Source organism: Protopterus annectens, chromosome 6.part0, assembly GCF_019279795.1.
Source record: "Protopterus annectens isolate FY-2018-M chromosome 6.part0, PAN1.0, whole genome shotgun sequence".
Classification (NCBI taxonomy): Eukaryota; Metazoa; Chordata; order Ceratodontiformes; family Protopteridae; genus Protopterus; species Protopterus annectens.
The window spans coordinates 775,677,220-775,749,308 of record NC_056737.1 but is presented as its reverse complement, the minus strand read 5'-3'; the positions used below and the strand labels follow the sequence as shown (position 1 = coordinate 775,749,308).

Sequence of the window (72,089 nt, the reverse complement as noted above, 5' to 3'; positions counted from 1 at the left end):
TGCTAGGTTCTGACATCACCGCAGTGTACCCCACCACCTTTACCCTTCCAAAGTCAGGCATATCTCTCAACCTATAGGTACAGAGGCCCTTGAAAGGTAAGTGCATCCAGCCAAAAATGTGGGCATCTAATTAGCATGAAATTTGAATAACAAATAGTACATAGCACTTTCTACTTCCCAGAGGAATGCAGGATACTGCTAAGAAACACATTTGGAAAACAGAGTGTGTCAAACATGATGGAAAAATATAAGCACATTATCAAAGAGATGGTGTAAAATCTGTTGACTTTTTTTAATTGCATTGCAAATGCTTACCGCACAAGGTCATTTACTTTTGCTTCTGGAAAAAGGAGATGTAAGATGTGTGTCCTCCTTCTATACATTATTGGGCCACTGCAATGTTGGTCAGGTAATATGGTTTTCTGTGCATTAGGCTTCAAAAATCATGTGCTATGAGGTAGCTTCAGAAAATTGTGTGAAGGGGTAAATAAAGCCTGAAAATAGGAACATATCTCCAAAAACAGATATATCATGGACAGGGGTAAGTCAAGCCTGAAAATAGGTACATTCCTACAAAATAGGGAGAGTTGCAAGGTCTGGATTCAGAGGATGTTGCATTAAGGCCTAAATGAGAACTCTCATCCTGGGTGAAGTTATCATTGTTGAGAACCTCTAGCTGCTGCCATAAGGTCACCCACAATTTACAAACAGCACTTATTTTTATCAGTATGTATGTCAATACAGTGCAGGAAAATAGCAAGATGCAGCACATTATCAGGTTGGGAAATATATGTTATTCACTTCTTGAAAGTACATTAAATATATATATAAATTACCACCAATATATGTTGTGTACCAAATTGTTAATAGTATTCATGAATATATATATATATATATATATATATATATATATATATATATATATATATATATATATATATGTGTGTGTGTATATATATAAATGCAGTAATGATAAGCTGTAGGCAAAATGCTAGGTAACATATCAACATAGACAACTAGTCTGGGGGGGCTGTAAAGCAAATATTACCCACAGCTGCACACAATGGAATATGAGCAAAGTAAAGTATTTATTTAAATACTCAGACACATTAAACAGCTATAGGCTGTTGTGTGACTGACTGTATCATTAATGATGACCTCATAACCACTGGAAATTTTTTTGGACATGACAAGAGCATTTGAGACCGTTGAACACAACATTGTATTGCAGAAACTTATAAAGTTCAGTTTTGGTGATAATACGTTAAAAGTTTCAAATCTATCTTTCAGATATATAACACAATCTCAGCTAGCCTCCAAAGGTCCTCACCACTAAAACAAGTAGATATCGTAGAAGAACACCAGTATGAAGACCACCACGATAATGCAGCAAAAACTTCTTTATTTAGGTACAAAACAAGGAAAGAGATGAGCGCTTTCACGTACGGACTGTACGCTTCTTCAGATCTATTTAATTGTATCAGGACTAGTTCCTTATATAGCACAAATAAATGATAAATTGTGTCAATTATCCACTTAATATAACAATTTCAGAATTGATTGCAAAAAGCTGTTATGGCTATTAAGGTATCAGTACAGTTTCTGAAGAATTGTAAAAGCTGTTTCTACATACAAACAGATTAAAAACGAGCATAGAAATCTTTCTTTCCACATTGCATAAAAGCCTTAGCATTTAAATAAATTCTATATATAATGAAACAAAATGAAATGATATAAAAATAGTACAGAGACATTGTATATATATCTAAAAATACCCATATACATAGAAAGGATGCAAATGTCAATGTGCAAAAAATACTTTTTAAAAACTATATTTATAGCAGCCTAGATGTAGCCCTATATCTAAACTAGAACCAATGAGACTGTCAAAGTTGGCTTAGCACTTCTATCTATTTTGACGAAACCAACAGGAAGAAATTTTACATATTTAACTAAACTGGAGGCTAAAATATATAAATATTTATTCTATTTAAAAAGTGTTGAGATATGAAAGTATAAAATATATATATCATAAAATCTCTAAAAATGTACCTATATGAAATATATAAAAGAAAAATATATATTATAAATAGAGGCAATATACATATGTTATAATATTTATGATGTTTATGTATAACTAGAGTCTAAAAGAATCTAAATAGACAGTATTAGAGTAAGCATATAAATGAATAGTAAATCTAAATAGATCTATATAATACATACACAGAATATTAATTTCATAATTAGTAACATTAATTGTAATATAAATAGATAGATTTAGTAAATTTATATTTCTTAACAAATGTGTATTAAAAGTAAATATTGAAAGTATGTATATTTCTGATATTTGTTTGTATATCCAGATATGGGAATCATAGTTAATATATTGTTTATAAAAGTAATAATTAAACCTCAAGAATAATACAAATATGGAAGTATAGATGATAGTAAATCATAACTTAAACACAAAGATTTATTATTTTATTTTAAACTTCTCTTTTTAAGTACCGATCTGACACTAATATACTGATTCAGACCTGGACTATAATGTGCTTTAAACCTAAGGATCCATTGTAATTCTATGCTTTCTAATTAATTAAATGTGTCACCTTTCCTATTGTTTAAATGTACAAGTTGTAATGTTCTAAATCTGAAACTATGACCAGGATTATTTGATATGTGTTTGGCAAGAGCATTTTTCTGATCTTTTTTCCTAATGTTGTATATATGATTATATATGCGTTCTTTCAGAGGTCTTGTTGTCATTCCTATGTAGAACGCATCACAATCCTGGCAGTTTGCTAGATATATCAAATTTGAACTAGTGCAAGTTGACTTAAAGTTAGGTTTAAAATTAATATCTAGCTTAGGATGTGTAAAATTTATATCACTGGAGATATAACTACACATATTACATGTGTTGCATGGATAAGTTCCTAGCTTATTGTATCTAATCCGTCCTTCTATATCGTCAAGTTGTTTTATATCATATACCTTACTAGACTTGTCATTATACTTTTCAATACATAATAATCTTTTAAGGTTCTTGCTGTTATATTGTTATATTAAGTGGATAATTGACACAATTTATCATTTATTTGTGCTATATAAGGAACTAGTCCTGATACAATTAAATAGATCTGAAGAAGCGTACAGTCCGTCATCTCTTTCCTTGTTTTGTACCTAAATAAAGAAGTTTTTGCTGCATTATCGTGGTGGTCTTCATACTGGTGTTCTATCTTTCAAATGTTATTTTCCAAGACCATTTTAATAATCACTGCTCTACAAATAGAACTCTAAATAAAGAGATCCCCAAGGCTCGGTTCTTTAACCTGTACATTTTACTCTCTTCGTAAATGACCTAACTAATGAGCTTCAATGTCAGTATGATTCCTTACACTGATGACATCTTGCTTTTTGAAGACTGTAAAAATCACTCAAAACTGCAATTAGAAGCATAAAACAGTTTCAGTCCATTGTGTCAATGGTCACTCTGCAATAGGTTTGATGATTAACCCTACCAAGATAAACATCATGTTATTTTCCTTAGCCCATAAGCTAGCAGCCCTATCAACCATGTGCATCACTGATACACAGAGTAACATAATCCTTAACGTCACTGAATACAAATGCTTAGGGCTGATACTAGACCGGTGATTATCATTTACTTCACGTGCAGATATCATCACACATAAAGTCTTGAATCATCTCAAGTTCTGTTATAAGATTACTCACATACTGCTCACAGCATCCAGACTGGACATAGCCAAGAATGTCCTTGTACCATAATTCAAATACTGTTTACTATTAATTACCCCGCACTGTGCTTGCAACACACAAAGACTCCAGATAATAGAAAACATTTTTCAGTTTCACTCTCTTGGCTGTCTTTTTTGCACATCACTGCTATCTTATAAAAGAAGCAAAATAACATTCCATACCACAGATTGAACCTCTTTTCTTTTCCAGTCACTACTTTTCAGAATTAATAAACTGGGTTATTACCCCCTCCCTTTTAGGAAGAAAGTTAACAAGAAAAGAACACTCTTACTCATTGAGAGGTAATAAAGAAACCATCTTGACACGTTTTCAGCCTTATTTTTCTAGAGAGAAAGGCATTTTCTAGAGCAGGACCAGCTACCTATAATAAATTCCCTACAGAAATCGGATCTCTAGGAACTCTTACTAAATTAAAAAAAAATCTTTGAGAGCACCTAACAAAAAATGTATTTACTTTGTAGACAAAGACTAATTTCACGTCCATGTAATCAAAATTCAAAACGTTTGTTTTTGTATAGTCCCTGTAAATTTGATTTATATATAATCAGCATCTACCCAAATGTAATAACTGTTAAGTAGTATGTAAACCTATATGACTTACATACTATTAAGTTGTATGCAAAGTAATGTCCTATACGATGTACATTTACCTGAATTCACTCTGTATTGAATGTAAATCTACATAATGTACCCACTGTTAACCTGTATGTACAACTGTGATGATGTGAGGTACTGCCAGCTATGCCAGGAGAAGTAGTGCGATGGATATGTAACATATGCCAGCACAGCCAGCTGGAATTTTGTGAAGAATTATATGTCATGTGTATATCAAAACTGATTTGTACCAATGCTTGTGTTGAAAAATGTATTTGTAAAGTTGCTTGTGTTAAACATATATCAACAGTGTGTCCTGCTTGACAGAAAATAAATATACATTTATATCAGACTGTACTGTTGTAACCAAGGAAATGTATATATGTTAACAGAGGATACTAAAGGAGAAGAGGTTAATCTTAGTCCAGCTAACTTTGAAAAATAGTGTAAAATTAAATTACTTAATTCAGGCCGTAAAGATTGTATCTTACAATTCTGATTGTACCCAGAGACAAAATGCCTGGGAAAACAAGTGCCAGGAAGCCTTTTATACTGCCTTTAGCAGTGAACTAATTGCTACTGTGAAAGGGTAGAAGTTTGAAATTGTTTTATGACTTCCAGAAGCTGCAACAGATCTTAGCAAAGCTTTATGTGTGTGTATTATTGACGCATATGTGCGAGATTATGGATCAGTTGCTAGTAAAGGGGGTAGTATGGGAACCAGAAGTCAGATGATCAGATATGTGTGATGACATTCTATAATCAAGGTAAAAATGATGTTTTAATACTAGATGAGATTGAAGTCTCAAGGCAGTCTGTTTTTGTAACCTGACAAAGAAGGAGTTCTCACCCCTTCATCTTGCCTTGCTCTAATAAGTGACCAAAGAATAGTAATTCTTTAGATCAGTCAGGAAAATATAGTGAGATTAAATACTGTTTGTCTGTATCTGTGGGAATCTATTCATCTCTGTTAGTTTTACATTTCCTGTGATTGAAACATTGGTGTTTATTGTAAATAGATATTCCACATTTTCTTGTTCTTTTATTATTTATTATTAAATATATTTAAACTTTCATTCTGGCTTGTCCTTTAGAGAATATTTTAACCTTTGAGAGTACTTATATCTACTTGGTGACTCTGTGCCCACTCCTGAAAGCCTTACGGCATTGGTCAAACACTGTCATTGGTATTAAAATTAATTTTACTCATTATAATTTGGTATCCTTGTAACAGCCTTAGAGTAGCTGACTTTTGAGTGTCTGGTGGCAGTGTAACTACCTTATAGTCTGGGCAGAAGGAGGCATAGCTGGTAAATCTGTGCCAACCTTTCCCGTGTGTGTGTGTGTGTGTGTGTGTGTGTGTGTGTGTGTGTGTGTGTGTGTGTGTGTGTGTGTGTGTGTGTGTGTGTGTGTGTGTGTGTGTCTTTGTTTCTGTGTGTCTGTGTGTATGTGTGTGTGCAAATCAAATCTTCATGTGTGTGTGTGTGTGTGTGTGTGTGTGTGTGTGTGTGTGTTTCTGTGTGTCTGTGTGTATGTGTGTGTGCAAATCAAATCTTCATGTGTGTGTGTGTGTGTGTGTGTGTGTGTGTGTGTGTGTGTGTGTGTGTGTATGTGTGTGTATGTGTGTGTGTGTGTGTGTGTGTGTGTGTGTGTGTGTGTGTGTGCGTGTGTGCATGTGTGCATATGTGTGTGTGTGTGCGTGTGTGTGTGTCCATGTGTCCTTGTTTCTGTGTGTCTGTGTGTATGTGTGTGTGCAAATCAAATCTCCATGTGTGTGTGTGTGTGTGTGTGTGTGTGTGTGTGTGTGTGTGTGTGTGTGAGTGTGTGTGTGTGTTAATGTGTGTGTGGGTGTGCGTGGGTGTGTGTGGGTGTGTGTCATCTGCTTGGAGCAGGGACACAAAGCACTGGTTTCACAGAGAGGATGTGGACTTGGCTTGGACACTTGGCTGAGGACTCAACTCTACAGCTGTGCCAGTGGTGAGTCTCATTGGGGTCCTGAAGAGAGAGCAAGAGAGAGAAATCCAGATTCCAAACTGAGTGTGTTCCCCCTATGTGCTCTTAAAGGAAATTGTGCTTGATGCAAAGATCTGCATCTAGAAATACTGGGTCTTTCCATTTTGTTCCAAGTGAACATCCCTATCCAGTTTCAGTGTTGAGGATTCAGGCTCTTTAATTACTGGCCCAGAATACAAATGTCACAACAGCTATGTTGATTACTCCATATATCTTGCTGTATGATTCCAGGCCCTGACTAAAAGGGGTCAGCAGCACAGTCCACTCACCTGCTTAGCAAACAGAAAATAAATAAATAAATACAGTTACCCATTGGCATCAACCCCCCTTTTTCTCATGTTGTACATGGTGATAGAACCTCTAGTACATTTTGTTACAAAAAATGTAATGAACTTCTAAAAGACAGACACAATGAGTTCAGGAAGCTTAGACAAGTTATGCATACATCTTTTCAAAAGTGCATAGGAGTTTTAGAATCAGCAGAACAGGTTACTGAAAAATATCAGAAAGACCATGCAAAATTACAGGAAACTATTCAACAGCAGTTGCAGGATAAAGGAAATAAATTAGCTGAACTGACAGAGATGGTTAAACATACATGGTAGGATGGTAGTTTATGATGTCTGGACAAATAATTCTCAAATGTTTTACTTTCATTCAGTTGAAGCAAGACATTTATCAGTAGTACAGTATATAACTGCTAAGCTAATAGCATAGTCAAAAGGTACACAACAGTTTTAGTGTATAAAAATTAAATAAGAATAGTTACATGAAACAGTTCTAGTGAATAAAATTAAATGAAAATAGTTAATAAGAGTAAAGATTTCAAGTCACAAGACTGACATGCTTGTATAAAGATATACAGATACAAGACAGACATGCATGTATGTTCTTTTCATCTAGAGTGCATTTGTTTACAATACACAAAAGAAAAAGGCAGACAACAGCAAATATAAATAATGTAAATATAAACGTGTTAATTAAGCTAATATCTATTTTGTTTTTTTACAATTTTTTTATAATTGTATAGTAACACCAAACAGTTAAAGTTCTGAATTTTAAAAAAAGAAAATCACAGATGGTATTAGTCAAACAGTTTTTTGTAAAATTAATGGCAGGACAGTTAAATAAATAAATAAATAAATAATACTAAAATCCATGTAAGCTAATTGTAAAATGATGTCTGTTTATGTAGTATAAATGCATAGTTATGCAAATCACAATCAAATTAAAGGAAAAATGCCAAAAGAATTAACTATAGTTTATAGAGTATAATTTGTGAGCTCAGACCTTCCTAGACTGGATGAATAGTTACAGGAAATGTTGGAAAGATAAGATAACAAGACTAATTGCCAGACAAGTAGCTTGAGTTTTTCTAAAACATTATTGTTATTAAAATATATTTGTTAAAATGTTTACAGGCAACACTATTTGGTAATTGTAATAAAATGTCACAATTGTGCATAGATGTCACTGATAATCTGTTTGCAAGTAAATGTTAAAAGAAAAAAACCTCAGTTGCATCAAGTACAGCCAACAAATGGGCTATAGTATACATACAGTTCAAATCAATTGTGCAGAAGGGTGTAAATGCCTACTAGTGGTAATAAATATCAAAAGCTTTATAAAAATGATCAAATCAGACAAAAGTCCATATAATTTTCCATATAATTTTTCACATGGGGTTGGGGTATCACATCAACAGTGACCATCACATAGAGATAATGTTCATATCAATGGTTGGCTATCCCTGCCATAGTTGTACTGTACCAAGCATACACATGCACTCATACCCATGGCCAATTTAGAGTGTCCATTACACCTACAGCTTGTCTTTGAAATGTGGGAGGAAACAAGAGCACCCAGGGGAAAACCCATACAAACACAGGAAGGACATGCATATTCTGCTCAGAAGGCATTCCAGTCAAAAATCACACCAGAGAACTGCTTGCTATGAGGTAACAGTACTACCTGCTGTGCCACTATGCACCCAGTTGGGATAATGAAAAATTATAATATTTCTCTATACTCAAATGCTTCTCTGTCTTTAGATTACATCGTAGGATCCAACAGAGATTCAAGTGCCAAATTTAAAAGACAAAGTATTGGTTAAAAGCTCAGAATGGCAGAAAGAGATGCAGAGAAGCATTTTTAAGTTGATTCCTTCGTAAGGTTTTATGCTAAATTCATTGAACCCACGCCTCTCTCGTGACTAACATCTGAGACTACTATGTATTTTAAAGATAAAATAGTATAAAACATACAAAGAAGAAATCCCTTTCTGTTTAATGATTTACAAATATCAGCTGTGTAAATCAATATATGCCTTATAATTTTATTACTGGATCATGAGAATGTTACATTTCAAAAGTACTATTGCCCTGATCCTAGTTAAGAACTGTGTAAGTTATTTTTTAACAGTCTATGATACTGGGTATAGTAACTGTAGTCTGTGGAGTACCCTGTTTCAGTTCATCAGCACTCATAATATCAGATTCTGCACTAACAGACTGATGTGCAATCAGGAGTTCTGCGATAGTCCCATAGAGGGTCTTGTGATAGTCCCATAGAGGGTCTCTGTAGCTGAAATTAGCAGTTCATGCAAAGATGTTTATTAAGCCCTGACTGCAGCTACTCATTCTATACAGGCACAAATTAATTCACTTGTCCACAGCATAAGGTCTCAGCTAAGCTTGATGAGCAACTACTGTATCTCTTATTGTCACTTCTGCCCCAAATTCTCATCCAAGATCACCCTCTCCCATTTTCCATCATTAAGAGCTGAGAGATTCTGCTTTTGTTTCAACTGCCCTTTTTTGTAAAATCTCTAGTGCTGCTGGTCTGTGTTTTAGAATCATCAGAGAAGATGAAGCAGGCAGCTTTGCTCTAAGTCTTCTTACCAACAAAAACTGGGCAGATAAGATGCTACTACTTGTAAAGAGCAGAAGCAGTGTGTGGGGAGGTGTGTCCAAGCATGGCTCTCTTTTGACGAAGGTTTAACACTTCTTTTGATGGGGTAGAACATTCAGGAGAAGAAGACACTGTGGCTGTGGTGGGCAGAAAAAAATGGGATTTTGTAGCCTATGAATATAATTGTCCTTATCCACTCATCCTGTTAGATATAAATCTATTGCAACAAGTAGAGGGGCAGGTCACCACTAGTGCCTCTGCAGTAGGACAGCTGGGCAAGGTCTCACAGACTAGACTGCTCTTCCTTGTTGTTTCCTCTGGGATTACATCCATTCTGGAAAATGGCCTTTCCCAGAACCCCCCTCCTATCATATAACAGTTAGCTGTAGCAGAACCACAAATGATGATAGCTCCATTGCATGCAGAGGGAGTTTCATATTTAATTCCAAAAGTGGGGTCATGGTCTTTCCCTCTTGTTCTTGATTCTACACTGAGTGTTATTTTTTAAATACTTATTGGGTTGAAAACTAAAATCCCATCAAAAGAAGTATTCATAAAACTGGCATTGGTATCATCTGTAAAATCAGATAGGTAGAGCTAGGCATGACAATATACAGTCAGTTAAGTGCTTGCCACCTCAGCCAAGCCATATACTGCATTGTGAGACAAGTTCTTCCTAGGTTAACTTTGTGTGAAAGTGTTGAATCTGGGACTGGAGATTTCTTTTAAAGTCCTCATCTGACAACCCATCCAAAAACTGTTTAGCTTGGTTGAGCAGATCTCTCTAGAATTAAACCATATTAGACAGATATTTTTGCAGCATTCAAGGTGAATGTTGGCAATGCATAAATGTACTTCCTCAATCTGTCAATGCACATGACTCATTGTTAGGTGAAGGGGGGAGCTGTGGTCTGTGAAGCTGGAGTCTTCTTCACAGTTGCCATGCTGATTATTAAGTCCACTTGAGGCATTTGTAACCAATACATGCAGTCCTTAGCAGGCAAAAGATCCTGGGAGGTCTCTTCAGGACAGTCACCTCTACAATGGAATTTCTATCATGCCGATTTTACCATGAGTTGCACAATTTTATCAAGTGAAAGAATCAACTCGAGGGAAGGGTGAATGCTGGCAATGCATAAATGTACTTCCTCAATCTGTCAATGCACATGACTCATTGTTAGGTGAAGGGGGGAGCTGTGGTCTGTGAAGCTGGAGTCTTCTTCAGAGTTGCCATGGTGATTATTAAGTCCACTTGAGGCATTTGTAACCAATACATGCAGTCCTTAGCAGGCAAAAGATCCTGGGAGGTCTCTTCAAGACAGTCACCTCTACAATGGAATTTCTATCATGCAGATTTTACCATCAGTTGCACAATTTTATCAACTGAAAGAATCAACTAGAGGGAAGTCTTGGGAGATTGGAAGTCCTCTTCCAGGATGTTCTCAACTGATGAATGATGTTTAGGGGACTATCCTACCTTTATCCTCATCATTTATATTTCTCTCCAAAATTTAATGTCATATGGAGGGGATAGGGTGACATAGCTTCCTTGTTTTTGTTAATATCCAGGATCAGAAACTGTTAGGATGAGTCTAAGAACTTATTTTTGCATTTGGCCTTCTTTCCTGTCTTCGTATGTGACAGATCTGATTGAAAAGAAGACTGCTGTTAACCAGAAAGGATAGATGCATCCTGCTGATGTCGAGAGCCCTCTGCCCTGTTTGGATGGATGATTGACAGCCAAGATATCAGGAACATGTGATTCCCAGCCTGAGGCTAGAAATGAGAGGAGAAGACCCAGGAAGGCCTGTAAAATCAGTACTGGGATAGGTATCTGTGCCACAATTTGGGACGACATTCTAACTAACTGGCATTGAAGCTAATCAGAGTGAAATCAAAATCAAAGAAAAACACCCTGAGGCCAGCATGGATGTTTCAACCCCAACCAACATGGTTTAGGACCCATTTGTCCTCAAGGTTGATGTTGATGAAATGACTCTTAAGGACAGATAGGCCAACCTCAGTAACAGTATAGTTGGCATCAAAGATATCAAACCCAATGTAGATCATGAGAGATAGCGCCCCTGCTATGAGTTTGAAGGACTCCACTCCCAAATGCAGAAGGCACTAGCATCAAAAATGCTGATCTTGGTGGCAATACTGATATCAGTGAAGCTAATGTGGAGGGCAAACTTCCAAGCAATAAATCTTCAGTTGATGCCAATGGTTCCATTAATATCAGTATTACTCTGACCATCTCAGGGGGATCCAAGACTGAGCAGGGCCCAATAAGGAGAACTGTGGATACAATGGGTAGCAATATCTGGTAAAGAAGGTTCTCTGGTCAGCCAAGTATTATTGGGGGAAGAAACTGGAGACCATATGTGCTGTATTTAAAGAACATACACTTCTTGGTATATCCCAATGCAACAGAAAAACTCCACAAAAATGAGAAAGACTGATGTGATTAGTGTCAAAACATCAATAAGGAATGACAATGCATCAAAAAAAGAAGAAAAAAAGAATTTAACATTTTTGAAATTACCACAGTATTAGAAGCTAGCATGGGTACATAGAAAAATGTGTTAATCTCTAATGTGTAGCAAAACAGAACTGGAGAAGGGCTCTAACTCGTACAATATTGTTATTCAGGAGGAGGGGCCTGGGAGTTTGTGAGCATTTCAGATGCTGGGCTGTTTTAGTCTTGCTGGCCTTAGTCCTCAAGGTGATGAAGGCAGAACTCCCAGTAACAGATCTTGTTATATATTGGGTATAGCTTTTTTTCTCTGCATATCATTTATATTATTTCATAACATTACTTTCTCACTTTTAGGTCATCTGGTTACAGTAGGGGATTGCTTAATATATACACAATTTTGCAATTTTGGCATTGATGTTAAGTTACCATGTATTACACTATTCAAGCATGTTGTGAATCCCTTTTCAAGCTGTTTTACATTATCATGTGTATCCATACTATTGCACACTTGTGTGTAGATGCTATAAATGACTTTCTCAAATACTGAGTCTTTTAGTATCTCCATAGTAACCATCATAATCCCCATTAACAATGACCCACTATATGTTTTTGTATCACGTTTTCCTTATACTATCTCCCTATAACCCACTCAAAATCTGTTAATGTTGTTCACTAAATCTTTGTGTGTTTTTGTATGAAATACATTGCTAAAAACCTGGACCCCCCCTGAAATTCTGAAATTCAGGACATTGAGGAACAAAAACACTGAGCACAAATGCTTAAAATATCAAAACGACAAAACTTTCAACTGTGAAAGCTGCTCCAGCAGCATACAGAGATAAAGCCTTGACTGCGACCCACATGACCCAAGTTCAATTAGCAACTCAGGTGAGTGACAGATAGGCAGGGAGGGATGGGTGTTACCATTCTGAGAGGGGTGAATGGACCTATGGGCAGCTACTGTGTGTATCTTTGGTGGAGGTAGGGGAAGACATACAGCTAGGTGTGCCTAAAGAGGATAAAGGGTGGAGACATGGCTGAGCTGCTGCGGAGGCAGGGCAATAAACTGCACATCTTCACTGCATGCCTGCCTCCAGGCATACCATTAGGTCTGCAAAGGGAGGGGGAAATGGGTAGGTCATAAGTTGTACCCCCCTGGATGGATTGCATAGGCATGCCAAGAGCCCAGATGCCTAGTTCCATGACTAGCCCCAGCAACACTGGATTAAGTCCGGGGAGGGGGTAAGCTGTTGGTAGACAGAGAGTGGACAGGTACCAGGGTGCTGGTCTAGTACAATGAAGGGACAGGGATAGTGAGAAAATAAAAAAACAAACTTCTATATCATTTGTAGGTCTCAGGACCGCCTCCTACATACACACACCCTGAGCTGATATATACCAACTTCACAGTCGTACAAACATGAGGAAGGGAGAAATCTCACAAAATAAAACCCTTTTCTTTGTGTCAGGTCCAGTACTGCACTGGTTTCTACATGTGAAAATGTTTCCTTTTAGCATTATTAATGTGCAACTGATGTCTGTGTGACAGGTTCATAAGACTCAGTCTCTTTTTTTTTTTTTTGCATCTGTTCTCATGAAGAGCAGTCACATACCTTCTTCTTCTTATCATCTGAAAACAAGCATTGTTCCATTATTTGTTGAAAGAGTTAAAAGTTTTAACAATTCTTCATCTCCAGTCACCAAAAATTGTGTTGTGTATTCCTTCAACCCCAGGTGTCTAACTTTACTTGTTAATGCTCCTTGATGACACCTTTAACTATGGAACTGTTGGTAAAAAAAATAATATTAGCCACTTCCAGTGATTAAACATGATAAATCCTCTCTCTCCTGCTCTGTAAACACTGTTTGAAAGCATTCATTTAATTACCTCACTTTTTCATCATCCTTTTCTATCCATCCCCATCTGTTTTCTTAATTTTCGCTACCCTTTCTTTGTCTTTCTTTCTTCCTTTATGGATCAACAAAGTATGTTGCTACTTCGTAGATCATGTTATCAGTTTCTTCCTCTATTAGGGACCAGTTATTTGTTACTGCTTTTCCATCTTTTTTCAGCCTTATTAATATTAGCTGTTATCCACATTCTACATTCCTTATACTGTTCTATAGGCACTGTTTTGTTTTAACAAAGTTGGCCCTTGAGCTTTGGAGCTTTCACTCTTGTTTGTCATAGTTCTGAATTAAGTTGATTGCAGACCATAACATCTAGTCATCCTTCATTATGAAACGGTTGCCCACATCTAGGTCTGAAATCATGTGTTCACATCTGGTTGAGCTTCCAAAGCCACCAACTGTTGTTTACTATGTAGGTTGCAGTATTAGCTGTCTGAGCCCTGCCTGATACAGAGAATCTAAAATGGAACCTTCTCCTGCACATAGCTACATTGAAGATGTTCCATACAACATCTGTCACATAACACCAACTGTCACTTTGCTGTCCTGTAGTTATGCTCTACCTTTTTATTACCATTTACCTCATTCTGAAATGACGTTCTGTGTTTAGTCCCAGTGTGGACATTCTCGGTCTACAGTTTGACCCCCTTTTCTGCTTGCTTACATGTCTCTTATATTGTTTCAGTTCCCCTTCCTTTCCACAAATGAATGGTTGTATTTTGAAACGGTTCCTCCTGAGCCATAACTAAACATGTCCTTCAATATCAAGACATTTGCTTACATAAAAGTCACAAAATCATCCATGCATACATACATACATACATTCATGCAGAAATATTTCAGGCATGGACAATAATGCCCTCCTACCCTGTCAGTGTACCAAAACAGTAATCCCCATAATACATATACACGTTGTTCTTAAGAATATATAATCTAGTTCTTACTTTAATATAATTTGGTAGTCTAGGCATCAGCTAGTCTCTCAGAAAACCAGTTAGTATGCCTCTCATTTCTCTTTAATCTCCTACACAGGTTGTCTGAGGATTCTCTGCTACAATGTGATACCCCCATACATTTCCAGAAGTGGTTGTATCTGAATGCCCTAGATACCTGAATAAGGTCTCCTCTTAAATATCTGTATGAGATACTGTACAAGTTCAGATATTTGATATTTCATGATTTTAAATGTTTACATCCATGGATGCCCTTGGGATATTTTTGGTAGTCTTCCCAATTCACTGATGATAATTTTCTTATAAGGATTCCATGTTTTTTCCATACTATAATTTGTGCCTAATTTAACTTACAACCACATCATGTCTGAGTCCCTAGACTTCATTCATCTTTTTTATATAGACTATAATTTTATAATTATCATTAGACAATTGGATGAGATTATCAGAAAAATTAAAAGCTGGATCTACTCATATACCCAGACCCTTAAATGAATCCACAGTTTCAACCACTGTGCGCTGTAATAGATATTCACCCTTCAATACAGACAATAGAACACCTCAGATGATAAAGATAGCTGTGAAAGATAAAACCTAAAAAGTATGGGCCTAGGACAGAGGCCTGTGGGACACCCTGACTGTAACCTAGAACTTGTCCTAGCCAAATGCTTTCTGATCTTTCCCATGTCCTGTTTGTATGCCATTCTTATCTACCCATCTTATCAAGATTGTGTTAATACCTAGTTGTTCTAATTCATTGATCAGTATTTTATATACAACCTATCGATGCAGATTAAAATATTTGTATATTCATTGCTGTCCTTGTATTGTTCTCCACAACAGTGTGTTCTTGTCTAGCTACTCAATTAATCTGAATGGAACTATTTTTATTGTTTTTTGTGCCTACTCCATGTTTAGTTTAAATGATTACTAATGAAATACTTAAACCATTCATTTACAATGCCGATTCCTTCCCAAACTGATAAAGTCATTCAAATGCAGGGGTTTAACTGTTTAAGTCAATCTCCATTCCCAGCAATATTCCACAGTAGTTGTTCAGTCACATGCTGAAAACCATGGTATGGTGCATCCTATCTTCACCCATGTGATGAACAATTAGCATTCACAGAGTGTCAATTCTACAGTGCTTCTCCCTCATTCTTAACCACACTGTTGATCCCTAAGTGGACACTAGCACTCACCTTCCTTTTATGTATTCATGGGATACCTTATCCTATCACCCTTTTTACCTAGTTCTACTTCACTTCAAATGGAATCCTTTATCAGAAGTTGTATCATTGACTTTTTGGGTCCTGTGTCTCCCACCTATTGGCCTTCCTGTCACGATTCCAGGTATCCCATAATTAGGCCTATTATTTGAGCCATTAAAGTAATTTCTTCTTCTATTCTAGGACAGCCTAGAAGTGTGGAGAAGTACATTTTGAGGGGTGCACCTCCCTTCCAACACCCTCACTACCCTGGGACTTTTTGTGGTCCAAATGCCCCTCAATCTTAACAGCCTCTAGGATAGAGGCATGGCGTCTGCTGTACCTGGATGGGAAAGGAAGTCACCTGAAATCAGGTCAACTTTGTACTGAGGTAAGATGCAGACAAAGTGAAAGCAGTATCAGGTCTGTCCATGTTGCCATTTAAAACTGCTTAACAGCATGTTCAGTTCATATTTCCCAATGTAATGATTTGTCTCAGGAGGTAGCTCTGATAATTAAGAAACACTGCAGTATTTTGTAGATGGATCCTCTTTAACAATGTTTTATATGATGACCTTTATTTTCAGACACTAGGGGTAAAAATATTTCCAATTATTTAATATGTAGTTATTTAGCCATACCTGCTTTATCTATTGATGTAGTTCAGGAACAAAGGGGTACTGTATGCTGTGGTGACCGCTGTATTGACTACACTGTTTGCTCTTTGATTTATAATTGTTTTGATAAGATTAATAACAAAATGTTGGATACAGCTAGATGTTATAACTGTGCAATGTGCACAGTTACTTATGTTATTTGTTATCTGACAATTTAATTTCTCCAAGTCTTTTGGGTCTCTAATACCATGATGAGAATGACCCCATTCCAATGTCAAAGCATAACTAAAGTTCGTGAAATTAGTATTGTTTCATCTTTGATGTTAGCCAAAACTCCTCTTCGCAGCACCTGCAATGTGCCTGGAACTGACTCCTTCTGCAATTCATATGGAGTTACATGTATCGGTAGCAGATCTAAATAAGACTGTAAATTGTTTTTTATAGGACCCATTGCTCCTAATACTATTGGAACAGTCTAGGTATCCTTCTTCCACACTGCCCTTGTTTCTGCTGCAGATCTTGATATTTTATGACTTTGTGTCTTTCTGTACATACGACACTGTAGTCACTGGGTATAGCAATTTCAATAATCACTGCTACTTTTGTCTTCTGTTCAGGGGCTACTATATTTGGTTTTCCTACATCTATTTTTTGAACTGTTGGTAATGGGTGATCCCATGAATTTATAAACCTCATCATTCTCTACGAGGCTTTGTGGCTTATGTTCTATTGCTTCTCAACTACATCAGTGTTTTAATGTTTGCTCAATCCCCAGTGCAAATGTCTTGCCACATTATTATGCCTTTCAGTACGCAGACCCTCTGCCATTAGTTTATCACACCCAGCAACTAGATCTGTGACTGTTTCCAATTCTGTTTTATAGAACCTGCATTTATCTGTTTCTCCCATATATTCAATGGACTTTGTAAACCAACGTGCATGTAGTCCATTATCCTGGTCCACTAATATTAACCTTTCATCTTTTGGTTTAAATTCACCTCACCTTACCAACTCCTGCGTCAACTATATCATGCTTTTTTCACATTTCTTGCGTTCTCATCTGATCATTCTCCTTATGTTCTTTCTTTTGTTTTTGGTACATTTAGTTGCTGCTTGATTTTTGTCTGCTTCTGGTTTGGTTTCCATTTCTGAATGACACCAATATGCTTTTGCTAAACTGAGCAGGGAAGTCATCTTAGATTTGTTTTCTTCACGTTTCAAAAATTTCACTATGTTTGGATCTGATGAGGTCAGCTGATATTTATGCAGACCTATACATGTAACAAATTTTGAGGAGGCCTATACCTCCTTCAGAATGAGTGATATATAATCTTGTCATACAATGATTTTTATATATCATTTGATAAGCATGAAGCATTTCATTTTTTCTTATTCATCTGATCAAACACCCTTTAGGGCCAGTCAGTCACCTCAAAACTGTAAGTTAGAACAGGAAGAGAAATTTGAATTGGACTGTGTTCCTATGTCAAAGCTATTTTCACTATCAATTTTAGTCTTCTAAAGTATTCGTTACTGAGTTATGTTTACTTAGCTGCAAAGTGGTTTGCCATTGTTTCATGGTCACTGTAATGTAATTGATTAATGTAGGTACATCTGTAAGCACTGAAAAATCCACAGAGAAGCAGCCTCAGTCCAGCATGGCACACAATCCATGTTTATTAATATTATGAGCACTTTTGTTTGGTACGATACCAAACTTCTTCAGAAAAACACATGTAACACAAAACATTCAACTGTTATACTTTAAAATTCATCATGTGATAAATCACCTGATCCAATTCCAACACTAATCATGTGGTTTGCCCTACAAATTACTTAAAGACATACATATTTTATATGCTATAAAGCTTAATTCATTGTTACATAAAACTTTTATGTTAATAAAACATTATTTTACATATATTTTAAAACCATGTTCAAACATAAAACCATTAAAAATTAAAAAAATATTTTATAGTTATTTGTTAACATCCCTGCCTTACCTATCTATTCAAGCTCTTTAACTTCAGTATGGAAGTAATTGAACAAACATCATTTAACCCAAGTAATACATATGAATGGCAACTTAGTTGTCAAACTAATTCACATGCTTCTAATTTTAAAGATGCAGGTCCCCCCTCTTCTTTTTGGATTTGGTCAATAATCCTGAACTTAAACCAGTGTCCTGGATGTTTTTTTACATGGCTTGCTAAAGCATTTTCTAACTTTTCTTTCTTTATAGCATAGAGATGTTCATAAAGTCTCTCTCTCAGTTTCCTATCTGTCTTCCCTATGTAGAAACTGTGACAATGTTGGCATTAAGCTGTATAAACAACTCCACTAGAATTACAATTATATTTATGCCTTGTCTCATACTTTCTATCTCTGATGGTGAAGGAACTTCCTATGTCAATGTACTTACAATGAGGGCAAGATTCGCATTTGAACATGCCTTTAATTCTACTATTAGGTAAATCCTGAAAATGTAAAATGTTCTTAAAATCCAAACCTTTCTTAAAAACAACAAATGATCCTTTGTTTCATATGACTTTCTTTTGTTTCCCTTTTGTTCTATTGCCATGACTCAGTTTTCTTCTAAATGACTATAAATTCTGTCAGCATCATTTCTAGTATACAGTTTATACGTCATCAGAAGGCAAGTTACTGGTCTACTGTTTCAGGATAGCTTGCAGGTTCACTCTTAAGGAGGAGTATCAGTTTTCTAGTTGTTAAGCAGGTCAGTGTCTGTTTGGGGTGGGATTACAAGTAGGTCTTACGCAGAACTAAATCTTCATATAACAATGTTGATAGTTTTAGCCAGAGGTTCGATACTGCATTCGGGCCAGGTGTTTTCCATTTCCTTTTCTTAATTTCCTTTCAGTTTCTCTGGCCATTACTTCATCCCATTTCATATCCTGTACGTTTGAACTTCTTACTGTTTCTTTTACTTCTTCTGTCCATTTAGCATCTTTGTTATGTTCCACAGGATCATCATAGACATTTCACCATAATGTATCTATTTCTTTTTGTTTTGGTGGTGTTTCTATTCCTTTTGCTTTGTTTTCCAATTTTCTACAAAACTTTTTTGAATCATTGATGAATTGCTTATTTTGTACTATTTCTTTATATTTATCTGCATATCTTCTAAGTTTTTCTATCTGTGCTATCTTTAATTTATAATTTGCAAGAGTGTACAACAGATTCTGGTATGTTCTAATACTGAGCATTACTTTCATCACATCTATCTTTCTAAGTAATTTTGTTGATCTGTTCCCTCTTCCGTACTCTTCAAACAGTGACACTTCTAATCTTAAATGCTTTATAGTTTTCTCTATTCGATACTTCCATTGTGGCATTTGATTTCTTCCCTTCCTTTCCCTTATGGCCCTGTATTGTTGTGGTAAGACTTTATCTCTCATTAATTTTGCTACACAGATGGTGTCTTTGAGAGTTATTTTTGTGGGTGAAACAAAGATGGCCCTCTCCATTAGAATTAAAAAAAAATCTTAGAAACATACATGGAAATGCTTAAGAGATACCTCTAGCTGTGTACTTTAATGAGTTTCATAGACCCAGTAAATTTGATTTAAAATGATCTCTCCTAGAACAAGTAAAATGTAATATTATGAATAAAAATGTCATTAAATTATACTTATAATAAAAGGTGAGTATATTTCTATTAAAGTTTAATACTTTGATACCGAATGGTTTGAATTCTAGCTGTAATTACAGGATTTTTTCTCAATTAATTTTAATTGTTTTTATTTATGATGTAATTTCCTGTTTTATTTAAATGTGGGACTTTTTGTCTTGTTTTTATGTTCATCCTTGTAAGGCTGATGCTGAAGCACCAAGAGAATAAATTTCATGACTGGAAATTGTCGTTGAATTAAAATTCAATACCTACAGCTTACCACTTGTTTTACCTTTTTTCTTCCATTATTTCTTTAAATTGTTTTCATTGGTTGTTAAAACCACTTCTAATAGGCTACTACATATATTTTTCATCCCCTCTGTAAAAATAGCACCTGGACAGTCATTACCCCTCCAGCTACAGCCTTCTGCAAGACTTTCTCCAAAGAACATTGAGTTGTCATGCACATAGTGAATGGAAGGAATACAAAACAGTGAGAGAAAATATTCTGCAAGCACTGCTAATTGAGAATTGTTTTACTAGACAGATGTAAAAGACTCCAGAAAATATACACACGTTTTCCTGACATGCCTTCTAATTCAGATAGTTGATGAGTATACGATAATTCATGGTGATTAGATAGAAGAACTCTCCAAACAAGGCTGGTACCATATCAAAGTTATGTTCTGTTACATCAGAAAAATTCAGCACTGACCAATTAGCTATTTTCTAACTGTATCCCAGTGAATGTTCAAGGGTTGTAACTGCAACAAAACTTTAAGCATGGACAGAGACAATATAAACTAATTGGAAGGCTGCAGCATCTCGGAGTATTCCCTTTTTTGAGATACTGCAATCTTGGAATTACATAGAAGTAGTGGCAGGGTATATGGGTGGGATGCAACCCTACAATTTTTTGAATAGTTAAAAATGTAATCATGAGTTTAAAATTGTTATGCTTATGGAGATGAATATTGAAATCGTGGAAATTTAATTATCAGGATTTGCACTTCCAACAGTGTGCATGTATTAATTAACATGGGTGAGATAAACCAAGACAATCCCTGTGCTGGCAACTGAACAAGGGACTCTGAATATAATTAGAAAAAGAAAGATGCATTTTTGTGAATATAGGGAATTAATTACCTTTGTAAAGAAAATTATTTCTGTTCAGTCAGTGAGAGAATACTGATTGAAACAACTGAAATAAAACAAGGGATGCTCACTATTTAACCGCTTATTACAGTCATAACGCAGCTCAAGGTGAATCAGACTGCTAAACACCTGGGAAGAGAGCAAACCCTCTTAGGTCAGTATGGTCAGATTTATACACTGGATTTTTTACCATATTTCTAAGAATTCTGCTATAGTGCCTTGAAACAGTTCTTTATGAACCATCGAAAATATTCTATCAATATTCTACTAAATATGTCTGAAAGAAACATACCATATTAAAAACTGAAAGGTCTGGTATGCCTCAGTGAGTGACATTTTATAGGTTCATAGGTGAGTACTAGACTAATGGCCTTGGAGCCAACACAAGTCTAGCCCAAGAACATACCCAGTCATCCTGTTGCCGGATGTTAGCTCCTTGTACCCCTATCGAGCAATGCTGTTGAAATGATCCCCGGGGTGAATTTCCTGTTACCCATCCACTCATCCAAATTTTTCTTGAAGAGGGCCAGTGAGGTGCTCTGTTTGACATGAATGGGAAGTTTATTCCAGAGTATGGGTAGACTCTGGGTTAGGAACCTGTCCCTCCAGCAGGTTCTGTTTATTGTGGTGAGGAGGTTGAGGTCCTTGGACCATGTGGTGTAGAGGGATTGAGTTTTTTTCAGATGAAGCATGTCTAGTAACACTGGGTCCGACATGGCTTTGTATGCCAAGCAGAGATCGCCTCTAAGTAGGCGATATGAGATGGAGTATAGCTGTAGTTTTTTTAGTCTGTCTGTGTAGGGCATGTGTTTGAGTCCTAGGATCCTTTTTGCGAGGAATTTCTGTGGTCTCTTCAGTTGTTGTAGGTGTCTAGTGAGGTACATGCTAAATGGGGCATTGTACTCTATAATGGGTCTAATAAGGGATGAGTAGAGAGGGATTATGACCTCTTTCTTCCTGGATGAGAAACCCTTTGTAATGAGGTGTGCCACATAGAAAGACTTTCTAACTACAGTGGCCACATGGTTGTCAAAGGAGAGGTTGCTATCCACTTGTGTTCCTAGATCTCTTATCACACCTTGGGAGTTGAGAGGGCTACCGTCAATGTGGTAGTTCATGGGCACTGAGTTTTTCCCAAAGGGGATGACGATGCACTTTTTGGCATTTAGCTTGAGACCATGGTTCTGGCACCAGTCGTTGTAGTGAGGCCTTTTTGTAGGACATTGACATCTGCTTGAGAGTCAATAATGGCTCCCAGTTTGCAGTCATCTGTGAACTTGGTCAACCAGAGTCCTTTAATGTTGACCTGAACTTCAGAGAAGTATATACCAAACAGGAGAGAACCTAGAACTGATCCTTGTGGGATGCCACTTGTGACTGCCTGGTAGTCAGATTTGGAGTTCGCTACTTTCACCATGTGGGTTCTGTCCATGAGCCAGTTGGCAACCCATCTTATGATGTAGGGGTTGATGCCTAGGTTGGTGAGTTTGTCGATGATCCCTGAGTGGGGGATAGTGTTGAAGGCCTTGGCCAGCTCGAGGTAGGCTGTGTGGACTGCCTTGCCTTCATCGACCACTCTGCTGACAGATTCGAAGACATCTGTCAGGTTTAATAGACATGATCTGCCCTTCACAAATCCAAACTGTGAGGGTTCCAGGGTTTGAAGGTTCCCAATATCCTTATTTATGATGTCCATAATGATGTGCTCCATGGCCTTAAATATTAGGCTCGTCAGGCTGATGGGGTGGTAGTTTACTGGGTCAGTAGTTGCTCCCCCTTTGTGGAGAGGAATGACTGTAGCAGTGGGCCATTCAGTGGAGACAAAGCCTAAAGTGAGGCTGTGGTTGAACAGGGCACTCAGGTGGGGTGCCAGCTCCCTTTGTAGTTCATGTAGCATGCAACCAGGTATATTATCAGGTCCCATGGAAGCTGTATTTTTGGCTTTGGATAGTGCGGCTTCTACCTGAGCAGCCATGAAATTAGGGATTTGGCATTCCTTGGGTATTGAGATGGGCTTTTTGGGGTGGGGGGGTAAAATTAGCACTAAACCTGACTGCCAAGATGTTGGCAATATCTGTTGGTTCAGTGCAAGTGGTGCCATTGTGCAGTAGCTCAGAGCACCCCTGCGTATTGTTATGCAGGTTCTTGACGTAACTAAAGAGTGCCTTCTTGTTATCTTTAGCATCTGTTGCAATTTTGTTTTCATAACATTTATATGGTATGGGCAAGCCTCTTCCATTCCCTGACATAAATACAAAAACACATCCACTGAAAACATCATAAATAATAAATTGCAAAACACAACAAAACAAGTTTTTCACTCCTCTGTGTGGGTCTCTGCCCCAACCAACCACCAATTTCTACAAATATTACTTGAAAAGTCATGCAAAAAAAAAGTTGTTGTTGTTTTTTTTTTTAAGAAACTGACATCGTCCATCTTCTTTGAGTTATTCAACCCCCTTGATGTATCACCACAGGACCTATGGCAACACAATGCATAATGTATTGAAACACTGAAGGCAAAGGGGAAATTAAGTTATATACATTATAGTTTAAAATGCCCAGCGAACACACTTCAACATGCCCAATCCCCATTGTGAGGAAATATAACATAACCCAAGGCCTACCCAAAACATCACCTGCGTACTTATTAACTCCAATGTAAAAACTGGCCAATGCCTGTAGTAAAACAAATCAACTAAAGCTTAGCAACATCAATACAAGAAGCATAAGCAATAAAGTAACAGACCTTTGTGTATGGGATTCACATCACTCATCTCATCTCCTCTCCTCTCACTATCTGATCCCTGGTTAAAACCATCAATAAAAGTTGAAGAAATGCACCCCCCACCTGTGGGTATAGTGTACTACAACATGGTTGGAACTAACCCCCTTCTCACAGTCCATTCCCCAGTTTAATAACACTGAGCTGCTTAGCACCTTCCTTAAATTAAACACCCACAAAAAAATCTCCCTTGTTACCATACAAATTTCCCCAGGAAACAACAACCCCACTGTCGAAGATATCCTGTCCTGGATAACCAGAAACATCCCTCAAAAATTATAATCCTGGGACTCTTCAACATGGAGTGGGACTCCACAGTCACAGATACATCTCTGCATTCCATACAACTATACAGGCATATAATTTGTTGTTCAATATGTAAATATGATCAAAATGTACAAGTTAAGTTCTGTTTGATGTATTATTGTGACTCTGGAACTTTTCGCCTCGATTGAAAATGGATGCCATGCCCAGTTGGACTTTGCCAGTAAACAAATTCTAATAAAATAAATACTTAAAAAACTGACTGATTAGTAAATGATAAACAGTAAGCAATCCCCACACATGCACACTTCCCTATAGATAATTCTGGATGCAAGACTGCAACACCTATAAGTTGGGGCTTGCTCCACTGTCTAACTATCCATGTATTGCAGTCTTAAAATTATGCTTGTGGATTACACCTGTGTGCAGATGGTGTACTGCTTTTCCCTTCATAACACCGCAATGAATTTCATTGAAACTGCTGCCATCCCATGGGCTTCACCCATGTCTGCATTCAGCGAAAAGTGTTGGAAATTCTGAGATTTACACAAAGTTATTTCCAGAAGTTGCAGTAAAAACATGTGTAAGAGTATACTGTATGGAGCACTACTATCACCCACGCAAGGTGTTAGTGCTTTTTTGAACTTTCGTGTTTGTAACAATGTATTCTTTAAAATGGCAGTTTCCCCGTTTTCTTCACTACTGAGTAATGTGTTTACAATCACCTTGCCATACAAAATTATAGGAGAGGTAACAACTACAATACAAAATAATTACAATAGTTGATCACACAGAAAGAGAGAAAAGCAGATTTCTGTATCACTGATGTCATGTGAAAGTTTCTGTGCACATTTATATTCAGAAGCTACTTCCCCAAAAGGAATCGGAAGAATTTATTTATACTAACTCATCGGACAAAGGCAGTGTGACATATATAGTTTGTCATAACAATGCTGTTGCATTCTTCCACAGCAAGTGCAAACAAAAAACATTGCTTGCTGTCTATGTAACATATTTTTTTAACATTTAAGTTCATGTTTGTGATATTTAAAACCACAGGAATGCAACATGTTTTACTGAAAAGAGGAATACATTCCAATAGGTGACAATATAGACAAATTATGCCTGATTCCTACATGCTTACAAATTTACAACAGGTATGCTCAAAAAGTTAGCTGATTCTTGGCAGGCTTGTCTAGATAATTTTAATAGCACAGAGGGTGGATGTGCGATGCTCATGTCTTTTAAACACTGTCCTAAAAGCTTAACCTTGTTATTTTTGAATCCATTAATGGAACCCAACGTATGTTGTATATATTTGACCAGCTAATTCAGTGCACTGAAGTCTGCATACTTATTGGTAGAAAAGAAATGCTCAATACCCCTTTAGACCTGTTTATGCTTTGCAACTTCAGTATGACGGATATTTTGGTGATGCAACAGATAATGTTTAAACAAAAATAAAGTAGACTGTCTCTGGCGGCTATCTCCAGGAATTTGGACTTCTTCATTAGCTACAGTTCCTAACCTGTTTTGGAGGATAAAATTCTTCAGAAATCTGATATCCACATTAACAAACCATGTTCACACAGAAATGTTTATCCAAATAACTTTCATTACCTCTGTTTACCATAATCTATGATCCCCCTCATGGCTACAGGCATTTTTACTGCAAAGTAACACTTTAAGGGCATTTTACTGAAGATTACAAAATATTTTAATAGGTTAGCCCATATGTGCTATTATGCTAAAGGAAACTACAATTACTGCCTGCATAGTTTTACAACTGTGCAACCTGTAGATTGTTTGTTCTGACCCACCTTTATCTTATCACTCTAGTGTAAACATGGGATAACTCTACAAGGAGAGCTGACTCCAGAAAATTGTTTTGTTTGTGAAGGCTGTTTGCCCTGATCCTACACAGCAAACTGACAATAATGCCAAGTAAACAATCAACACGCAGATGGTTATTTTGGAAATATTTTTGTTTGCACTGCAGTGTACTAACACAGTGAAGAAATACAGAATGCATTGCATGCTGAGATTAATGATACCCTACCTTATGTCTCAGCAATATTTCCTTTAGGAAAAAGATAATGCTCCTGATGTGGTGTGGTTGGGGAATATGAGATTTTGCCACAAACTGATCACTAATATAAACCTAGTTTCTATTGCAGATACAGCTGAAACCCAGGTATACAACTTATTTTAGAAATATAGCCATTGTATTCCCAAGTACTGCAAAACATATCGGTGCTTGTGGGAATCCACGACACCTACTCTAAGTATGAACTGTCCTTGCTGATACATTCATTTTTGCAGTTTTTATCTCATTCACTTTTTCAAAATGTGTGCTTAGTAGTGAGATATATTGTTAAAGGTGGGAGCGCTTATTGACATGTTAGGCTCTAGAGATCATTCTGGAAACAGAACAGAGAATGGATGACAGTGAGAGGCAGAGGGACATCGCACTGAGTGTGACCCAGACAACTGATGTTCAGTTAGTAAGGCCAGTTGTACCTCTTAACCTCTAACAACAAGAAATTTGGACAACGTCAAATGTGCAGGGGAAAGGGGAAAGAGGAACAAAAGCCCAAAATCAGAGACATATTTTAAATATTGGTCTTAGAAAGTTGCTAGAATAACAGGCTTTGCATTAGCATGCATTTTCTGAAGGATATAAAGACTAAAACTCAAACATATGTCATTATTTAATTACTTCATTTTTCAATAAAAAAACAAACATCTTGAGGAATCAGCCTGAAAATATGAGGCAAAAGTCTGGACATTTGAGATATATGCGACCAATCATTGAAGAGTCAACTGGAGGGTAGGAATAAGCAGCATTTTGCCAGCCCACCATTCGCAACAGGAGAGGGGAGAGATTTCTGGCTATGGCTATAACCTTTGGTGCAAACTACAGGATCTAACTTTTACAAAAAAACATTCAGGGAAAAGTGCTGGCAGACTGTCCTATGGAGAAAAGATTCATGCTGATATCATTGCATGCCAACAGAAGGTGGTGTGGCATGATAAGCAGAATACAAAACAAAGGCCCAGGCTGCTGCTGGCATGCTTCCAGCCAAGGATGCCTCAATCTCTTCACCTGCTCTTCTGGATCCTGTAACTGTTCTATTCCCTTAGAGGATCCCTGGTCTAGGCTGTAAGCTGGATGAATGCTAGGATGCCTTAGTTATGGAGGTGATAACAGAGACCAAGGCACAATAAATGGCAGACAGCAGCAGAAAAAAAGAATTGAACGACATCTGGACTCTGTAAATATCAAGCACCACCGGTCGTCTCTATTACATAAATGTGTGACTTTTAAACTAGTAGCGTTTCAGAGTTTGAACATCTAGTAACCCACACATACTCTTTCAAATAAATAGTACATTACAGGAAAAGTAAACATTAAACACAACATATTTTCACCCCATATTGTATTTTCACCCTGCAAAAGGATCACTACACTGCCACATACAAAGCATTACTTAATGGTTTTCCTTTCATGCGAAAGTTCTGTGCTATGTATTCTTCAGTGCATACTATGTTCAGTTTGTCTGAGATGTCATGATAGGTTCTTGAGGAATTTGCCTCTCTAGCTACTACATATTGCTGATTTTATTTAATATTTTTTTCAGGAATAGTCTACAAAGTAAAATGTTTGTATTCATCCCTTGTTTCTCTCTCACTGGGGCAACAAACCTGCTGAATTTCTGTGGATGCATACTTACTCAGCTCTTTGCTGCACTAAACAATATATACTGTAGTGTTCCACAAAGTCAAGTCACCTCAGTTGTCAAAATTAACTGGTCATGCTCTGAACTACTTTACCATTGGTACAAAGTAGATGGGAAAGAGGAGGCTTTTGGTTTGGGACAAAATCAGGGATAAGAATATAGAATGTGCCTTGATCACTTTCAGGGTTCTTCGGTAACAATTTGGCACAAAGCAGCAGGACTGGTTTTCAAATGGGCAATTGAAAGCAGTGTGGCAGAGTACACATTATCAAGGAAAGGACCAGCGAAGGACAATATTCCCAGGTAAAGTAGGGTCATTGCAGAAGAGCAAGGCAAATGTGATGTACAAAGATCTATGGTGTAGCAGAATGAAGTGTTTGGTGAAGTACTTGCAATGTCATAGAGTAAATATGAGGGCCTAGCACTGGAAAAGGAAAGCTGGGCAGAAATACAAAAGGTTGTGGCTCAATTAATTAAGTGATTTAGTTACAAGGACCAACAATTGCATGCAATATATAATTGGTACTATACCCAGCAGAAACTCTGTGGTCAAGGAGGGTTGGCTTCCACTAAATATTGGACATGTGGTATCCCCCAGTGCAGGGATTGTACGTATGCTTTGAAGTTGTGCAAGGGCATAGAAATATTAGACTGACTTGTGAAGCCTAATTCGGGAAATACAAGAAACATACCACCAGAAAAATGGACTTTTTTGGTTACTAGGAATTATGCAAAGAGAAAACTGTCACAAGAGTAGTAGTGAGGAGGCATCGGTGTAATGAGTTATTACCAGCACGGTTAAATTGGTAATAGTGAGGTTGTAGAAGAGCCCATGCAGCCCCCATGTGTCCAACTAAGGTAATATTTAGGTAGGCATGAGGTCGAATGTTTCTTTCTTTCATGTTCGTGGGGGGGGGTCCTTCCCGCCCAAATGGAACAAATGGAAAATTTGGACTGTGCTAAAACTGCTTACTAGCTCTACTATTACACTATGGAGGATTGTACATTGACTCAGGCATTGGCTGTGTGTGCTCTAGAATTGTCAAATGTATTGTTGACCCTTGTAAGCTGGTTGTTAGTTGTTTTGTTTTGCAGTATTCATACACTTTGACTAACATGTTAATAAAGCCCTATTAAAAAAGTTAACTGGCCAGGATCATGCTGACAAAATGGCCGAATGAGTATAAAACAACTTAGTTAAAAATGTTTACTGATTTCTTAAATGCCAAGTTGTTTATTCTGTGTCTAAAATAAAATAAATGCCCATGAAAGACTGCTTTTCAGATGACCAATAATTTATGATGAAAAGTCTCGTTGATATAAAAATAGAGTTACTTCTTCCACAGAATATTAAATCAACAATTCAAAGCACCCCCATTCCAAGTGAGAATAAGAGAACAATTTGAAGCAATATAAATGTCAATGTCATGTTGTAAGCCAAGGATTCACAACGCACTGGGGGAGAAATAAATTTAACTGAAATACAAAATTATATCAGGCTGTTCTAGAGTAAAACAAACAAAGTGGCTATAATCACATGACAGTCAATATAATGATAAAATAAAACTTACACACATCTTTGAAATAACCACATTTTATTTACATAGGCATCATTAAAATACACACCATGAAGTAGTTTAACATTACACTGTGGAGTCTAGGCATTGTACTGTAACAAGGTATGTACATGTGTGTGCGTGTGTAAGCAGAAATATTCAGGTTGCATTGCACATTCCCACAATAAAGAAAACAAGGACTCCAGAGCTCTGCCGAGTATTTGATATAGTACAGTAAGTCTGCTCTTTACACATGTAAAGCTGCTAGTTTCCTCATGTGCAACATGAAAGCTTATACAAATATTTTTTTACCATGATCTTTGTGTTTGGAAGCATAATAAATTTCTGCATTCTGCACTGATTTTTTTGAGAACTTCTTCTGTGTAACATTCTGGGTGTCATATGTGAAAAAGGCAGAATAAATAAACATACCCCATAAAAAGCTCACATCAAAGCAATAATTAAAATGTTTTCCTAAAATTCTTGGAAAATAAAACAGCACTATAAAGAATTGCTTTTCTTTGGCCAAGTCTATAGCTAAGATATTCCTCAGTAAACTGAAGAAAATTGAAAAATCTAGATTCCGAATGTAGTTTAATACCATCACACTGTATTGTCACAGTGAAATTTCACCCTAAATATAAGAACAACTAAGCTAATCCCCAAACAGTTACATTCACTTTGGAATCTGTCACATTTGTAGAAAGTAACCTTCTGACCTCTAATGACACACTCAAATACAAGTAACCTCCCACAACACCTTGCAGACTATCCTAAATCATTAAGGATGTTCTTAGATAATAAATACCTGACATAAACATCACACTGAACTTGCAGGTACACTCTCACAACACCTTACAGATATCCCAAGTCACTAGTGATTTTCTCAGACAATCAACACTCGACATAAACATCACACTGAACTTACAGGTAGACTCTCACAACACCTTGCAGATTATCCCAAGTCACTAATGATACTCTCAGATAATTACCACCCCACATACACCTGCCACTGAACTTAGATGTAACCACCCAGAATACCTTGCAGGTTATCCGAAGCCACTAGTAGATCTGGGCAGCAGCCATTTTACAGCACCTAATTTGTATTCCACGTGTATTATTCTATAGTAATTATAGACCTCAGTGATTGCCAGGTGGCTACAAATGTACTGCAACATTCATGAAACCTTCTTTGCAAGTGGCCTTGCAAGCCACCAATGAGGCAGTAACAATGTCAGTATTGCAAGCCAGCATAACTGCATTCTTCCTAAACTTCATTAATTACACTGATGAACTGATTGTTGTTGTTTTGTCTTTCGGCTTTTCCCGGTTAGGGGTCACCACAGCAGAACTCCGGTCCGCTAATGATTGGCAGTTGATTTTTATGTGCTGAGTTGCCAGCCCTAACGCACAACCTTCAACGAAGGTATGCCCATTCATGCATATCTCCACACAGAAGACGTTCTAGCTGAGAGTCGAACCGGTCAGCGTCTTACTGTGAGGCGACAACACTACCGCAGCACCACCACCGCGGATCACACTGATGAACTGATACTGACCATAAATTACTGGCAAATGTCAAGCTTTACATGAAATCTGTATTGTCATGCCTTCAGGAGGTTTCTTGCCAGTCAAGTCAGCTTACACTGTATGTTATCTCACTGGCTTTGATATAATATGGGAATGGGTCACAGGAAATAAGCCATGTTCACTATTCCTAACTAAAAAGGCACACTGACTTTTACTTAAACAATCACAGATACGTATCCTAGTTATCCGTCCGCTTGGAGACAGGGTACTGACGCATCAGCCAAGGCTTACAACTACATTCTGATATTAATCTGATATGTCAAACTTACTGAAGTTCAGTGATTGGGTAGTGGGGAGGAAGAAAGACAAGAAAAAGAAAGAACAGTGAAACATTTCAATGCACATCCCACTCTCGATGAGGACTGATAATTCTATACTAATACCCTTATTTGGTATCATTATATGACATTTCAGAAACCTATACAGTCCACTGCTGGGTTTCTAGTTGCCTTAGACTAACAAACTACAATGGCATATACTTTCCTGAAGCTTCACATTCCATGTCTGAATAACTGTACGACCTCTAAATTCTGTCTAGTGCTCAGTTTGAGAATGTTAAAAACTGTGCTGTGTCAGTGGGCCACAACAATAGTCATCTTGTAGAAAACCTTCCTTCATATTGCAGTACCGTTATCCCATTAAGAACCAGGTATTCAACATCATCATCATTCAATATCACGCTACATTTGTCAGTTTAACTTAAGTTTTTAAGTTAGCAATAATCTGTTACATTTTTGCCCAAAGTGCATATTGCAATGTAACTAAAACCAATGCATCTTTCTCTGTCTGTATAGACATTGCACAACTTAACATTCATCCCACAGGCCTTCCTTTCTTGGACCTCCCACTGAATGCACATCAGGCACTTGTATAGATTTTGCTGCCAAGACAAGTACTGCTTCACAAATTCTTCAAGACACTTACATAAAATATACTTTTTTCTACCCTCATGTCTCCGGTTTCTATAAGCATTCTCAAAAGCTATCTCACAAAATTAGACAAATACTTGCAGTAATCATAATTAACTCTGTTCTGGTATCCCTGGATTTTGTCCACCACTATTAACTTTGTAGTCATGCAAACTGGTTAATTACACAAGCCAAAAAATACCATTATATTACTCCCAATAGCTATTATAATTACTGTAGCTGGGAATCTCACCATAACAACAATAACATGGACTCGTTTTCTACCTTCCAGGGTTTATTATGGCTACCAAGCATGTCAAGTGGTTGTTAGGTATACATTGTCAGAGGATCCCAGGCTTTCTCCTGCTGAACTCCTTACTTCTAGAACTAATTCCAATATCAGTTTACTTTGCTGTCTCACATACTAGTTTGCAAGATTCAGATTCAATCTACTTGCTTTTTCGGTTTTCATTATCTATATTTTGTTATATGTTAATTGTTTAACATACTGTATTCTACATTTTTGCTTCTTGTCTAGTTATAGTATTGCTTTTGCTGTCTCTGTTGACTTTTTGAAACTATAAACTTCATGAGGTATTAGATCCATTTTATAATGCTTTTCACATACAGTTTGGATTTATTTCCTTGCTTTCAAATAATTTGCTTGCGTAAACCTTTATAACTACATGCATTAACATTCCTTAGTACTAAACTATGGGATTCTTTAGTTTATGAACTTCTGACACCCAAAATGTGCAACTTTTTTTTAATAAGTGCTCACAGAAATGGGTTTAGAATTAGACAGAGAAAAACTGGGTACCCATTGTAATTTTAATGATCAGAACTGTGAGTTCTGATCTGATTGTGATAGGAAGGTACAAAAAAATACTTAGAAATGCATTGTCAAATACAGGTGGCATGCTATGGAGTCCCTGTAGTTATATAAATGCAGTCATTCTAATAGACTGTGAATGAGTACCACTAAGAATTTTCTGGAAAATACCTTGAAACTTACTGGATTTCAGCAAGCTTCAATCTTCCCACTTATCACTATCAACCATTATCTGCAAATGAATGGTTATTTCCACGTACATTTACAAACAACATGGAAAAAATATTTTTATAAACTCTGAGTACATCTGCAGCACTCCTTACTTGCTTGAGAATGGTTTAGCCACTAACAGCACAGTGTAAGCACCTTCTTATTGCATAAAATGGACTATATTGTCATCTGTCACTATGGATAGTGACTACAATGTACAAGTCACTGTTAAAAAACAGTTAAAGCAAACATTAGCCATGCAGACAAGCAGTCATGTTACAAGCTGAACGTAAGCTGCAGAGCTGAGTGGTTAGTAAAGATACCAAGTATTCCTGAAAGTAGGGAACAGGATTGTTTTAGCTGTTGAACTTTTTTTTATGGACAGATGCATTGTATTCCTTCAGAGTTACTTAACGTATACTTGTAATTATTAACATGCAATTTAAACACAATTCTTTACACAGTTACTCTGAACAATAATACAGCAATAGATATACATTTATATAATATATATATATATAATATACTTTAATTTAAAAAATCTTTGGACATATTTACAAACATTAAAAAACATTTTGAAAGTCTGCTTTAAGTTAGTTCTTTGTCATATCACTGAACATAAGCTTAAGGAAGGCTGCTAATAATTTTAGACAGTTGTCATTAATTTTAGCGAGCCAGATCTAAAGCGGAGAATCTTCTTCTTTAAATTATGGGACGCTTTGATCTTGACAAAAGTCTTAGGTGATGCATTATGAAGTTCAGGGACTCCAACAGACTGCACTGTAAGAGGTTGACCAAACTGTGGCCAGACAAGACCTCCATTCTCCTCAGAGTCGCTGGTAGTGCTACTTCCTACCACAAAGTCTGCCTCACTTAGACTTGACTCACTGTCCCCAAAGCAGTTTGTAGTATAGTTACTCTGTTCATCTTCACTAGTGTCTACCACAGTAGAGTGGAACAGCGACTCACATTCTGCCGAGTACTCTGAGTCGCTTCCGATATAAGCATAAGGACTGCGGTAATGAATTGGCATCTGCATACAGGCACTGATCATTTCCCTCCTGTGTCGCCTTCTGGCACGCCTCAGTGCCTCTTCATAAGAGATCTCGGCAATCGTCTTCCATCGACGATAATCACGTTTGTGTCTGGGTTTAGCAAGAAAGACTTCTCGTCCATGAATATTATGTTTCAACACAGTCTTAGATAACCCGGTTTGTCTAACTGGAAGCATATTCTCTAACTGTGGGCTAATTACTTTCTTGCCTCTTGAAGAAAATTTCTTCACTGCTTTCTTGTTTGTGTCCACATCTTCAGAGAAGTGGCATTTTTTTGTGGAAACTTTTGTTTTGTCTTTGCCTAACTGTAAACTGTGCTCAGGTATGCTACTAATATGCATTCGATTTTTTTGAGAAGCACTCTTAACTTTGACGATCTTTACATGTTTAATGCCTCTGTGAACCCTAATATTCTGCTGCTCTGCTGGTATATATCGAGCATTCACTAAGTGCCCATCATCCAGGCTCTGTGAGGAAGAACCTTCACTCCTGAGTTCTAAAGGAGGCCTTTCTTCAACAGACCAGACAATATGAGGTGACCTCTGCCCTTTCCTTGGTGACACGTGCTGAACTGTTTTGACGCCATTGATGTCCTCATAAGTCTCCATTTGTTTATGTGTATTCTCATTAGGCAAAGTGCCTGAGTGCTGAACACTTCCACTTTGGTACACTACGGAAACAGGGCATGGGGATGGTACTTGAACTATCATATTAGTGATTTTCTTTGGCAAACTATTAGTCTGAAGTCCATTGCTGTTTCCATGAGAGAAGCCAACAGTCACTTCTGCAAGTCTATTTTCTATGGGATCATTGCTAGAATCGTTTGACCACTGCTTTCCTGGTGATGGCATATTATTATCAGTAGTGTTTGTTTCACTACAAGGTAAAGACACCTGTCTTGTAGGCTTAAGGTCAGCAGTGTTACCTTGCAATACACCAGTGGTCTGCCTTACACAGACACTGCCTTGTCTAAAAATGCCCTTTGCAGCATCTGTGTTTAAGTTTGTCCTTGGTTTGTTAGTCCTTATTGGCTGTGCCTTTTTCTGAATTAGGCTGAAGATGTAGTTATCTAACTTTTTATTTGACGATGGTTGGGAGGCTGGCCAAGAATTACTCTGGGGCAAGGATGAGAATTCTGGCTTTGCAGGGTTTAGTTCAGACCCAGACATATCACTAGCACTGAAATGGAGTTTTTCTTCCAGTTTGGTGCTTCCCATCGTTGTCTGAAAGAACATTGGGCTTTGTACTGCCACTGCATGCAGAGGACTTGGGTATCGATACACATCACTCCCGTTTTTGGATATCAGATCGCACTGATATTTTGGATGAACATCTGCAGACATTTCAGATGAGTTAGAATGAGGTGAAGAAAATGAACGTTGAACACTGGCTGATGTCTGGTCTTCATACTGGCCTTCACCATAATCCAAGCTATGAAGGTCGTCTGAAAAGATAAAAAGAATACAAATCTACCGTTACTCCATTAAAAACATGAAGCCATTATTTCAATGATAAGTCATTACAAGTAAAATCGGTCTTATTTCCAGCTGGAATGCTTAACTGTTGTTTGTACCTTAATTGCTCTCTTAATTGCATGCAAGTAACAGCAGATGAGAAATGTAACCATATGCAAAGAAACCATGCATCCATTTAAAAAATACAAAGCTGCATCATGAAGGTCTACTTTAAGTTGCTAAGAAAAAAAACCTTCAGACTTCTTAAGTCAATAACCCTGACAACTCCAGGCTAAGTAGCCATGGAGATTTGCTTCAGATGTCTGACCTCTCAACAGAGTATGCAGCTAAACAAACATCTTGGTAAATCTCTGCACCACAAAAAGTGGTTTACATTTACTAGGCCCAACTCTTTCACTGCATTCACTTACTTAAACTGGATTATGGAAACTATGAATAACGGAACCAATTATTCAAATACCTGAATATTGTTACAGCCTGCCAACGTTGACATCAAACACCTAACATGTCTAGCAGAAGTTAAAATGTCACAACAATATCTCTTGAGTTGTGCAGTAGCAAACTCAATTCATGTCATCAATATTCACAGCTATGATATGCTGTAAAGGTACAGTCAGTTAATACTCATTAGTTGCAGAATCAGCTGCCCTCATATATACATATTATCAAAAGTACCTTATGCAGACATATGACCAGCTGCACTCTACCTTATGCTCTTGGGTTGCATTACTATCATGTTGTTTGTACTTCTGAGCTTGCCACAAGGCAGAAACTCCAACAAGCTACCTGCCTGTAATAATAATAATAAATAAATATGTGACATAACTCACAAATTTCCAAATGCTTCAATCGTAGCTTATTAATTGCCTTAGTACAGTATGTTGCACAAGAGACTGATAATAACTAATAAATACTTTATAATACAGTCTTGGGAACTGGGTTTATTACATGTGCCACACACCATAGACCATGCAGTAGTCTTGAGAGCTGGGGTTTATTACATATGCCACGTGCCACAGACCATATAGTAGTCTCAAGAGCTGGGTTTATTACATGTGCCACATACCACAGAAGATACAGTAGTCTCAAGAGCTGGGTTTATTACATGTGCCATGCACCACAGACCATACAGTATTCTCAAAAGCTGGGTTTATTATATGTGCCACGCACCACAGATCATACTTGCAACAGCTGGGTTTATTACATGTGCCATGCACCATAGATCATACAGTTGTCTCAAGAGCTAGGTTTAGTACATGTGCCATTCACTATAGACCATGCAGTAGTCTCAAGAGCTGCATTATTACACGTTACAGTAGTCTCAAGAATTGGGTTTATTACATGTGCCACTCACCATAGACCATACAGTAGTCTTATGAGCTGGGTTTATTACATCTGGCACACACCACAAGACATTTCCCTTGTGAAATAACCAGTGTTTCTCTTACTTTGTAGCTTTGTTCTGCCCTTAGTATAGTTTCTGATAATATAGTCAGTATTACAAATAGATTGTAATGCTGAATAAAAAAATCCTGTCTATTACCATAATGGTTATAAATATGAAAAAAAAAGTTTATGAAACTCAAGGAAAGGACATTTTGCTGCTCTAATCTACATAATTAAAACTGGAAAATGAACAAAACAGCCAAACAGACAACGCTGATTTTATACAGATTATTTAACTATATAAGTACTGGGAAGAGCTTTCTCATTAAGTACTGAAGTAAGGACACAGTATTTTATGCAAACAAAGCAGGGCCTCTCACAAATTCATAATGGCACAGTCTTTTGGGAGACAATGCTGACTAATGTTTCTTATTCTACTTACATGGGCAGGTCTACAAGATTTAGTTTACACTGGGTTCCTACATCTACGGACAACTGAAGTAGCAAAAGGTTAGGAGGTGTATCCCAGATGATGTATGACATGGAATTGACCACTGGAAGTTTTGAACTTATAGCCCTACAGATCTGAAGCTACTAGTGCTGTAATACCGCTATACTGTTTCTGATGGTACTGCTGGTATTTCAGACAGTAACAGCTGCAGTCTGAACCCTTTCTATGTAAATCATAGAAAATATGTCAGAAGTGATCCATGGTTTTGGTTTGGACAACACCACATTGTGTTGTAATAGCCAAAAGCTCTACACTCAACACAATGTCTGACAAATACAGCTGCTGTTACAATGCAGGAGCTTGTAAGAATTAGCCATGAAAATTAAATGGATGAATAAATAAATACAGACTTGCAGCACAAAAGAACCAAAAGCCAAGGGATATCAAATATGACAAAATATACAAATGACTAAACACAAATTTGTTTATAGTCCTAAAATAGAAAGTACTAAGGGATATATAAGCAAAGTGGGAATTCTGTGTATGGACCACAATGGCTAAGACAGCCAGGTATGAGGTAACAGATCGTCAAGTATAATTAAGGAATCCCTACCCACATTTACTTTAAATCTATAAAACTATGTGGGACACAAAGGAGCAAAATTAAAGTGATAATAGTGCACGCATGCACAGAATTAATCTCCGCAGCAAAGAAAAAACACTTTCAGTAAAGTTGCATTGCACTTCATGTTATAGTGTGTCATGGTTCTTAACAATCCACAGAAAAGCCACATGGCACATTGTAGTATAGTACGTCGGGGCTGTCAAGAAGCTTAACTTTCAGTAGATAACAGCATTCAAGGTCAGCTGTGAGTTTGCTTGTGACCTTTACAGAAACTGACTATTTGCTATGCTCTGCAAACTGTTACAGTAACTAAAGGAACTGGCCATTTTTAAAGATCGTTTTTGTACATTGAGAAATGTCCAGACTACTTCCAATTAAATAGTACAGAATGTTTAGAATTCTAAAGATATCCCACAAGCTAAAATGTCCTAATTTTGCATTAGAATTCACTAAGAAATTAATGTTAAGACAGGGTTGGAAATGCAGTAGCGCCATACAATTCATAATCTTATAAACCAAGGCTAAAATCCACAATTACATCCTTTCGGCCCCCCCAAGAAGCTTTTAAAACGTCCATAATCAGGCACATTTTTTTTAATTCTTGTTGGTCATCATATTGTATTTGCAGTATATTTTAATTCTATGAGCTGCTAAGTAAATTTATTCTGTAGCCCTCCAAGTAGTTCCCTCTTTCTGTATTTGCATAGTAACAGAGTCTAAGCTATCCACTTAACCAGACCAACCCCATTTGTCATTTGCAATACCCCACTTTATCCTATTCATTGTAACAGGTGAGCAAGATACTGTTCCGGCAAGCAATGAGCATAAGAAAGAGAACCAGTCCTGTATGAGAAGTTCATCTTCTTGCACCCCTCCCCACTCACACACACCCACACATGCACACACCAACTGCTTACAAGAAAGATAAGCAAAGTCTCACAGAGGGCACCTAAGTGGAAACAAAACTGGACAACGAAGTGCTGTTGGACCCCTACACTATCTGCTACACTACTGTTCCACCCCTTACCTAGATTAGTACCGCCGAAAAGAGGCACAGCTGAAATGAGTGGGCTTACCCACTCTACAAATGGAGCATGACAAACATTAAAAGATGTCTATAAAGTAAACTGGTCAAGTAGTGCTCTGTTCATCTTACTAGGACTAAAAAATGGTTGTGACATTTACCAGAAAACAATACACACAGAGTCAGTCATTCATGACAATGTAGCATTACTTAGCTGTGAACACTAGTTAGTGCTGTTACTAACTTAGTTTTACCTGCAGACTTGGGACGTCCATCTGTGACACTCAGTGATGCATCTAAGGGGCTGCAGAAGCAGGTGCTAGAGTGGCAACTGGATAAACATTCACTGAAAACGGAGTTGGAGGAGTTGGAAAGGGAGCCTGAGGCCCCATCGCTTAGCTCATAAAATCCTATAAATACAACAGATGACACATTCATTATTTCAGATCTGTTCACTGCAATGCATAGTACAAACCATTCTACTGTAACACAGATTATTTTTAACTTCAAACACTGTAACCAGGGGCAACCGCATTTTAAGTCAAAGTGCCGTACCACTTCTACAATATAGCTTTTCAAACACAAGACTTCACAGATTGCATTTTAAATGTTTAGGACTTTTACTTCCCGGGGATGGGGGGATATTCATTTCTCAAGGCCCCGAATAAGTCCTGTAGGTTTGCTCAAGGCCTCTCCACAAAAGGTATTTTACTTTCACAAACTGATATAGTAGTGCACATAAAACATCTACTGTACACTGTTGTGTCTCTGACATACCAGCCAGAAGATTACATGGAGACTGGTGCTCTTTTAAGGCCACTGGAGAAATAAAACAGAAACGCTGCAGAAACCATCACATAATCTCTTTTTCTAACATACTACTCCCTAATACAGCCTTCAATCTAATTCTAACTGCTTGGATTCCAGTCCTACAAAGCCTAAAACTATTATGTTTATCAGAAGCATAACTGTGTGTGTTGTACTAGTTTACAAGAATCTCCTTTTGCAAGAGCAATATCTACACCTGAACCACCCTTCAAAGAGAAAAGCAACTGGTAATATTGCCCCAGTGCTTCTGTACTTTAGCTTCTACTACGTCTTTTTCTTTCTGTGCATTTTTCAAAGACACTTTTCAGTCCAACCCTTTTGATTTTGTAAGACATTTTCGGTGCTCTTTACATTACATTCCTTGTTTAACCCTTCTGACACATAACTAGCCTTTTTTCTGTGTGTTAGACTGCACCTAAGCTAAATATTTTACCTAAAACTCCTAACTTACTTTGTATTTATAAACATTTTTATACTCATTGAATCACAAGGCTTCTACCATGCACCCACTAAAATGCAGTGTGTTACACCCGCTGCTTGGGCTGTAGCTAAAATGGCTTTTAGGATCAGTCTATTACTCCAGTAAACAAATGTCTGGTGCCCTACTTTATTCAACACGCACATACACACACACACACACACACACACACACATATATATATATATATATATATATATATATATATATATATATATATATATATAAATTTATATATTATAACGACGAAAGTTCAGAATTTCGAACACTCACGAGCGGAAATTCAGGAACTCGATGTTGTTATTTTTTGATTGCAGTACAGTGAAAATCACAATATTTGCCCTTTCCTCACTATAGTGCGAACTCGGAGTTGGAATATATATTTAGCGGGGGGGTGGGGGCGCACCCGCCCCCCACAATACCAATTTTGAGTTCTTGAATTTTCACTCATGTGAGCGTTCAAAATTTCATTGTTATAATATAGACTCTATATATATATATATATATATATATATATATATATATATATATATATATATATATATATATATATATATATATATATATGTGTGTGTGTGTGTGTGTGTGTGTGTTTGTGTGTATGGTTTACCATGGTATGTTCGAAACTGATCCAGTCAAACAATGACAACACCGGAAAATAACGTCGAAATTTTACAACAGAATAAAACCAGGATGTTGAAAATGGGAATGTCTATTCGACATTTTTAACATTACAGTCTTCCACCCTACGGACTTAGCTAACCTCTACTATTAAGCGGGAGGACTTCACCCCCCCATACCCCCTACTTAAATATACCAACTCCGGGATCGCACTACAGTGAGAAAATGGGCTACTTCCCTGTTCCTCACTGAAGCATGACCTCCCTCCACAGTCTCAGCTAACCTCGTTCGACCTCTTTCCTCCACAATCTCGGCTAACCTCATTCGACCTCTTTCAGCTCGATTTCCTGCCCCTTGACAATCATGTGTTCGCACATCAACTGTTTGACTTTCTGCAATTTGCGTAAGTGATTGCAAGCCTATACGTATATATATGTATAAATACATATTGAAAGAGAGAGAAAGAGAAATTGCTATTCTTTACGCTAAAAGTCACCTCCTAAACCTTGAAAGAGAAATGAAAATCACACTGCTATGTTTTGCAAATAACTGTAAGACTTAACATCTGTACTGCCTGTGCTGTATTATCACTCCTGCAATTGGTTACTTTTATATCATTGCGTCTTTCGGCTTTTCCCGGTTAGGGGTCGCCACAGCGGAACTCCGGTGCGCTAATGATTGGCAGTAGATTTATACGTGCTGGCTTGCCGGGCCTAATGCACAACCTTCAATGAAGGAACGCCCATTCACGCATGTCGCCACACCGAAGACGCTTTAACTGAGAATCGAACGGGCAACGTCTAACTGTAAGGCTTTAATTGCTGTTAATATATTGAATCCTAACTTAAGCTTTGAATGCAGAAACCATTCATGCCCCAAATATTAACTTCATACTGAAGTAGGTACAAGGCACCAGAGCAATCATAATATCCAGCATGCACCATCAGTCAGAATGAAAGGCAGAAAGGGCTTTTCATGTGTTCTGATTGCATAAAAACATAGTATCCTGAAATTTGCTAAGGACCTTTTGACTAACTGCCTTCACAGCATCTCACTATCTTACATAATGGGATGATCTGCAGTTCTTTGTTAATCAAAATCTCAAATCCCTCCTGTCCCCCAGAATTTCCTTATGTGTACCCCCCCATGCATTCTTGAGTCCCATTATTGTTTTTTGAATCAGTGACGGCACATGGCCCAAGTATTACAATACACAGAACCTATCAACAGATAACATCTGTGTAGCCCATCTAGTCTGTGATCTTAATTCCTAGTGGACAAGCTGAACTTTCTTGTTAAATATTCAGCTTTTTCCTGCATCCTGTTTAAAATAGACTTACACCTATTCCAAAGCATTCTAGAGCTCATACGTTGTTTTTTTATCACAACATCCTGAAAAAGTTCATCTGTGGCTCTTCTTCTTCACATTATCTCTGAGCTGTTCTTCCTACATCTTCTAAGTGTTGTTGGCTTAATTTCAGCACATTTCTTTTTCTAAGATACATTACTTCTTTGGACATTATTACCTCCCTCAGAATCATAGGTTGCTACTAGGTGATAAACCAGTTAGACTTTCTAAAGCCTAGCCACTGCAAATCCACTGGTACACCAAAAACAGTTACTCCACTGTGTATTAGGGATAGGGGGCTAGGTCTGGGGTAAATATGCAGTTTCTTTTTCATTTATCTAGCTTGGATTTGAAAACAGTTGAATGATGTGTTTTTGCTTTATAAAAAAATGTGAGTTTGCTCCAGATGTGGGGAATTCTTTGCAAGAGATGTCTGTAGCACCAGTAACTCCTATTTAACTTGCAATAAAACATTATGTCCCTTGATCTTGTATTTGGTGCTACCAGCCTTGTAGTATATGTAGTAGACAGAGTAAAAACGGAGTCATTTAGACCTCTGTAGGCCAGGCATAGACCTTGAAGCATGTGAAAGTTTAAATTCCTTTCCAAACCTTCTGGGTACAAACATTAATTGTCTTTAGTCTATTTCCATGTCTTTTTCACATAGACGGACTCCATCAAATCTGTCTTGTCAGGAGCAGTGATTTCTACAAGTGTAAGCAGTTTATCATCTTTACAAGCTTCAGTCACAGAATGGATAAAGTTGCAATTATTGTTTTCATATGCAATCTGCTACCCATCAGCCAACAACCTTCTCAGGTTGACTGCCCGTTTTAGATGATGAGGCACATGCAGAACACTCGCTTGTTCCCATTTTATCAGTACCTCATTGTACAAGAGTCTATTACTCAGCAGCACAACTTTCCAAGCCTTTAGACTGACTGAAGTTGTAATAATTTTACTATTCCAATAAGCAGTTCAAATATTTCCCATTTCAGTATCAGATGTTTCGGATCTCTGTTTTTCTTTTGTATACACAACCACAACCATTCTTGCCACATCTCTGCTCAAAATACCCCACCTTGTACTTTAACAGTTCTGCACATCTCTAAAGTTAGGAACTTTTGCCCTTAGGCATCAGGCATCAGAAACATTATCTGTACAAAGAAAGTGGCTGAAATCACAATTATTATTACTCTGTCTTTGTGTTGTACTGTCCAGCCAGTCTGTAACACTGTCTTCCATAACATTCTGAGGATGGATGACTACAAATCTCATAAAAGGTTGTGGGCAATACAGGACAAAGGGTCTAGTCCATGGCAGGCTGACCTTTTTATAGTATTGAGTTATGTGCATTGCTAAAAAGTAGTCTTCCATTCTATCATTCATTAACAGAGTCAAAGAAATTTACAGAACTGACCTGACATGGGCTTCATTCTGGCAATCAATTCCAACCTGAATACTGTGCCACAATGGCCTCTACCTACTCAGGAAATCTTTCCTTTGAAAGTAGTCCCATGGTTTCCTGCTGAAAGTCAGAGGACCTTAACTGTATATTCAGAATAATGAGAATTTACGTGTGAAAAAGAAAAATCTGTACTAATTCTGATACTACAGTACTTTGGAGTATTACCCTTCGTCTGAGGTTTAGTGATTTCACAGGGACTATACAAATAAGTTAACAGCAGTGTGTAGGACTACTGTCTGCCATGACGAGTGGTACAGGGTTGTGGGGGGGGATAACTCCCTGCAAAAACACTTTAAATGTGTAACAATGAGGTGTGCAATTAGCATCAGGAAGTATTCCGGTAGTTTTCTGTACTTCCTTCCCAACAAACCCTGACAAGATTTATCTCCTTCCTTTCTACCTTTGCAGTTTCATTTTTTTACTTCCCCAGTTTGGATATATTCCATTCTGAATGAATTCCATGCCTCCTTCTACTTTAAATTACCATAGGATCACAGGATCATAGAAGATTACTAGGCTATCGACCTGGAGGTCATTATAAGCCTAGCCGTTTCATCCCAATGTAATACCATAGAAATGCTAGTCAAACAAAGTTGCCCACCCTGTACTAGAACCCAGGACTATCTGTACTATAGCCTTACACTAACACCTGCTGCCACAGGATCTTATATTTCCTTTTATTTCCTGAATGTTACCTTGTTTCAGAATAACTATAAACCTCTGGAAACTTTTTGTGACATTTTCTTTGTCTGACTCTGATCCCCTGATTCTCTTTCCCTCTCACATGCACACTCACACAGAGATATACAAGTGCACACTCTATCCCCCATTCGAAACCATTTCCTAATGTTCTTCAGGGTTACTTTACTATTTTCTCAAAGGCATCCTGGTTAGTATCCGCAGCCCTCAGTCCACCATGGATTACCACTGTAGCCATATTTATAAGGATCCAAACTGTTTGGTAGCCACTCGTTTCTACATTTCAGTTCCTTCTTCTTGTCTTCAAAATAAAACATCCAGGACTACCCCCCCCCCCCATTTTAACTGTACTACAGCCATCTAAAATCACAAGTCAGCAGCTGAGCCTATCTGCTGGTAAATGGTGAAAAAAAGAAAAAGACCCGGTTGCACAAACAGGCAGGTGGGTGAAGAAAAAAACCTGGATGTAAATCAGTTATTTTGTTGAACGTGTTTTTCATTTTTTTTAATGATGATCACTTTTCCAAATCCATGAAGGCTTTACTCCTTTCAACTTCTGAAAGATAGGCAGTAAACATTTTTTAAATAAAAATGGACTCAAAGAAATGAAGGACAACATTCAGGTGGCGTAACCTTGAAATGTCACTAACAGAAATGAGCATCTTTGGGTTGACAGAGTGAGCTAGCCACATACTATAGCATTCCCACTGAAGGCAGGACTGGGATGCATAAGCAAGGTCTGTGGGTGAGCATCTGGCACATCAAATCACTTGTGATGGTGTCAGCCATCATAGTAGGTATGCAGGACCATGCCCCCCCACACACACACACACACATACAAATGTACTGCAATTCTCCACCGTGAAGACGATTGCTCACCTGTCTGTTCAGGAGAGTGGGATTAGCTAAAAAAAACACTCATTCCATTGGTACTGGTGCAGGTACAAACAACCCCAAATTCTGCCTGCATGACAGCCCCCACCCCAGACAGTTGTCACACTAATGAATATGGAGACGCTCAACCATGAGAGAAGGAATGTACTTGCATCCAGTAAGAGGAAACTTGATGACTGGAAAGTGAACCCAAGGGGGAAAAAAAAACAGACTTAAGTTTAATCTAAAATTCAGGTTGACAACCACTGATTGATATAATTCTATGCATGAAACCTCTGAGCAGTAATTCAGCTAGCACTTGCATGGAAGGTCTATTGTAATCTGATCTGCCTAACTATGAGTAGATTTTCCAGTGTCTTGTTAGACAAGCTTCAGAGCAAGATTCATCAGTCTATACAGTCTTCTGTGGACACGCACATACAGGCAGTCCTTCAGAAACTTGAAAGGACCAATGATCTTTCAAGCTACCCTCAGACATATGTGTGTGTGTGTGTGTGTGTGTGTGTGTGTGTGTGTGTGTGTGTGTGTGTGTGTGTGTGTACTGTCTAAGTAAATGTGTATGTGTCCATGTTTGTGTCTGTGTTTAAATTATGTAACAGACTGGCATCCTATCCAGTATTAGTTTGTCTGCTCTCTGCGTATTGATTGCCAGAAGAGTTTCTGGCTACCTAGAACCTTAAAATATATTAGATATGAATTAATAAATTAATGAAAATGCACTTCAGGAAATCCAGATGAGTGAAAGTATAATAATAACATAGATGAAACTTAGCCCAAGCAGCATGCACTGCGTCTTAGATTCATTTTCAGCTGTCAGACTTTGTGCATCGACCCTCAAGACCTATGTTGTCTTTAAACCAGTTAACTGTTGCATTTTATCTGCAGGCAGCTGTCTTCTACTACTGTACCTCAGTGCTTCCTTATTCTATTCATCAAAGACATCATTCATTTTATCCACTACTGCCACTGAGGTGGTTCAGTACCTCGCCAACCCTCTGTGAAATAGTATTACTTTAGGTCAATCTCAGGTTATCTCCCTTCTAGCTGTGGTCTAAGCTCTCTTCTTTAGAGTTCCTCTTTGATTTCATGCACCCCATTTACCCATTAACAATGTGACCCATACAGATCAACCTCTCATTTCTTATTTCTTTCATTCCAGCCATGTCAAGTTTTCGCAGGCCTTCTTCACACCCAGACACATTCCTTATACCTGCAACCTTGGTATTACTTCTCTTCCAACTTAAACTCTCTGTTTCCTAATTTAAATTATCTTTTTCAGCTTTGTGACTACACATAAACAGAATACCTCAAGAATTGTATTACTGATGTAATTTACAATGAAAGGATGGGTTTATTATCTCTTGAACTGATTTTCTTCACTAAGTATTTTATTACCTTTTCAGCCTTACCACTTTGCTTTCATGGCACCTTACAAAATTTAACTTCAAGGTGACTGCAGTGCTTTCTCTGGTGCCAGTCTACTAACATGCAGGTTTCCACTGATGCTCTACTGTGTCCAACTTCAGAGTTTTGCACTAAATGCAAGCTGCCACCAATTTTCTCATCACACAAACCACACAAAGTCCTTATACAGACTGATCACTCCATCAGTATGCTCACTGCTTCCCATGGCCCACTGATTGCAACTTGAAGCAAGTTAAGACCGTCGCTAACAACTCCACCTGGTAATCCTCAAAATGTCCTAAGCCACAAGGTGTCTTCCATGCCTAACCATAAAAAAAAAAAAAAAAAAAAAAAAAAAAAAAATCCATCCAAACAAGAAGAAGTACAGATCCCAACATTATCTGCATCATTCTTCCACTCCATCTTTACCCTACATGTGGGCAATTCCCTTTCCATTCCTGGAAGGTTAAACCCTTCTATGTTAAAGGGAAGGTGAACAGAAGTAAAGCAGAGTCTGAGAGAAAGTTTAGTGATAAGACAGCACAGAGAAGGAGACTGTGTCGATGGCAGTGACTGGGGAAGTATGCATGACAAGATTTAAGTGTGGAGGGAAGAGGCAAAAGAAAATTGTAATCTGGATGACGTCTAGCAGTTCAACCGAAAGGTTTAAAACTATGGGCTACTAAAAAGCTTTATCCTGCAGTCTTGGGTTTTTTTATTTCAGTACCGACCAAGTTACCTAACTAGACATTGCTGTTGGGTCACCTTTAACCTTGGTAGGTTTAACCATTTAAGAAATGAATAGCAAGCTCAACCAAAGGACATGAAAACCCTAAAAATGAACTCAAAGTAGAGGACAACAATATGTGGGTACAACAACAAAATAGAAACTTCAAATGGCAATTAAGACATGAAGCATAAAGATGCTGCAGAAACACTATGGAAAAATAAACACGATGTACAAAGGGATTTATGTATGTATATACTTGTAAAATAAGAAACAAGGTTACGTGCCTCACTAGATCACACCAACACTTCCAATAGACTTGGAAAGAAAGTTAATGTCAGGGATAAGGTGGAAAACAAACTTTTAGAGAAAAAGCCAAGAAGGCAGTGGAAACAATTTGCTGAAATTTTCACACACAAATTGAAAGGATATACCACTGACTAATAAAACTATTGTATGTAAAATCACAGGAGAATTTAAACAAAGAGAAAGCAACTCAAAAGCTTTACAAAAGCATGACCGAAAAAGAAACCAAGAAGGAGAAAGTGAACAGTTTGCTATGGTGCTTTATTTCAGTATTAATTAAAACAGGCAAGCACCACTTACTTTTTTTCTGTAAAATCTGTAATAGAACAAGTTGTTAGTATATTACAACAAGACTAAAAGCTGAATTATAGCATAGAAATGGTCACAGATTTTCAACCATGAATAAAAGAACATGACAAATGTGATGATTTACCAATAAAAGTGTGAATTCTTCAGAATTTACCTTTGCTGTATTAAAATGGCTATTAAAAATAACATAAAACAATATCACTTAAATGCACTACCGGTTTAACCTAGACATGATGTTGACAGGTTATGAATGAGTCTGAACAGACTGACTCCAGCTATGTATGACCGAGCAAGTCATATATTTAACCTGTCTGTAACTCCCCAGTCATCCTGAAAACAAAACCGTGTACTTCATGGAATTTACATACTTAACAAAGAAAAAGTTAATTATTAAACTTTATCTGGTCACATTCTACACATTCTGAAATAACTACCCATGGGAATATGTGTGACGCTTATACTATTCTAGTTAATCACTCCTTGCAATTGTTTACTGAACCCATTTTCACCTGAATTCATCCATCACTGCTGCAGGTTTCAAAACCAGTACTTTTTTCTTCTTGCTTTGCCATTCTGCAAGCTCTTGACATCAGCAGAGTAGGAGATCTGCACAGAATGCTTACTTCTAGACATCTGCTGATCTGAAGCCACCAACATTCAAAACAGACCAACAATTAAGTGATGAATATCAGGCCAGTAAAGGGTCAGCAAGGGGTCCTGAATGGGAATTAATACTTTAAAATAAATCCATGAAAAATGTATTATCAGAGCATATCAAAATCTCATGTGCTATACTAAAACATGACAAATAAGGTTTTCCTCACCACCAGTTTCTGAATATTATACAGCACAATCTAAACATAAAAGAATACAGCTGACAATTAATGTATTATCTGCAAAGTGTGTCTGAAGACAGACTGGATGACATTCCTACTAATCTATTTCAGCATTTTCTAATTCAGAAAGATAAGGTATTCATTGTTTACTCACACCAATAAGTCTTATTTACTCACACAGATGTGGATCCAGATGCAATGAAAGTAAAATAAATTTAGGAATACAAACAAGAAATTCTTACTATATTGCTATATTGCTGCAAACTGAAACAAATACCTTATGTTATTTTTATTTTGAATGCATTTGTTGAGTAGAACACTGATCTCACTGGACCAATTTCTGATTCATTGCAGTGAAATAATGAGATTTGCTACGACACTCACTACAAATACTGCTTCCTCCAAAGTTTTCACTCCTGTGGATATTTGCCTGTCTATATTATTATTCTATGCAAAGATTATTTGTTGAAAAATGTATTTTATACTGATGTGTAGCAAGAAAAAAAATGCCATCTTCATCTGCCACATTCTGCCAACACACCCACCTGAACTGGGACGGCTGTCAGTTTCCAGTTGTTCAAAGGAGGCTTTTTCTACGTCCAGTTTCAGATCACTTATCTGTTTGTCCAACTCCTGCAGCTGTGTTATAAGGCCAGCATCTCTCCTCCTTAAACAGTTCTGCCAAAAGAAAGACGCAAAATAGAAACGAGCTTGGGATGGAAAGAAGTACAAGACAAATGTATACATTTACCTAACAATTCAATAACTGTTGAAATGATGATTATTCTAATTCGAGAGCTCTCTTATTAGACTGCTTTAAACAGCAGTGAGCAATGTATGTGAAGAAGGTGCCGATTTAATGACATTGCCCAAAGTGCATTACATGTTCGATCAACCCATGAGGGGCATGCCAGCACTAGGTGTTTGTTTTTTTTTCAGAATCGTACAAGATTTCATTTAAAACCATAATAAATGCAGCCAGTGCTATGTACTGTGGAGGTTTTGTGGAATCATATAAATAGATCATGAAGACTATATTGGCCTTTGTACTTATGGCCTGCAACATAGCTCAAAATGGCCACAAGGAATCACTTCATTTAATAAATTAAAAATAATAATAATACACTGATTTGCTGCATTCTTTGCTGCTCTGCATGATAACATGCAATAAAACATAAAAAGAAGGCATGCACATGCTAGCAATAAACATGCTAGCAAGCATACTTATTGCTTCTGTAACCAATCCATTATGTGCAGAGCATACCAAGATGAGTGACCGAATCACCTTCTCTAGAAATCATTTCACTCCAAACCATGTCCTCCACTGCTTGATCCTCACACACACACACACACACACACACACACACACACACACACACACACACACACACACACACACACACACACACACACACACTTCAGACATAACAAGGAAAGTAATACAAACTACTCCATTCTGGCATATTAACTTTGTCACAGCTGTAACTTGATTTTTCCACATATCACAAAGATAAGTTTGTTTCTTAAGGTTACAAAAGTAATTGTGCAAGATACCCATAAGGAATTATGAATTATAAAATTGGAACAAATACTCAAAAACTTCTCAATTACAGGTTACTAAAAAACACAGACATTGTTATTTGATGGTTCATAAGAATGCACAGCTCAAAAATGTTTGCTGCATCTGAAGCTCTATCAATTTATTGTAAGCTAAACTTGAACAAAATATAGTAACATTCCTTGGCTGATGACAGTGTGATTCACAAAGTTTGAGCTTAGCCTCAAAGGGTAGTTGCAGCTAAGTACAAGGAGAAATGGCTCATAGCAAGTTAATGAACATGACAGATCAGCTTATAATTCCAAACAAGCTGTTTATGCCAAATGTCAAACCACTGGCCTTACAAACATCCAAAAAATATTTGGGGTAATTCACAGCCACAGGCTCATCAGACCTGCTCAGCACTGTGGGACAAAATTTCCATTTCAGCATACAAGTTTTTTTCGCAAACTCCTCTGCTGTACTTTTTCACCTGCCCTTTGCAACTATAGTACATATAGGAAGTTACTTTCAATTTCCACTTCACTTTAAAATACTTTTGTTTAACTGGCTATATAATTTACGTAGTCCGCCTTCCCAACCTTTTGATCATTGCAGTGCCTGGGTGCTGAGTGCAGTGGCTCTCTCTGTAAAGGCAGATGTGCTAAGCCACCCAGCAGCTTACAGCAGCTGATCAAACTGTGTATTCAGGACAACTCCATTTGGAACCCTTATTGTGAATTGTAGTTTATACTTAAGAGATGGCTGGGCAGATTTGCATTATTTTAAATCCCATCTACAGTGTAAGCATTACAAAAAATTACTTTTAAAAGAAAAATAAACAATAATTAATAGATAGTGTTAGTTGCATTAATCTAACAACAATGATATGACATTAACCCAATGGAATGAGAAGAATATATTCAATGGTTCATGTGTCCTGCCTGGTCTTGAATAGAAGAAGCCTGTACACTGAAAGGTCAAGGGATGAGGGGGTGGGGTGCTACAAAACCATTGCTGGAGGATGCAGGCATGAGGTACTGCAACACTGCCCTTTGGTGGTAGCCTTCAGTAGTACAGTCATCATTCAAACAGAGCACCACACAGACTGGTATGGAAAGCTGTGCTTGGGGCATATGTATTTTGTCAGTTCTGTACCTCCCAACCAGTCCTCCAATAAATGGGTTGTAACTTGACCCTGGGTTCAAGGGATCACATGTTTTCCCTTTCGATTCAATGAACCAGCATTAAAGTGTAAGCTAAAATGTAGTGTTAACTAAATGAAAAGAAAAACAAAACAAAGCATTTTACTAGGAAAGGATAACTACCAAATGAATTATATGTTTTAAGAAATGTCTCTTTTGTAAGAAGGGGACAGTTATTTTTATTTCATACTTAAGCATATTAGTTTTACAAGCAAAAGTGTGAAATTGTGTTATATTTTGCTGAAAAGGAATTATCATAATAACAAGATGCTTTAGCCTAAAAATATAATTGATCTGCATGTGGAAAATGATGGCTACGAAGTTTTTGGCATAAAACATAAAATAAGATGCGTACTTGGTTCCAAATAATGAACTGTACAAACAAATGCAAGAGTGATCATTTCATATTTAAAGCAGACTCATTTTCTGGTGGCAGTAAATATTTTGCACAAATGTTGAAATTACAGCAGTGTCATCACGCAGTATGTTCACATGTGAAAAATGCACTGCTTTTGTAAGAAATCACCTTATGAGGTAGAATCATGCAACAACAGTTGCACTGCTCATGACACAGCATACCATATATGGCATATACAAGAAACAGAAGGCAAAAGATGTAGAAATAGCCATGTTATGGACATGTGATAGAAGACTTACAGAAAATAATGCAAAAGCCTTAGTTTGTGTCCCACTCAGAACATTATTTACCTGGCCCAGGGAAAATGAAGATCTTGAAACCTGTCTGTAGTAATAAATGGTGACATGTGGGGTCTGTAATGACAGGATCTAGTACAGGTGACTTTGATAGGTTTATTTATGCAACAGTACCCAAAATATTGACAAACAAGGTACATATTAGTTCCCAATTCTGTTACTGACAACAAAGATAACAGTGGAAGGTTACAACAAAGACAACAGTGGAAGGTTCTCTATTTTAGGCAAATAAAAAAATCAAATGTGGATGACTTTCCTTCCCTTGTAAATATTAACTCATTGAAGCTTATAGCACCTTTTATGTATAATGCCAGTTAACTCCCATAGCTAATGTGCAGACCATTCTTGGGTCTGACTTCTTTAACTAAGTGACTTATCAGCTTACAGTAGGCAGAATTAGAAAGAACAAAGAGTTATTAATAAAATGACACAGACATTGTTAATCCAGGATGTCCCACATATAAAAGCCTTGATTATCTTATACTTTTTTAAGTTTTTTTTTTTTCAGAAAATGCTCTGAAATGCAAGTAGGTGTGTAGGCTGTAAGAGGTGTGACGTCCACAGTTAACAGACAGCACACCTGACAGTCTATTGAAAATTGACAAGCACAGATGACATTGCTTGCGCCATTTCTTTCTATAACGGATGCCAGAAAGGGCTATGTTCCATGACAGGAAATTCAGCATGCAAGTGGGCAGTACTATAACGCCTACAGAAGCATACAGAGTATCATACCTACATCACAAGTAGTAACAAACTTTCAAACTGGAGAAATGGTACACAATACATCTTTGAGGAAATATTTTAGCAGTAGTACTGGCACAATGCCAAGACTTTCTACTAACAGGATAAACAGAACTGTACACTAACTTCTAAAATGTCGTCTTTCTCCCCCACAAGTACTGCCCCCCCCCCAAAAAAATAAACTGAAACATCAAGCTCAAGCATAAAAAAATTCCAAGCAGGCTTTCAGAAAAAAAGAGACATTTAAAAAAAGAATAACAATAAATTACCATTTAAGAAAACAAATAATGATGAACTATAAGACATACATATTTAAAAATTATTGCATACCACTTTGCACAAAATAAATAACTGATTTTGAAAAAATGTGTGGTATGATGTATGTGACACATGGATTGCTATGCTCATGTCTATAGGCTGACGGCAGGCCAGAAATGGCAGACAAGCCGACTACAGCATTTGAACAGCACGGGAACATGAAACTGCAGACTGAAACATGCAGTGCCTGTCCTCTATGGATATGTGATGTGGAGGCACAGATTGGGAGGTTGGCATAACGGTTAAGGTGTTTGCCTTACAGATGCAAGGTACAGGGTTTGATTCTCACAGGGGGTGATTGGCTAGGCTTAAAATGGCCCAAAAGGGCAGTTAACCTAGTACTAACCTATGACTGGGATTCTAACCTATGATTAGGCACAGTTCAGTGGATGCTAAAGTGTCAAAGGCAAGAGCGGGGATGGTAGCAAGATACCACAAGAAGCAGTGGCTAAAACAACAGATGTGCTCAATATTCAATGATGCATACAAGAGTGGTATGTCTTAGCGTGTTCTGCTTCATGACCAACGACAGAGCACTGGAGAGATCCTATGTGGAGCAGCAACAGAGTGCAAATGTTAAAGATGCACAAGCAGTAATCTGGTTCAGGTTTTAATAGTAAGTGGAATAACAACAGCATTCAGTGTACTGAAATGCATCAGACAATGTCAGGGCCCAGCTGGTATTGTAATGGGGAAGAGGAATTTGTGAGAACACAGAGGTTCCATTGGGAAATACTGTATGTACTGTGTGGGGTATTTACAGTGCACTGAAGATGATCTAGAAATGATCGAGAAAAAAATCAAAACAGAAGACAATTGCAAAGTTCCCCACTTTGCTTTGTCACACTAGTTCTGCAAAACAGTTAAATATCTCAGTCGGAAATCTTTACTGCATGTTGCATTTGTGCCACAGAATTTAATCTTGAATGTTTATTGAAAGCCATGTCTGATTTTATGCTCAAAAGTAATAAAATGCTAAACTTAACAGTCACATTCTAAATAAAAAAGAAACATGCATAGAATTTAAATTCAGGCAGGAACTAAATAAGATATCCTTGCTTGCTTTGGTTTTACAGCAACTATTATTACAAATAACATTACCAAAGCTGTGCTTCTACCCACTTCCACTTGATCTGATGTAGATAATGTTAATAATGTAGACTACGTACAGAAAAATAAACACCATCGCCTTTAGTTGCTAGCAAATAAGCAAACAAGGAACATGGTACAGGGCTTGTTTTGGAGCCAATGTAGGCACAAGTAAGAATCCACTCAATGAAGTTTGACATATAATCCATTGACAACAATCTCATTAATCAAAAAAAGATCAAAATCTAATTCTCCAGTTCTGTGAACACAACAGAATTGTATGCAGGCCAACAAACACCTACACACATTACCATTTGGGCATGCCTTTCAACCTCTTAGCATAAGAAATCTGGACAAAGCCAAAAATAATAGTGGAACAAAGTGCAAAAATTGGGGACAAAATATAAATATTGTTCTTGTAAACTTAGAATCCTATTACTAAAATAATAGGTTTAGCTCTAGCATGCATTTTTCTGAAGGATATGAAGTCTGAAAGTCAAATATAAGTCAGTAGTTGGTGACTACAGTCCTCGATGACGTGCCAGAAAAACCACAAGCAGACCAAAAATATGCCCCACCACTTATGCTAATTCCCCAGTTGCACAACCATACAGAAAAGAGAAATACTTTGCAGCTATAAAAATTGCACCTACCCAATCTCTGATCTTATGGTATAATGAAACAATGGAAAAATGTAACCAAAGATTTGATACATTTGGAAAATGGAATAGGAGAGATACGTCTTGACAAGATCATTTTTATCAAAAGGTAGACCTTGTCATAAATACATTTGCTACATTAGTTTTGAAGAAAATTTTCTATGTTTGTAGCATAAACTCATCAAATATTGGGAGGGTTGGAATACCAATTAAAGTGTTTAGGTTGTATTCTCGCCTCTGGTAGGTCTTACTCCTGGGCACAAGGTATAGATGTAGTTTGATTCTGACCTCAAGTAATTGGCTAGGCTTGCAACAGTCTGCAGACTGACAGGCTCATATTTACCTATGAAATCTATCATCATTATTGCAAACTGAAACAGTATACAAATCCAACCACAGAAAGTCAAATTGGACAAGACAACAAATGACATTCCCCAGGGGATGGGGGCAAAGCCCTCCATACCCCCAAAGTATCACAAAGAGGCAAAGCCCTCTATACCCACAATGCAAAGGCTGCACACCCAAATTTTATAAAAATGACAAAGTCCCCCACACCGCTAATGCAGGAAATGACACTTCTACCCAAATATTACAAAGGGAGGAAAGCCCAGTACACCTCAAATGCTGAAGACTACAGCCCCCCAACCTTTACAAAGTGACAAAATCCTCCATATCCCTAATACAGAAAAATGCCCAACCCAAATATTAAAATTAAATTCACACCTGGTATGTTGGGGAATGTCCCCTTCAGGGAGATCACACACTTTACCTTTTTCATTTGCAGTAACCCATAAAAGCATGATTTTTCCACATCTACAGAAAATTAATCTACATACCACATGCAGACACCTGTTGTACTGAATGTTTATAACATGAATGCTACACTGAGCTCGTTTGACTATCTACTGAATACAGCCACTACAAAATCCATACAAAGATATCCAATTCCATGTTACAAGAGACTAAGACACTGCGTTTGCCTAACTATCCCACTTTCCTTGTTAATAGGATGTATGTTTAAATTCTAATGTTTGTGTTGCACCATATTAAAGTCTTCGAAATGGAAGCATTGAAGCATTGCTCTGCAAGACTTGCAAACCTGACAAAATGGTTTTATAAAACCACTGTTGTAGCATCTAATGCTTGTTTCATTTTAATATGTACATTCTCTTTGCTTGGCATCAAATCAAATAGATTTTCTCCTCCTTTGCTCTGAATATTTTCTGAAGCAATAAAAAGAACTGTCTTACAGCCTTACTTCTTTAATATTAATTGACTGTTTATGTTAAAAGTGGGGCTGTCAGTGCGGCCTTGACTCAATACCATTTCAGAGGTATCAAATATGTTACCTGTATGATTACAAAGCAGGCACCTGGGGTTTGTTAGGTCTAGGCCTAGGTTAGCCACAGACGTGGGGCAGGGCTAGCTAAGCTAACACAATAAAAAGATCAGTATGAGTGACTATTTATTTGTAAGATGAAAGTCTGACACAGAAATGCACTGAAGTATAGAAAGACAGTTAACTAGGACGAGGAAGTTACTGACTGACTTTGTTTACTGATATGTTGGTTGATTGAAGTGTCCTTATTCAGGTGTACCAGAAATAACAACCAGAAATGTGTACAGTGGTAATGGCAGTATAAGACAAAAAACATACAAGTTTAAAGAAATAAGTGAAGGGCTTAGACTTAAGCACATGTCTAAAACAATGTATGGGTTACGGACACATCTTAGCCAAGTAAAATGTATTACTTGGGTACATAACTTCTGGCTATTGAGACAATTTCCTAAACCAAACAAAATGTGGGCATCAGCACAGAAATGTATCTTCAGTGGATATTCCCACAAGAGGAATATCAATGCATTCAGGAAACTCTGGCCTTGATTTACTTTACTTGGGATCCTGTTAGCTAACCCCAAGCATTCTTCACTGGGAGAAAAAATTCTTCAGCTTGACTTTCTCACCACCAAGTGTAAACTAAGGAAAATGGCAGAATCACACACTCTCTCTACATTACATGTACTTTCAGACCAGTCCTGTGTTGTATAACCTGGAACAGATTTTCCCGTAGGAAACAGATGTTCATTCCAAAGCTACTGCTCCTTGAAACACTTAATGTTAGTTTACAAATTGTCTGAACACCACTCTACCAGAGCTCACATACATTACCTTGAAGGGGGGTTGCCATGCTACCTACAACATGCCAGTAACAAGCCCTTTGCAACATATGTGTAACACACATCTGTGCCATGCTGTTATTTCACAACATGTATGTGTGTGTCTTCATGCGCACATGTGCACACACACACACACACACACACACACACACACACACACACACACACACACACACACACACACACACACTAAAATAAGTAGTACAGGATCACTGTATTACAACAACATCATAAGGACTAAAGATGTAAGTGACATTTTTACGTTTATATGATCTCCAGAACTTACTTCATAGTTCCATTCACATTATTTCTACACACAATTTGCTTTTATTTCCCCCTTTATATAACAAAAAACAGGTCATATACCACATCCTACTGCATACCATGATGTTGTAGAAAACTAAATTTTAGTAATGAGATCCTCACACAGCCACACATATATCTACACAAGGAAAAATTGCTTTTGCTGGGGGTCTAATGTCATGAACACATGACATTTCTGTTTGGCTCACATTTTACTTTGTATGCACTTATCACATGTTCATTGCTAAAAGTCACAGTCCACTTAGCTTAGATAACAGTCCACTGTGCCAAGGATAGTAAAACTAATGTTATATTCACTGAATTATGACCTCATGTAGGAATAAAATCAAGAAACAGCTGAACTGCATATGAAAACGACTGATTTACTGTAAATTACCCAAAACAATTGGAAAAATAAATGGTTCTTAACACTGTACAAAACTAACTGTATCATAATATGATTTGTTAGTAGAACTTTTCTAAAGAAGATATTGGCTGCTTTTCAAGGGACATGATGATTTGTTCAGTTAATAGTAAGGCGGTCCCAGGTATATCAATTTATATACAAGAAGGAGGATTGCCACATGTCTTAATAAGAGTGTATATGGAGCAGGGTATGGTTATATATGAAGCATTAATACATTTATACAAATTAGCATGCAAAATCAAAAGTACAACAAAATGTGATGTGATCTTCTCTTCTTCTTTGTGTCATGGAGCTTTTCTCCCCAGGACTCCATTGAAAACGGGCTATTCTTGGCCCAATGAACTATCCCAGTAAACAAACTATAAAATAAAAAAATAATAAATAAATAGAACAGTTAAACTAGTAATCTTGTAATGCTCTGAATGTCTATCAACTTATGTACATAAAAATAATAGTTTCCTGCATTGAAGACAGTGGCTAACGTTCAAGGGGAGATGTATTACCAGTTGAGAAAGTGCTGAAACCACTGTGAAACTCAAGAATGACACTTCTGTAATTATGAGACAAGTCATTTCTCTAAAGTGACAGGGTGTAAGACTAATCAAATGTCTGCAACAGGAGTGATGCACAACTATGCCACCAAATGGCAAGTGTCATTTTTACAGGCACTGGTCCTGATTAGTATGCATAGAATAGGGAAACAAAGGTAGCTGGGTAAATGGTGTACAGCCTGAGCTGTACAAGTTGGCAATAGAAAGGTCTTTGGAACAAGAGGCAAAGAATGAAATTATGAAGAAAGTACAGAGATGTCCAATAGATATAAAATAACACTTCTTCATGAGAGACATAGTTTAAGCAATGGGTTGTCTTCCAGGAAAAAAAAAGTGTGTGTGTGTGTGTGTGTGTGTGTGTGTGTGTGTGTGTGTGTGTGTGTGTGTGTGTGTGTGTGTGTGTGTGTGTGTGTGTGTGTGTGATGTGCGAGAGAGAGAGAGAGTGAGGAAATCACATGGGGGACAAAGTCTATGAAAAAAAATGGAAATGCCAAACAACTGGCATAGATGACCCAATAGTAACTTAGCAGTACACAGAAATAAAACATGACTTTTATTACTCTTTTAACTGGTATGCAAAGGAGAGACACACACTGGGGGGCTTCAGATGTCCTTATGATTCACTGGACTCCATAGTCCAGTCTTCAACCAAGTGCATCAGTGTGCTACCAGAAACAAAGAATGCAGCCTCCCACGACCCACAAAAACAAAGGATTCACTCCACATATCATGTGCTTCAAGTTTATACAATAACAAATGATCATCAGCTTTGGTTCATTACTTGTCACACGGTTCACCTTCTATGACGTAACAGTCTGCCATCTCTCGAGGACAGCATATTATCCTCACTGATAAAGACCCTCCACAGACTCTACTCACACCCACAATACTAAAAACTAGGTGTTATTTATCATAAAGTAAAGTGAGCCCATCCACAGCACACCATGGAGAAAGGGTTACACTGGCCTGTGGTGAAGCCTTAGGCCTACAACAGTGTCAGGAAAACAGCTGTTGTTACATTAACAAAATCCAAACAAAACATGGCTGGGTAGTTCAAAATGTGAAAATTCATAGCATAATCCAGTACCACTGCACTCTGAAGATAATTCTGTCAAGTACAAAAATCTGAATACAATCAGAAATTGGATCATACTGCATCATACAAGCACACACAGAAAAGAACTAACAGTAAAACTGTGCACTCTTGTTTTGTGTTGCTTAGGCCATTTATTAATGTATTCACTGGTCTGGCTTCCTCACCCAAATACAACCCACAAACACTACAAATGAGACATACTGTGGGCTACTGTCGTTCACAGAGGGATGGGTATTCAGATACTGATACACCTGCTGGAAACAGCTATGGAAAACAGTGTTTACTTTGTGTGATTTGCTTTTTATTTAGGAGTAGAGAGTTATTGCTAATAACTTAAGGTCTGAATTAACAGCACAGTAACTGCATAAATGTCACACCATGACAGATGAAATAATGTATACCCTTTCTGACAGCTATAAAACTAATACACAGTGTTCCAAACATCTGTCTGGTTTAGCAATTTGCCCAGAGTCTTGCAACATTAAAGAGGAGGTCACAGACAATGCATGTCAAGAGGATGAAACTGATTTACACTTTTTACTTCAACAACTAAAGTATTCTTTCTGATGGAAAAATAAAGCATAGTAAAATCAGGGCCATTCCTCATAACCTAGCAAAGCAGTAAGGAATGTTCCAGTTAAACCACACTCATGCATCATTTCTTTAACATCGACATCTAAACTACATGCGTACAGTGTAGTATGTAACAGACAAGAAGCATGGGATCTTTGATATGACCACACTGAGAAACAGAGAATGAAATATTTGCTCAGTCTCTTACAGGGTGCCGCCATCTCAATGAACTGCCACTACCCTGAAAAATTGGATTCACAGAAATAAATAAGAACAATTAGAAAACCACAAAAACTAAATCATACTATCACAAAAGTTCCATATGAGATGTTTTATATTCAAAACATACTAAATACTTGTAAAAGTCAAAATTATAACTATCCATCCCACCTATCTGCAATGCCCTGATTATCTGTGTTAGTGCGGAAGTCAGACCTTTCCCAGCAAGCAAGTAGCATAAAGTAGGAACCAAGTCTAGATATGATACCATTCCATCATAAAAGGTACACACACAAAAATCCACACATGGGTTTCTATAATAAAATCCATTCCTGTATATTTACATCAATTTCTAGACATCCCTGCATACTTGTGTACTTGAAAGGGTTGACATTTATGATAAAGAGAATATTTTGGTAGATGTTAACCTTTAACATTTAACTATATGTTTTTTGTACTCCATTAGCAGACCTTTTGTGAGTCACATAATATTGTGGCTGGCCACATTGATTTGTGGTAGGATATCACTTTGTAATCAGATAGTATCTAGCACATCTAGGTTTTTACAATCTCAGTGCGGTTTCTTGCTCTGAAAAGTCACTTAACCAGACCAAAACTATTGAAATATCCTTAAAACAAGGCAAATATATGTAGATGACCTGTCTGAGTTAAGACAAATTCAAGTATTTGGTACCTTCAAACACGTATATGTCTGTGTTTCGGTATTTACCTACCAGCCTGAGGCATGGCATGGTTTCCTAATGAAATACCTCCTTCAGCCACACATTTAAACAGTCCCTAATTATACTGTAAAACATGAACAGTCCATTTCAGTATTTAAATAAAGGATGCTGTATTACCCATTTAAATGAGCTGAAATACTTAGTTACACTGAAGACAGACATAAGCCCATTGTTTATAGCTAGTAGTCTGAAGATCAGAGGTCAAGTGACCTGCCAAAATCAAGCTGTGAGCCAACAGCTAGACTGAAATGGTAGCCGAGGTTTTCTTGTTTAGGAGATAACATATGCTGCAGCCAGATTCTTGTAACAATTCATTTCATACCTCTCAACTGTCCAGATTTTTGCCTCATATTTTTGTCTGTTCTTCATGAAATTTGTATTCCTGACAATTTTTATTTATGTATTTATTCATTCATTCAGCCTTTGTTGACTGGGTTACTGTCTCTAGCCTAGTAGCCTCACTTCACCGAGATGACCAGAACACCGTGGAAGTTCCCCACTCTTTTCAATTGGTGCCATGGGATCTTATACATCCACCCAAGCTTCTTCCAGTATGAGCAGATGGAACCTCATTTTAATGTTTCATCCAAAGGATGACACATTCATGAGGGCAGTACCTCCTTCGTACTGCACGACAATGTTAGCAATCTACCCGGTGTGGGACTAGAACCCAGAGCCTTTTGCACCAAAGGCGATTGGGCTACTAAATCGCCGAGAAATGAAGCAACTAAATAATGACACACATTTGAGTTCGAGATCTATGCCCTTAAGAAAATGCGTATCAATTCACAACTCGCTATTCTAGGAACTTTCCAAGTTAAAAAGCACTATTTAAAATTAGTCTCTGGCTTTGTACCCCCCATAAGTGTTGCCTTTTTTTCATATTTCTTGTGCTTGGTGGTTGAAAGATACGACTGCAGTTCTGTATGCTGTGGTATGTCGAATGTCTGTAACTGATCTGAAGAAGCAAAATGAATGAGTACAACACACATGAACCACAGCACAAAGACCAAACTTTACCTAGAAATATTAAATACTAGAGAATGCCACTGCTTGTAAAATTCGTGAACCAGACTCCGGTATCTTGGAACTGGGAAAATAATTCAGCTACCACCATGCACTCGTTAAGTATTTTCCTACCCCTCTTTTGGGGAAAGTGTCAGTGACCTAAGCTAAGCATATACTGCACAGTGGCAGCACGAACTATCGATTGCAAGGCAGACTGTAGCAGGAGTGGACTTTGCATCCCCTCACAGCATCCAAAGCAATAAAGAACAGGAAGGAATTAAAAGCTGAGAACAGACTGCAGTGTTTCACTTTCATTGTTATGGGCGAAATGGAGCCGGGAACGTTTGTGTACAGCCTATTGTTTACTTACAATATATGCATATCCTTTTGTCTGGAGCTGTCTGCCTTTCAAAAGAGGGCTCGCCATTCATTGAGACTGGGGCCTAGCAAAGTTCAATATGATCGGTCGGATACCCTGTCTTAGGGACGACTTTTACTCTCATTGGCCAACTGTCAGGAATTCGTGCAATACGGTTCATTACTAAACAGACCACAATTAAAATCATAGAAAACCTCTGCCCACTTGTGTTTGAGTGCTGCCCTCTTGCCACGAAAATCCAATCCAACAGAAACACACAGTCAGTTCGTGTATCCCTCTAGCCCATAACTCTCAGTCTCTTATAGCAAGAAATCTAGACAAATTCACAAATAAAAGTGGGATAAAGGCGCAAAAATAGGGACGATTTTTAAATATTGCTCTTAAAGATTTAGAAAGTTGATAGAATGACAGGTTTTGCATTAGCATAAATTTTCTGAAGGGCATGAAGTCTGAAACCTCAAATGTCTGCCATTAATTTCTAACGTTAGTTTTTATTGATTTGACACTAATTTGTCAGAAAACCACAATTTTATGAAAAACGGACCAAAATATGAAGCAAAAATCTGGACATTCTGCGAAAACATGTAAAGTGGAAAGCTATGCTCTAACCTGACCTTCAAATCTCCAAAGTGCCTTCACTGCGTAAAAACAAACCTACTAGCCATTGTGATCCTCAAATGCTTCCACTCAGCAGTTTTTCCCCATCTAGGCGCATCGCTAAAGCTTCGCTAAACTGCATCACCTGTTTAAAAAAAATCTGTAGAATATGTTAATAATTACTATTTTCTGAGTAACTATGAGCTGGGTTACTTTCTGAATTTAGAACCTGAAATACCGACTGCCAGTTCGGGACTATTTGGCCAGCGTGATTGGATTAACTCATTTCTTATCTAAGTTTTTTTTCTATGCACTGACAAAAGTCACTCCAAGGCTTAAAAGTGTTTATTACACCGTTCCATTTCCACCAGATAATCTGAAGCGACCACGGCACATGTTTGATGTTTTTCTCCTTTCCTTGAAACGTTGCAGGGCAGATGATCTTACCCACCAGCCTGAAAGTTTCACCCCTCTACCCAGCAATTACAAAACGAATTGAGTTTCCCTGCATTAATCTTGAGTATTTTATAGACCTCCTTTTCACTGCTACCTTAACGTAAACTGCTATTAAATTTGCACTAGTTATTTTGGCTACATTAGACGCTTCAACTGGATATTGTTCTTCAGTTACTGCTAGAAGCTGTGGATGGTAATACAGAAAGAATTTATGCACAGCATAACCCTCCATCTCATAAATCGTGCACAAGTTAAAAATGCATCAGCTGTGAGATTGGTATTACCTCCTTATGAAGTTAAGGGCAGTCAGGGAAATGCACCGTGCATTTTCTGAAGGCTAAACTTGTAATCTACGTTTCTTATTATGCAAATATTCCCATGGCTTTAATAAGCCAAAATAAACAAAAATAAATGACATCATTGGCTACAAGGAAATGCAGATGGCTGCAGAAGCATACGTGGACATTTTGCCGACCCAGTGATCTCATTTTCCCCTTATGTTTTCTTCCCCCCACTGGTATCTATGAAAAATGAGCATGGCCTGTTTATCTCTTATTGACCGTTGGATGCCCCCAACCTCATATAGCGGAGAGATGCTAAATAAATTAATTTGCCTCACTGGGACTTGAAAATCCTTCCCACAGGCACAATCCTGTGCAACCGCAATCAAGTCTCAACAGCTGTGCATGAATACAATGCTGCAAAAGGCATACATACCAGCTGTTTTCTTAGCAATAAAATATTTTCCTCCAGTAGTTTTTCCTCTGGGCTCAGGTACAGCTCGTCTTGTGATAGTCCACTGGTTTTGTGATGTTCCCCGATTGAAGGAATGTTAGCCCCAAACCGGACACTCAGGATCCCCCGAACCAGCATTTCCTGTCTTTGCCTGAGGTAGTGCAACTCCCCAAGACCAGCAAGTGTAGCTTCCAGTCTGTCCCGTATGCGTTGCCTATCCAGATCTGCCTCTCCCCGGTCTCGCAACCGTTGCCTCTCCAGGTCTGTCTCTCCCCGGTCTCGCAGCCGCTGCCTCTCCAGAGCTGCATCCACTCTGTCCCGGTACCGCTGCTCCCCATCCTGCGTGTCCCGGATTTCTGAGCAGTCTTTTGGTGCAGTGAGCATCAAACCAGCTGGTGTCTGTTTCATGATGTTAGACCAAAGCTTCTTAGTCACAGCATGGATGTTGAACTTCTGTAGCTATCAAATGGAAATCGAACATTAATGTTCCTGTCGAAAAGCTTGATGCAGTTCAGCACGACTGAAATGGCATCAGTAAGTCATAGTTACACTGAATAAATTCCACCAGCTGGAAAGGAAATATCAAAAGAGTATGCATCCACAATAAATCAAGAATCAAATCCTTTTATCAACAAAAATAGAGCTCAAGTGACAGCAAACGCTGCAGTGAAGGGAAAAGCTTTAGTGTGGCCAGATTTTCACGTCTTCCGAGTATTGCTTTGACCTAGTGAATGTCGAGTGCAGCAGCAGCACCAAAGCAGCTCAAAAGCTAACGCTCACTCGCCTCTGCAGCCCCCGCGTGCCTGACAGCTCTTTGCTTTTGCTCTCACCGCCCGCCCGCTGATATATGAACCCAGCTCTCCCCTCACTGGAGGGAACCTACCGCTGCCTGATGGCTAGGCTGCAGGGCGGAACTCACTGCAAATACGGCTTTATATTTTTTTCTCCGTCTGCCTGTTATTTGACGACACAAGTCCCCCCTCACCAACCCCACCCCTTTACAGTGGAGGAGAAGGGAGGCAAAGTTAAATGCTTGACTTTTCCTCTTACAGCAAAACATGAAGTTTGACTGCATGTTCAGTTTAATACTTGAGTGGCAAATATTAAACGACTGCATACAACATAATTCATACCTCTCAAATGTCCATACTTTTGCCTCATATTTTTGGTCTGTCCCCCATAAAAGTTGTAGTTTTCTGGCAAATCAGTCGGATGATCTGAGGATTAAAGTCACCAAATAATGGCATACATTTGAATTTCAGACTTCATATCCTTCAGAAAAGGTATGTTAAAACAAATCATGTTACTCTAGCAACTTTCTAAGTTTGTAAGAGCAATATTTAAAATATCTACCAATTTTTGGTCCGTTGCCCCCCCCCCCCTCCATTTTGACAGGCTTTGCGCAGATTTTTTACATTAACATTTTGAGAGGTATGAAGATGGTGATCACTCGAGGATGTATCTCCGTACCTTTCAAATTCTTAACACAATAATTCCCCACTAAGCCAAAATAATGAAGGGACAAAGACCCTAAACTGGGGACAAATTTTAAATATAATGCTGTTACAAACTTGGTTGCTAAAACGACATGTTTTGCATTAGCAGGTATTTTCTATAGGATATAAAGTCTGAAACTAAATATCTGCAATTATTCAAAGATTTAAATCCACTATTATTTCCCAGAAAACCACGCAATTTTATGAGGAACAGGGCTAAAAATATGAGGCAAAAACCTGGACATTCTGCAAAATTCTGAACAGTTGAAAGGTAAACCCAAGGACGGCCCTGGATCATACCTCTCAACTGTCCAGATTTTTGTCTCATATTTTCGGTCTGTACCTCATAAAATCTGTGGTTTTCAGGCAGATCACTGGTATGATCTGAAGACTGAAGTTCATAGATTCGTAGGAGGTTACAATGCTAGTGGCCCTAGAGCCCTTACAAGCCTAGCCATGTTGATCCCAAGTTGCTCAACTGTCCTTGGTTAAATGGACGTAATTTGCAGAGCAAGTCTGTGATAAACACCAACTCCTGTCCATGAGGGACATGGGTGCCACCCCAGGTGAATTTGCAGACTCCCATACATTTGTCCAGGTTGTGCTTGAATAGGGTTAGTGAAGAGCTTTGCTTTACGTAAATTGGAAGTTTATTCCAGAGTAGCAGCAATCTCTGGGAGATATAGTTGTCTCTCCAGTGTGATCTAGTAATGTCACAGGCTAGGTTAAGATCCCTAGAGCGAGTGACTCTTGTGTCACTTGACTTGCAGATGTGCAGCATATCCATCAGGGCAGGGTCAGAGACTGTCCTGTAGGCCAGGCACAAGTTGCCTCTCAGCAGCCTATATGATACAGAGTACACTAACAGGGATTTCAGTCTATCTACGTAAGTCATAGTTTGGAGGCCTTGCATTTTCTTGGTGGGAAATCTCTGTGGTCTCTCCAGCTGCTGCAGGTGGTGAGGTACATGCAGAAGGGATCATTGTGCTCTATTAGTGGTCTGATGAGGGTCAAGTACAGTTAAGTTATAACATCCTTAGACCTGGATGTGATGCCCTGACTTCTGAGATGTGCAACGTAGAAGTCTTTTTTTACCACTGTGGAAACTTGGTGGTCGAAGTTCAGATTTCTATCTACCTGTGTTCCCAGATCTCACAGCACTGGTTTTGAACTTAGGGAGTGCTGTCAATATTGTAATTAGCAGGGAGTTCCTTTTTGCCAAAGGGGATAATAATGCACTTTTTTGCGTTTACTTTTAGACTGTGGCTTTGGCAACGGTCATTTGTCTGTGTTAGTTCCTCCTGCAATATGTTAACATTGTTGGGGGACTCAGTGATTTTACCCAATTTACAATCATCAGTGAATATAGTAAGCCAACGGCCATCTACGTTAGGCTGGACTTTCAAGTAATAGATTCCAAACAGTAAAGGGTCCAGAAGTCACTAAATAATTACATACATTTGAGTTTCAGACTTCATACACTTCAGAAAAATGCATGCTAACACAAATCCTGTTATTCTAGCAACTTTTTAAGTTTATAAGAGCAATATTTAAAACCTATCCCTATTTCTGGGCATTTGTTTCCCCATTATGTCAGGCTTTGTCTGGATTTTTTGCACTAAGAGGTTAAAAGGTATGCCCTCAGTTTAAAGGCAATGATGTGAGTAGAAACAAAAGTTGAAACTCACACATTCAGCCTATTTTCTGTGGGATGCTAGTAGGGGTGAAAACAGAAATTTCTGTAATACACTATCACCTGGTATTGCTGTTCTCCCCACAGATCCACTCTGCTTAAAATGTATGTAACTCTGCAAATGTTGCCCCTTATTTACTTAAGAAATGTAAACTTAATCTTTGGCTGCTGTCCCCACCTCAACATAGTCTCTCAAATTTTGGACAATATCTATTCTGTGGACATTGCTTCTGACAGTTTTAGATCACCTACCCTCTGATAACCATGTTTCTAAGAAATGCTCTGAAAAAAATCACTGAGATGAGTGCATACTGAATGAAAGTTTGCCCAGCTCATGTGTATAGTTACCAACTACTTCCCAGTCTCTTGTTGAAAAAAAAATGGTGATCATAAACATAGCTATGATTTCTGGAGTTGTACATCTTGTTCCAAACTGCTACTATCATCCCTCAACTATAAACATTTTGATGTGTAAACTAAGTTCATGTTCTGCTATCTCTCCTGTTACATAAATGTCTTTTTCTATGTTATATATTTTAAGGGAATTAAACATGTAACATGACTACTAAAATTAGCATTATGCTAAATAAACCTTTAGTAGTGTTAACTAGTATTACGCTATAAAACCGTTAGTAGTGTTAATTAGTATTACGCTATAAAACCGTTAGTAGTGTTAATTAGTATTACGCTATAAAACCGTTAGTAGTGTTAATTAGTATTACGCTATAAAACCTTTAGTAGTGTTAATTAGTATTACGCTATAAAACCTTTAGTAGTGTTAATTAGTATTACGCTATAAAACCATTAGTAGTGTTAATTAGTATTACGCTATAAAACCTTTAGTAGTGTTAATTAGTATTACGCTATAAAACCGTTAGTAGTGTTAATTAGTATTACGCTATAAAACCGTTAGTAGTGTTAATTAGTATTACGCTATAAAACCTTTAGTAGTGTTAATTAGTATTACGCTATAAAACCGTTAGTAGTGTTAATTAGTATTACGCTATAAAACCGTTAGTAGTGTTAATTAGTATTACGCTATAAAACCGTTAGTAGTGTTAATTAGTATTACGCTATAAAACCTTTAGTAGTGTTAATTAGTATTACGCTATAAAACCGTTAGTAGTGTTAATTAGTATTACGCTATAAAACCTTTAGTAGTGTTAATTAGTATTACGCTATAAAACCTTTAGTAGTGTTAATTAGTATTACGCTATAAAACCGTTAGTAGTGTTAATTAGTATTACGCTATAAAACCTTTAGTAGTGTTAATTAGTATTACGCTATAAAACCGTTAGTAGTGTTAATTAGTATTACGCTATAAAACCTTTAGTAGCGTTAATTAGTATTACGCTATAAAACCGTTAGTAGTGTTAATTAGTATTACGCTATAAAACCTTTAGTATTGTTAATTAGTATTACGCTATAAAACCATTAGTAGTGTTAATTAGTATTACGCTATAAAACCTTTAGTAGTGTTAATTAGTATTACGCTATAAAACCGTTAGTAGTGTTAATTAGTATTATGCTATAAAACCGTTAGTAGTGTTAATTAGTATTACGCTATAAAACCTTTAGTAGTGCTAATTAGTATTACGCTATAAAACCGTTAGTAGTGTTAATTAGTATTACGCTATAAAACCGTTAGTAGTGTTAATTAGTATTACGCTATAAAACCTTTAGTAGTGTTAATTAGTATTACGCTATAAAACCTTTAGTAGTGTTAATTAGTATTACGCTATAAAACCTTTAGTAGTGTAACTAGGACCAGAGTGTTTTAAAATAATTATGCATCACTGTGGACCTAGTTATCTTCTATACCTAATATTTATTTATGTGTCGGAAGTTTCCCATTTCCCATTTTGTCTGCATGGGGTCTGGGTGTCACATCAACTGTCAATACCTCTCTAAATTCAGTGCCACTCTTCTACCTTCTTTGACAGACATGCCCGACTGTCACAGGTCTTCCCTCATGCAGCCCATCTCTCACTTGGCTGGACATCTTTGTTTCTTTTTTGTTCTTTCTGCCTCTCTCATACCTTCTTCACCAAATCATCTTCAGCTTTTCTCCACATGTGCCTGAACCACCAAGTCTGTTCTCTTTGACCTTCTCTACAGTTAGTGTTACTAGGATGTCTGCTCAGATGTTATCAATTCTTTGGGTGTTGCACAATGTGCATCCTGTTACACATCTCAGGCACTTCATCTCCATCACCTCTAGCTTCCTCAACTATTCTGTCTTCATTATTCACATTATGGTACTCTACAAAAGTACAGGTTACACCAGTGTTTGTACACCTTACTTTTCAGTTTCCTTGGTATTTTTCATTCACACCCTACCCTTGACAACATGTGCCAACTAACTGCACCATCTCGGATTCGAACTTTGAACTCCTCATTCATTCATTTTTCTACTTCCCCACAGTCACCCTACTCAGATACTTGAAGGTGTTATCCTGTTCTGCTATTTTCCTGCCTCAGTTATCAGCTTCTTCTGATTTCCCCATCTGCTGCCACGATAGCTGTCTTCAGTTTTATCCCATGTGTCTTCAGTTTTGCATTCCATTCCCTTGTCATTAGCTGAAGTTTCTATTCAGAGTCTGCTTGTAATGCCACATTGTCTGCATACAGCAGTTTTGTAGATCTTTCCCCTCTAACCTCACTGCCAATATAATCAGTCACAATATGAACAGTAGTGGGCTTAGAGTTTATCCCTGATGCACACCCAGTCCTACTGGAAACTCATCTGTGAGACCAAACACTGTTCGTACTTGTGTTATTGGGCCCTTGTACATAGCCTGCACTAATTCTACCAGTGTTTTCAGGCATAGCTGGTTTTAGGCACCAGCAAACCCTGCAGTTGCAGGGGGGCCCCCTGTTCTCTGGGACCCCTAACCACAGCAAGTTATTTTACCCTGATATTTTGTAACATGTCTGTAAAACCAAGAAAAGCTAGTACAGCAGTCTTGTATACTTAATAAACCATGAGGGTAATAACTGTTATTTATATCTCCCTTAAAATTCAAAGATATTTCTGGTTGTAGTAATAGAGTTTTGTCAAGTAACAGACATCAGAATTCCATTAAATATTTTACCACTAACATAGTGCCCCTGGCTTAGTTAAACTCTGCTGTTGGACATTTCTCCACTAAAACTAACTAAATAGCCAGGTTTAGGTCCCTGCAAAACCCAAGGCTGCAGGGCCCCCCTTAGTCATCCTTGACTGTGTGGGGGGCCCGCAAAAGCTGCTGCTGGTTGGGGAAAAATGAGGAAGAAAAAATGTATTAATTTCCTAATTATGCTCTTTAACAACAACGGGGCTGTGTTATGACCCTGTTAGGATGAAGCTGATAATGAACATGAGCAATATAAGATTGTGTTTGAGCTGAGGTCATTGTTCCTCACAGACCTCAGAGGTGTACAAAGAAGGTTACTGTAGCTTGTGTGGGAGTGGTGTACTGTGTAGGAGCAACAAATTAGAATATATTACTGAAATCATTCTCGCAATCACATATCAAGCATATATACATATGGCTGCCTTTAAGGGTTAGAGGTGAAGAACATGTTATGTGCATGTATATCAGCAGTCACTTCAAATATATGACTAAAGCAGTTTCACTCTTTGCTTTCCTCCGAGTCTAACAGCAGAGGGATGCATAGGCAGTTACTGTCTTTTGTGGGGGGTTAGGGAGGCAGGCAGTATTCCCAGACAAGACTGTATTCCCACAACTTCTGGCTTGTTAGTTTATTGTGAGCTACTATTTTGTCAGCTTTGAACATTAAGCCTTGGGCACAACTTATGTCTTCCTTGAAAGAAAAAAAAAAGACTGAAATTCTTTTCTTTTTCATGATTTTTATTTAGGCCACCATTGGAGTAAAATGTTGAGAAAATGCATCCCAGACCTTCTGTAAACTTATGGCTTCTTGGGCCCTGGCTTATTTGAGTTATTTCCCTCAATGGTCATCACTGTGCTGTCTTGGTCAGGAAAGGTGTGCTAAAAGGATGCAAGGAAAACTAAAGCTGAACAGCAACAGTGAATTTCTTTCCTTAATCATAATATCTGTTCAAACCATTATTGGATGAAAAGGTTGTGTAAAAAGAAAAAGAGGAAACCAGGCAAAAAATTCTACTAAGGAACAAATCTTGGGCTAAATGGAGGGCTAACAAAACTATCTCTGATCAACAAAACTTTAGGCAACTAAGAAATAATACAAAAAAGGCAATACTTACAGATAAAAAGAACTATTACTGTAAACTACAACAAACCCATCAAAACAATCCCCAAAAATTTTGGT

General features: G+C 37.7%; 1 protein-coding gene across 2 annotated transcripts; it reads right to left on the bottom strand.

The window, feature by feature from the left end:
• Nucleotides 1-32,630: 32,630 nt before the first annotated feature.
• Nucleotides 32,631-65,510, bottom strand: DACT1 (dishevelled binding antagonist of beta catenin 1). Of its 2 annotated transcripts, XM_044074452.1 has the most exons (4): nucleotides 64,587-65,509; nucleotides 49,619-49,751; nucleotides 39,410-39,565; nucleotides 32,631-35,638 (listed from the first exon to the last, which is right to left on the bottom strand). In XM_044074452.1, the coding sequence occupies exons 1-4, from the start codon at nucleotides 65,010-65,012 to the stop codon at nucleotides 33,786-33,788; spliced, it is 2,568 nt and encodes an 855-aa protein (XP_043930387.1). In that variant the 5' UTR covers nucleotides 65,013-65,509; the 3' UTR covers nucleotides 32,631-33,785. The 2 variants fall into 2 exon arrangements, with proteins under 2 accessions (XP_043930387.1, XP_043930388.1); XM_044074453.1 differs by lacking the exon at nucleotides 39,410-39,565 and having other exon boundaries at nucleotides 64,587-65,510.
• Between the last annotated feature and the right edge of the window lie 6,579 nt (nucleotides 65,511-72,089).

Coding starts and splice junctions, on each gene's coding strand:
- DACT1 (XM_044074452.1), bottom strand. CDS start 65,012: ATGAAACAGACACCAGCTGGTTTGATGCTCACTGCACCAAAAGACTGC. Junction 39,566..49,618: donor TGACAGCCGTCCCAGTTCAG/GTGGGTGTGTTG, acceptor TTGTATTTATAG/GATTTTATGAGCTAAGCGAT. Junction 35,639..39,409: donor TGGACGTCCCAAGTCTGCAG/GTAAAACTAAGT, acceptor TTATCTTTTCAG/ACGACCTTCATAGCTTGGAT.